General features: G+C 38.9%; 2 protein-coding genes and 1 long non-coding RNA gene across 3 annotated transcripts; all 3 read right to left on the bottom strand.

Annotated features, from left to right (window-relative positions):
• Positions 1–12,495: 12,495 nt before the first annotated feature.
• Positions 12,496–13,671, bottom strand: LOC131242422 (AT-hook motif nuclear-localized protein 28). The gene has a single exon (XM_058241033.1). The coding sequence runs from the start codon at positions 13,423–13,425 to the stop codon at positions 12,601–12,603; it is 825 nt and encodes a 274-aa protein (XP_058097016.1). The 5' UTR covers positions 13,426–13,671; the 3' UTR covers positions 12,496–12,600.
• Positions 13,672–25,647: 11,976 nt separating this feature from the next.
• LOC131242420 (ubiquitin carboxyl-terminal hydrolase 17-like) lies at positions 25,648–47,857 on the bottom strand. The gene is made up of 11 exons (XM_058241032.1): positions 47,271–47,857; positions 37,860–39,162; positions 37,654–37,742; positions 29,996–30,081; positions 29,686–29,848; positions 29,458–29,578; positions 29,165–29,322; positions 27,515–27,599; positions 27,220–27,432; positions 26,592–26,653; positions 25,648–26,504 (listed from the first exon to the last, which is right to left on the bottom strand). The coding sequence occupies exons 1-11, from the start codon at positions 47,570–47,572 to the stop codon at positions 25,667–25,669; spliced, it is 3,420 nt and encodes a 1,139-aa protein (XP_058097015.1). The 5' UTR covers positions 47,573–47,857; the 3' UTR covers positions 25,648–25,666.
• LOC131242421 (uncharacterized) lies at positions 41,711–47,261 on the bottom strand. Its single transcript, XR_009169609.1, has 2 exons — positions 45,476–47,261; positions 41,711–42,635 (listed from the first exon to the last, which is right to left on the bottom strand). It is a non-coding gene; the product is annotated as an uncharacterized LOC131242421 (long non-coding RNA).
• Positions 47,858–72,089: the final 24,232 nt, after the last annotated feature.

The following is a 72,089-nucleotide window of genomic DNA, read 5'->3' as shown; positions in this document are numbered from 1 at the left end:
TTAGCTTCAGCCAAATGAAAGAAAAGATTAGCAATGTGAGATAACTTTGAAGAAATCATGATTGATGATGTGGTGAAAATCAAATGTATTCATTACAAGTTATTATACCGTAAAAATCATAGGGGGTCAAGTACTCGTTTAAACAGACATATGCAAAATTATTCAAAGAAATCAAGAATCTTACTTTCAAGCCAACAGTTGTTGTCATTTACCAAGTCTAAAGGGGACAACTCTCAAGGATAAATTTTCACTCCTAAGTTTGAGAAAGATAAGCTGAAAAAGTGATCATTGAAGAAAAATCTTTTATAATAATAGAGAGCAAAATGTTCATATCTTTCTATAAATTTCTTAACTCCCAAGCTGAGGTCTCATGAGTCACTGTAAAGAAAGAGTACATGAATATGTATCCAAACGAGAAGATAAAACTGAAAGAAATGTGGGCATCAGTCTCCAAAATAAGTTTGATTTCAAATTTATAGACAGCTTCGAATCAAATAAATGGATATATTTCATTAACTGCATACTACGTAAATAAATATTGAAAACTCTATAAGAAAATTTTGAACTTCCGGCACCTTTCTACTCATACTAATTTAGTTGTTTCATATTACATCTACAGTTGCCTACGAGACTAGGCCATTTAAAAGAAATTTTCTACAATAATTTTAAATAACGCTTCAACAAATGACAGTCTAATTTCATGTCTACATAACCAGTTCAAGGCAACCAAAATTTTATTTTTAAATGAAAAAATATTTCAAGTTAGGTATTGTGCCAACATACTAAACTTGATTGTATAAGAATTGATGAAAACAATTGGTAACATTATAAAGAATATAAGAGAGTATAAAATATATAAGAGGGTGAGTATATGGAGTGATATTATCCAATGTTTAAATGTGCCATCTTAGAAAATATTGAAGTTAGATGTATATACACGTTAGAACTCGACTTATGAAATGTTGGATACATCCATGGAACTGGAGCTTGCATTTCTTGAATATACAATACGTGACATAATATATTCTTAGTTATCGATTGAAGATGATCATTTGTGTAAAGCAAAAGAAGTTTACAAGTTTTTCAAAATTTTTTATGATTGGACGAAGAATTTTTCTAAAAATAAATATCTAACCATAAATTTATTTCTTACGTCTTTTTAAAAGTGTTGTTTTTCCGCACGCTGAAGGCCACCTGTCATGCTTTTACCTAACCAAGATCTCGTCTCGGCCTCCCAAACGTCGAAATCTCAAAGTTGTGACTGATGTCGCACTGTCGACTTACCACAAGCTGACAGTATTGGTCTATAAATATGACACAACAAATGTCTTTCCAAGGCAAAATAAAGAACAAAGAGAGTAATATGTGTATATGTATGTGGAAGAATATATGTTCAAATAAGTCATCTCTTTTAAAGATTTCAAAAATTTAAACGTTTAAAATATATTATTACTGACATATTCACATCATACTGGGAGATATCAAGATTTTTTCTCAAAAAGAAATTGTTATTTTCTTTTTCAAAAATAAGGTCCTTTGGAGGCTAATTGGATGACTATAAAATAATATTTGTAAAGAGTTTAGAAGTAAAAAAGAGTTCACCCGCAACATTTGGATGAAAATTTTTTAGTGTAAAGTGTTTACAAATGTTTACAACTTGTAAAACTTCAAAGTTAAATATAATAATTTTTTTTCTAACAAGAATTCATGATTTAAATTACAAGAAATTATACCATTAAAGACATGATATATAACATAGCGCAATAATTGATATATGCATCGTTTATGGTGCCCACCATGATGTGTATGGTACATCAAATCCATTCACCATGTGTGTCCCTTGATGCTCTAATAGGGCTCCAAAAAACAAGCTAATTGATTCATCAAGTGGACTACACATGACAGGGAACAATGAAAATAGGACACCCACCATTACAAACCTTCTAGATTGTATGGGGCGCACATGTTGAGTAAATGGGACAATTTATTGTATATTTTATCTATTTTTGCTCCCTCAATTTGGAGATCGATTTCATCTCACATTCTATACATGCATTATATTATAATGAAAGAAAATATGAATTCAAAAAATTAATCATTGTTATTCATTCATCTTCTTCAAAATTTTTATTCTTTGATTATATTTATTTTTACGATTTTATTACGATATCAGAACATATCTGATGCAATTGTTGCAAATAGAATATCTTTCTACTATTGCCCGTCGCTAGTCTCCCTAAACCTCTTTAAACAACTCAATTCCAAATAGTGTTTTCCTCATCAGTTTATTACTTCATGATATCCATCTTCTCATAATCGTTTTAATTTTTATTTTTTTAGACTATTAAAACTTGTATCTTTAAGATTTTTCTCATGAGTCTTTTAGTTTTCGATCTCTCACTTAACCATGACTTTTTTATTAGAGTTCATTAAAAGTTCTTTTTTTAATCAGATCGTTCTCTTCATTTGAGCAATCTCTTCATTCGAGATTCTTATTTTAATACTCTGTTTATTTCAACTATGGATATGTCATCTAGCATGTTAAGCCTAATCAACAACGTATCATCTCCATATTTCTTTTGTATTCTCTGATTATTCAGATATCATCCTTGTATCTTCTTCACTCATCGTTAAGAATTAATTCACTTGAAAAATGACCACGAAAATGGTGTTAAATATAAAAAAATAAATTAATTAATTAAATTTATCGATGGCATAATGAGTAAACTATCTTCAAACTCATATGAACTTCAAATAGAAGATAGGTGTAATAATATGGTTTCATCTTGGATCCTAAATACTATAAATAAAACCTTTACTAACACCATTATCTATGGTGGAACTCCTTACAAAATATGTTTGGATCTTAATAAACTTTTTTCACATAGCAATAATCCTTGAAATTTTCACCTAAAAATGATTATTTGTTTTCTTTAACAACATCAAAAGTCATTATTTGTACTTTTTAACAACATCAATAGCTGTAACGCCCTGAATTTCGAAGGTCGAGCAAAACTCGACTTCCGAGATTCCGGACATCACTTATGCTTTGCAGAGGCCAATATTCTTATTACTTTAACATTTGGCATTTAAGCATGCATAGAATTATACTAAACAATATACCATGCTCCAGGTTTAATGTGATTAAAACAGATGTGAAAATCAAAATATACATGTCGTGAAGTTTCTTATAGAGTATGGGTTCGTGGGTGAATTTAATATATATAGATACAATTCTAAAAAAATAAATAAATAAATAAAATGTGGCAATGTAACATTCAACTAAGCATATATATCCAAAGGTATATGGCGTACATCGGCCCATTCGAGAGCTAAAAATGGAAAAACTCCCCTTCATCCATGAATGCCTACTCCAGCATCGACATCAACCGTATCTACATCTACACTAGCATCTGGTTGGTGTTTTAAAACATCATCCTAGAGTGGGAGTGAGTGATCAACTCAATGGTTCCATATACCAAAAGTTACACATGTTATCAAGTCAATCAATACAGTAATGATAAGGTAGTGTAAAACAATCACTTCATAACTACTCTTCTTAATGCGAAAATGGGATTTATGAAATGATGCATGCCCTCGCCAATCAACGCTCCCTTAACATGCGACTCCGACCACTTGGTTCACACATGCCTACACTTCCTTAACATGCAACTTCAATGCCCGTTTCGCTACATTCTAAACTAATGCAATGTGGTGCATGATCATGTTAACCGAGTGATTAATTATGCATATTCATCCAGCAGCTTAGGGAAGCTAGGGTACCTCTCTTTTAATCATCGATCTTAACTAAATTACTAGGCGCGGGACAGGCGCAGTGGTCCTACGCCTGTATTCTTAATCTGTCTAGGTCTGTCACATCCAGATAAATGCATATGGAAGGCAAATTAAGTGGTGCTCGCGGTCACTACGGAGAGGCTCATCACCCTAGCATAAGCCGATAACACGGATACAATGACTGATACCACTATGCTCGACTCACGAGTCTTGAGAATTGTAGTGTAATTGATTGATTGTAGACTTTTACAATTGTAAGGAGGTAACTTAGATTCCAATAGTTGCGATCATACATAGTAAATATATAGTAGGCCAACCGGTTCTTTGGGCAATTTCAGTTAATACAGGTGTACACTAACGTAACCGACATGGAGCACGTGAGTGCCACGATAGTCAACGTCTGACCCGTATCATTCAAACTTACCCAGGGTAATCAACCTAATTCGGCCACCTAAATGTAAAAATTTACCGGCTACCTGGACTACTCTCATAATCTTATTCCTATTCAAATCATATCATTCAACATTCACAATACATGAATTAACATTAATAATCAATTTTGATAAGCTACTCACTTAGGCATTTCATCGAATATATAGATATCATTTCACTACAACTTGTCATTCATCTAATAGAGATTTAAATATACCTACGATAACAAGTAAACTCTACATTAGCAATCATAAATCATTAACTAGAATGGTAGTATTAATAAATTGCAACCTAAGCACTTATAGTCTGCACCTTTCGGTAGCACGTCCGACTCGGACTCGCTCCTAGGAATATGTTTCCAAGGAAGAATTGTCGGCCGCCTAAGTCATTTATAACTCTAGATAGTGTGTAAATGGCTCTAGGGCCAATTAATTTGATACTTATACCCTATGGGCGGTCCTTTCTAGCTAATGGGACCCCTAGGAGGGCCTGCGGGCTCATCTATATCACGTGGTAGGTTTTCTACTAATGGATCAACGCTAAGACATAGTTTCGGTGCGATCGGATAAGCAGATCGACCGTGGGAAGCTTGTGTCTGATTAACGGTCAGTAATACGCAATTTATATGTGAAGTTTGGTCATAAATCGACGGTCCAAAATCCTTAACTTTACACAAGAGTGGACGACCCAAGTCATTTAAGTTATACCTTCTTCTCTTAGGGTATTTGCACTTCTCATGTACTCGTCTTTTGGCTCAAGTTGAGCCGTTCTAGACATTATCTAGGTTCGACTCCCGTAATGGACGTTAAGCCCAGTAAGACGAACATTTCTCTATAATTTCAAGACTAGCGGACCCCCGATGTACGGTCTAGGTTCCTCATGGAGTTTTAGGGTACTCCCGAGAGGGGCAGCCCCTCGAAATTTCACTCGGGTTATCGGATGGTGATGCGCTAGTGCACTTGTGATCCTGGACTATATTTATTGGTAGGGATGGTGGCTCGAACTTAATTTCTCTAATGTTAAGTACTAACATACACTTAGTTGTCACTACCTAGTCGGGTATGGACCTTAGGCGGTCCCGTCCATGGTTAAACACAGACCTCAGTATGGACTTTTCCATGACGTTACAATAACAGCTGGATAACTTAATACAATGCTCTCAGATCATATTGGGATGAATCATGTATTTATCTTATTATTATTAAGTATACTTGTGGTGCTTTTAAATAACTTAATTTTTTTTCTTATTATTCATCAAATTACATGTTTAGATTACCACCAGATGATTGCACCAGTTGCAAAACTTGTCATTGTGTATTATCTCTTTACTGAGTTGTTATTCACCATTCGATCATACGTCTATTAACAATGACTCACTACATACTTCCGAACCTATAGAAATATTCGGATCCGATTTGCTAGTACAACTGACCAAGTGGTCGATGTCTTCACTAAAGAGTTGACCTAGGTTCGATTTCATGTTTTACAGGACAAGCTTTCGTTAAACGTCAGCTTCACTTACAGGGCATGTTAACAATGACTCCACTACATTACAACCACTTCCGCACTGATTGCAACAATCTCCTATTTTATCTAAACCTCATCCGCTTCCTCTAAACGACTATCTTTAAATTTCAAATGTCTTGTATATTTCAAATTAGACCTTATCTTATCCAGGACTTCTACTTATAGCAAGCAGGCCTTGTGGTTCCTTGTGTAATCAGATAATACATTCTTAATCAGAATGTTTTTTACATCAACTAAGCGTCAATAATGAATTTCTTTCTAAGGATCTTCATAAAAAAGTTTATAAGGTAATTTCCTCTGATTTTTAAAATAAGGTGAGTAATGCATTTGTTGTCTTAACAAGTCACTTTATGGCCACAAATAAGCATTGAAAAACTAATTTGACATTTTTTCTAATATATCAAAGAAGTTGGATATTCTCATTCATTAACAGATTATTCTCTATTTACCTACTCTTATAGAACTACTTTTATAATTGTTCTCATTTATATTGATGATATTATCTTGGCAAGGAACGAACCATCTATCATTACTACTTTGAAGACATTTTCTTACACTAAGTTTCACATTAAAGATCTTAATCCCTTAAAATATTTTTTAGATATAATTAAGGTGGTCATTTATGAATTTTCTTAAGATAATACAAATATGATCTTAACAGTCTCAAATACTGATCATCTTAGAGCTTAACCTAAATTTCACATTAACGATAAGGAATTATCCATCTGTCATTACTACTTGAATGCATTTCCTCATACTGAGTTTCACATTAAAAATCTTAATCTCTTAAAATAAGTGGTCGATCAAGAATTTTCTTAAGATAATACAAATATACTCCTGACATTCTTAAAGACAGTAGTCATCTTGGAGATCAACCTACTACTTTTTTTATGGAATAAAAATTGTATTTGATTAATGACTAAGGTAATGTTCTTTAGAATCTGTCTATATATCAACAATTTGTTGAGCGTCTCATATACTTAACCATCACTAAACTCGACATTGTATATCCAGTCAACATTCTCAATTAATTCATATACAAGCCTTCACAACCTCATTATAATGTTGTTATTAGAGTGTTGAGGTATCCCGCGAAAGCTTTTTTTTCTCTCCAGTAGCTTTACTCCAACATTAATTAGGTTAATTGTCTCATGACATAATGATCCCGTACGAGTTATTTTATCATGTTTAGCCAAAGCCCTTTTTCTTTTCTCTTTTTTCTAAAAAAATAAAAAGAGAATATATATATATATATATATATATATATATATATATATATATATATATTATCGTCTCACAATCATTTATTGAGACTGAATATCAAGCAATGGTAAATACTACTTGCTAACTTATTTGGCTCAAAGTTCTTCTTCAAGATCTTGGAGTTCAATATCCTCAACCTATGCGACTTTATCATGATAATCAAGCTGCTCTTCACATTATTAATAATTCTGATCTCCATGAATGTACCAAACATATATAAATATATAAATTGACTACATAACCAGTTCAAGGGAACCAGAAATTTATTTTTTAATGAAAAATATTTTAAGGTAGGTATTGTGCCCACATACTAAACCTGATTGTATAAGAATTGATGAAAACAATTGGCAACAGTATAAAGAATATAAGAAAGTAATTAATATATAAGGGGGCCACCTTCGTAATTGAGTATATGGAGTGATATCATCCAACGTTTAAATGTTGCATCTTAGAAAATATTAAAGTTAGATATATGTACACGTTAGAACTCGACTTATGAAATGTTGGATACAACCATAGAACTGGAGCTTGTATTTCTTGAATATGCGGCGCGTGACAGAATATATTCTTAGTAACCGATTGAAGATGATTTATGTAAAGCAAAAGAAGTTTACAAGTTTCTCAAAGTTTTCTATGATGCACAAAGATTTTTTCTGAAAATAAGTATCCATCTGTAAATTTGTTTCTTACATCTCTTTAAAAGTGTTAGCTCGCGCATGCCGACGGCCACCTGACATGCTTTTTACCTAACCAAGATCTCGTCCCAGCCTCCCAGACGCCGAAATCTCAAAGTTGTGACAGATGTTACACTGTCGGCCCACCACAAGCTGACACTCTTGGTTTATAAATATGGCACAACAAATGTCTTTCCAAGGCAGAACAGAGAACAAAGAGAGTAATGTATATGTGTGCATGTAGAAGAATATATGTTCAAGTGTGCCATCTCTTTTGAAGATTTGAAAGATTTAAATATTTAAATATGTTATTACCAACATATCCACATCATACTTAGTTGGAGATATCAAGGTTTTTTCTTAAAAAGAAATTGTTATTTCCTTTTTCAAAAATAAGGTCCTTTGGAGACTAATTGGATTACTATAAAATCATATTTGTAAAGAGTTTAGAGGTAAAAAAGAGTTCACCCATACCATTTGGATAAAAAAAATTTAAGTGTAAAGTGTTTATAAATGTTTACAACTTGTAAAACTTCAAAGTTAAACACAATAATTTTTTTTCTAATAAGAACTTATGATTCATATTATAATGAATTATACCATTAGAGACATGATATATAACATAGCGCAATAATTGATATATATGCATTATTTGTAGCACCCACCATGATATGTATGGTACATCAAATTCATTCACCATGTGTGTCCGTTGATGCTCTAATTGGGCTCCAACAAAACAAGCTGATTGATTCATCAGGTGGGCTACACACGACAGGGAACAATGGAAATTGGACACTCACCATTACAAACCTTCTAGATTGTGTGGGGCCCACTATGAGGGCTTCAAGATATCTAATTTACTCGACATGTGCATATGTTAATGCTCTTGGATAGCTAAAGAGTTAAGCCCTTTTTGTGGTTTGAGAATTTAATAGGATTTATTATTTCAAGCTTTATATCATGTGAATACCCACTTCTAACATGGTCAAAAAACACTTTATAAGTTTTATCTAATAACATTTTACGATTTAAAACATCAGGTAATTTAACTACTTTAAAAATCTTCATGCCATTATATTATAGAGAATTTTACAATAACTTTTCACTTATTAGGAAACTATATAATCATTTACCTAATATCATGGTAATTTTGCTGTATATTTTTTATTTTTTATCTTTAAATTTTATACCTGGATTACTTTCATAATATCGGAACAATTTGTTGTATATTTTATCTATTTTTGCTCCCTCAATTTGAAGATCGATTTTATCTCACATTTTATACATGCGTTACATCATAATGAAAGAAAATATGAATTCAAAAAATTAATCATTATTATTCATTCATCTTCTTCAAATTTTTTATTCTTTGATTATATTTGTTTTTACGATTTTATTATGATATCAGAACATATCTGATGTAATTATTACAAATAGAATATCTTTCTAGTATTGCCTGCGCTGGTATCCCTAAGCCTTTTTAAGCAATTCAATTCCAAGTAGTGTTTTCCTCATAAGTTCATTACTTCATGAACTTCATCTTCTCATAATCGTTTTAATTTTTATTTTTTAAAACTATTAAATCTTGTATCTTTTAAGATTTTACCCCTTAGTCTTTTAGTTTTAGATCTCCCACTTGACCATGACTTTGTTATTAGAGTTCATTGAAAGTACTTTTAAAAAAAAACAGATCATTCTCGTCATTTGAGCATTCGAGCATCTTATTTTAGTACTCTGTTTATTTCAACTATTAATATGTCATCTAACATGTTAAGCCTAATCGATAATGTATCATATCCATATTTTTTTGTATTCTCTAATTATTCAGATATCATCCTTGTATCTTCTTCACTCATCGTTAAGAATTATTCCACTCGAAAAATGACCGTGAAAATGGTGTTAAACACAAAAAATAATATTAATAATAATAAATAATAATAATAATAATAATAAAAAACAAACTTAGATTTACCGATGGCAAAATGAATAAATTATCTTCAAACTCATATGAACTTCAAATCTAAGAGAAGTGTAATGATATGGTTTAATCTTATATCCTAAACTAAGATCATTATCTATAGTGGAACTCCTCACAAAATATGTTTGGATCTCAATAAACTTTTTTTTCACATAGTAATAATCCTCGAATTTTTCACCTAAAATTGAATATTTGTATTTTTTAACAACATCAACAACCGTTGTTTGTACTTTTTAACAACATCAATAGCAGCTATATAACTTACTAGAATGCTCTCAAATCATTTTGGGATGAATCATGTATTCATCTTATTATTATCAAGTATACTTGTGGTGCTTTTAAGGAAATCGATTTTTTTTCCTTATTATTCATCAAATTACATATTTAGACCACTATGAGATGTTTGCACCGGTTGCAAAACTTGTCATTGTGTGTTATCTCTTTGTTGGGTTGTTATTCATCATTGGACCATACATCTGTTAACAATGACTCACTACATTACAACCACTTCCACACCTATGGAGATATTCGAATCCGATTTATTGGTACAACTGACCAAGTGGTTGACATCTTCACTAAAGAGTTAACCTCGGCTCGATTTCATCTTTTACAGGACAAGCTTTCGTTGAACGTCATCTTCACTTACGGGGCATGTTAACAATGACTCTGCTACATTACAACCACTTCTACATTGATCACAACAATCTCCAGTTTTATCTAAACCCCATCCGCTTCCTCTAAACCTCATCCGCTTCCTCTAAACCACTATCTTTAAATTTCAAATGTCTTGTGCATTTCAAATTAGACTTTATCTTTCCCAGAACTTAATTTATAGCAAACAGACCTTGTGGTTCCTTGTGTAATCAGATAATACATTCTTAATTAGAATGTTTTTTACATCAACTAAGCATCAATAATGAATTTCTTTCTAAGAATCTCCATAAAAAAGTTTATAAATAATTCCCTCTGTTTTTTAAAATAAGGTGGGTAATGCATTTGTTGTCTTAAGAAGTCACTTTATGGCCACAAATAAGCATTGAAAAACTAATTTGACACTTTTTTCTAATATATCAAAGAAGATTGATATTTCAATTCATTAACGGATTATTCTCTATCCACCTACTCTTATAGAATTACTTTTATAATTATTCTCATTTATATTGATGATATTATCTTGACAAGGAACGATCCATCGATCATTACTACTTTGAAGACATTTTCTTACACTAAGTTTCACATTAAAGATCTTAGTCTTTTAAAATATTTTTTAGATATAATTAAGGTGGTCATTTAAGAATTTTCTTAAGATAATACAAATTGATCTTAACGATCTCAAATACTGGCTATCTTGGAGCTTAACCTAAATTTCACATTAAAGTAAGGAATGATCCATCTGTCATTACTACTTGAATGCATTTCATCACACTAAGTTTCACATTAAAGATGTTAATCTCTTAAAATATTTTTTAAACATAAAAGTGATCGATCAAGAATTTTCTTAAGCTAATACAAATATGCTGTTGACATCCTTAAATACAATAACCATCTTGGAGATCAACTTACCACTTTTTTTATGAAATAAAAATTGCATTTGATTAATGACCAAGGTAATATTCTTTATAGTCTAGGTATATATCAACAATTTGTTGAACGTCTCATATACTTAACCATCATTAGACTCAACATTGTATATCCAGTCAACATTCTCAATCAATTCATATACAAGCATTTACAACCTCATTATAATGTTGTTATTGGAATATTGAGGTATCCTGCAAAGGCTTTTTTTTTTCTCTCTCCAGTAACTTTACTCCAATATTAATTAGGTCAATTGTCCCATGACATGATGATCTAGTACGAGTTATTTTATCATGTTTAATCAAAGCTCTTTTTCTTTTCTTTTCTTTTTTTTTTAAAAAAAAAAGACTATTTTCTCACAGTCATCTGTTGAAACCGAATATCAAGAATGGTAAATATTGCTTGTTAACTTATTTAGCTCAAAGTTTTTCTTTAAGATCTTGGAGTTCAATATCCACAACCTATGCGACTTTATCATGATGATCAAGCTGCTCTTCACATTATTAATAACTCTAATTTCCATGAATATACTAAACATATATAAACTGACTATCACATTATTCAAGAAAAATTAACTTTTAGCATTCTTAACACCTTCTATTTGCCCTACATATCATTAACTTACAAACATCTTCACAAAAACATTTGGCAAAAAACATTCTCATCTTTTACTTGATAAGTTGAGCGTTATAAATTTTTATGCCGAAACTTGAGGAGGAGGGGAGTATTAGGAAATTCAATAATTAATTTAACTTTTTTGTTATATATTTTTCATTTTTGCTCATTCAATCTCATGACTGAATTTTCTTCCTAAGATCTAAACAATTTGTTGTATTTTTTCCTTTTCTTCTCCCTCAATTTAGGGATCGATTCCATTCTCTGTTTTACATATAGTTTAATGAAAATGAAAGGAAAATAAACACATTCAATTAATTATTTTTATTCATTCAATTTTTTTAAGTTTTTATATTTCAATTAGTTTTATATTTATAATTTTTTGACCTTTCTTAAAAAGACATGAGCTTTTGATGATTTTATTGAATCAGATTTGACTTTATTATCATGCTTTATTGATGATCCTGACCATTAAAACCTTTAATTTAAATTTAAGCCTTTAAAATCTTTATAAATAATTAGCCATTCAACATGAATTTATTTCTCAGACGGGTGGATAGCAAAGATTGCATAGCATAAGCGATTCAAGTCATCATTTTAGATACAATAGGAGCAACTTATCAAAACCCATCATTCACTACAATATATTCTACTTATATTTAAATTTTTTTTTTTAAAAAAAAAAAAAGAAGCTAAAACAAGAGATTAAAACGTAATTTCATCAAATCACATGAAAACTCAGTACGGCTGTTGTTGCGGATGCTGCGGTAGCCGAGGCGTAGGCGCCCAAATAACATCAGATGGAAGATGACAGCTGTACATAGACATCCCACCGCTGCACTCCACTGGATTTTGATGATGTGGACTCGCTTCTGATGCTCCAACAGCAGCAGCAATCTCAGCCGTAGACATATCATCCTCCCCCGGCAGTCGGTGGAAGGTTGGGCTAGAAAAGGACGCTGCCACGACCACAACAGTCCCTGCAGCGAGCAGAGATCCCACCACGGACCCACCAACGATCTGCCCTTGCGCGCCCGCAAGCGAGATTTTGAAACCGTTGAACGGCTGAGAAAAGACGGAGGACGAAGATGGCGGGAGGAATGTGGCGGAGATGGAGAGGATGTCGAAACGGCCATGGAAGGTGATGGTGGAGGAGGAGGTGGCTGACGTGGTTGTGGAGGGCTGCCGGAGGGTGACGTTGGCGACGGTGCCGGTGCCAGTGAGGACGCAGAGGCCGGCGTTCCGGCGGCGGGCGAAACGGGCGATGGCGTCGATGACGTCAAGACCGCCGGGGACTTCGAGGATGTGGGGGAACATGGCGGATTCGGTGGTGTCGCGGGTTACGAAGATGGGGGGCTTGGGTTTGTTCTTGGAGCCCGGTGGACGGCCACGTGGCCTGCGGACTACCTCAATGGATGCTCCATCAGTGGCGTTGCTGGTTTCAGCTTGCTTCGCTCTCTTGCTGCAGCCTCCACTGCTGCGACTCTCTTCCTCTTCCGACGTCTGGTATTCCCGCTGCTGCCTTTCGAAAATGCCCCTTCTTTCTCCATATTCGCCCTTCATCCCAACGTTACAGAAGAAAATTCTAGAGAGAAAGAGAGAGAGATGTAGAGGACTTTTTGGTCTTTTGGAGTGAGATAAGATGGACTTTTTTTATATCAGATGGAGGAGGGCGAGCTTGGAAAAGAAGTAAGGTGGCTTACCGATTGATGGAGGGAGCGGGTTGGAGGTGGGGTTAGTGGAGCCCACTAAAGGCGAGATTTCCCGTCTCGAAAGCGAAAAGCTTTGATACTCTGGCAGAGGGTGATGGATGATAAGCAGGCGATAAGAAATTACTCAGAAATTGCATACTTGACAAACAGATGGTCAATTTAAACCAGTCATGTTACAGTACTCAGTGTAAATGTATCATGTACTAGAGCTTATAAATGTTTGATTATCTTACTATCAGACTGGTGGACATTTATTGGACGGTTAAAAATCAAAAGCAGTCCTGTTCAATAACAAGTGTCCACTAATCAAAGGTTGGGATCGTTTTGCCTGCGCAATCCAACTGTGACTTGAGATAATGGTCCCAACAATCCAGTTGGTTGTATTTTAGTTGATAATTGCCACGTATGCGGTATCCAATTTCGGAGTGCCAGTGTATCAAGCGTCGTACTTCTCGTCGAGAAATGCCAACGTCCACTCTCTCGGGTGTACTTTGTAAATGCACTCGAGTCACGGACGTTGGAAGGACGCTCGCGTTGTGATATCCGAGCCGTTCATCGGGTGGAACTTTGCTCTGTGGATGTCATGTCGTGAAGAAAATGCTGATGTAATTAACAGCTGTGTTGCTAGTGGACAATGATTTCCGACTGTTGATTGATTTTCGTAGCTCTTCATTTGTTTTGTACTCGTTTGGCCGACCTGTTAATCATATCAGCGTACTTTTAAGAAATGGCACGTGTGTGCTGGGATCTCCTGGAAGCGGATTGCATGTGACCCGGGCTCAGAGATATACCTGTGCCTGGGGTTGTGTGGGGACCACAGAGATGTTCGTGACAAATCTACTCCGTCCATCTGTTTTAAAATACTACGATAGCAAGGTAATCTAAAAATCAGTAAGATCTAAAACTTATATGGGCCACACCAACGAAACAGTGGGAACGGAAACGTCCACGTTGAAACCTTCCTGGAGCTGACCTTGATGTTTATATAACATCCAAACCGTTCATATGGTTATTACCACTCACATAAACTGTACGGGAAAATATCATCCTATACAAAACTTCTGTCAGGGGTACAATCCCCACTATTTCATGTGTTATGGTCCACAGTAGTTTTGGATCTATCTGATATTTAGATTCATATCCTATTTTGTACTTTCAAAACAGATGGATGGAGTGGATTTGTAATGTATATCTCTGTGGCCCGACACATCCCCGGACACACGAATATCTCTGTGCCCTTCCCCTGCTCCTTCCAGAGTTATTTTTGCCTCTGTCTGTCGCGACTCCGGATCCAGCGTATGTCACCACCCACCGGGGTCCACGTGCTGAGATGGTCTGATTATTTGGACCGTCCATTCTCTCGTTACTACAATAAGTAAGCTATTGTTGCATAATCACGTTTCAGTGATAATCCTGTCCTTTGATTATTAGAGTTGATTGCCAACCATCGAAAAAAGAATTTCTCATGTTTTAAATTCGTCCGCGGAGAAGTGTCACAACCATCCTTTCAGTGTACTTTTCCCACTCTGTTCCGTATAACTCAAAGCCCAAAACATGGATGATCCTGATCATCCGAGCGCTCAGCATGTGGACCACACTGCACGGCTGACACACGCTGGATACTGAGTCGCGGCAGAGGCAAAACGAGCTTTCTCGAGAGCTTGAAATAGATGAGAATGATGCAGTGCTTCTTTACCCCGACCGACTCGATTGACAGTGACCAGTTATGTGCTGTTTTTGGACTCGTTCTCTCTCTCTCTCAAAGTCGCCTGCGGCCTTTGACGGAAGAAAGATCAGATGTCATAAATGGTCTTTTTCGGTGTCCCGATCCGATGTACTCGACCAAGAAATGATACTGATACTCGCGCACTTTCGCCTGTTCTCTACACACGTGCCCTGATGAATCCCATCCGTTCATCAGCTGAGCCTGCTTTCCTATTCTCTGTGGTTATCAATCAGTCCACGTATATGAAAGATGGATGGTTGTAAACGCTTAGAGAATAGTCTAACATTTGGCATAACGTGGTCCGTTGATGAAGTGAATTTTCCACATTGGACGAACGAAAGGAGGTTTGCTAAGTCCGTGGGTGTGGAAAGCCCTGCCCACTCTACATGCACGCACGTGCACCAATGTGACAGGCGTGTGTGCAATCTGAGCTTTCCATCTAGTCGGGCTGTTGGCCCACAATTACCAACCAAATGGATGGCTGGAAATATTCGGGTAGTCCGTTTGTCTTGTATACGATCTCCCGAAGAAAACGGCGCGGTTTGTAAGGCAGTAGCTTTAAACAGTGTGGCCTACCTGATGGAAAGCTCAGATCTCACTCACGCATGTGCAACAATGTCACGTGTGGTTTACGCGTGTTCTTAGGAAACTTCCAACCAGAAGCCAAAGTAGCCTTCAGAGTTCACACTTACAGCTGCTAACTCGAGTTGTACAGGGAGGGCGTTCCTACCGCTAACGTGGGAGTAATGACTTTATATTCATGCGATCCACGCCGTCCATCAGATGGGCCACCTAGCAATTGACTTTGATACCAAAATTCATTTCAATCAAAAAACTTAGATGGCCACACCATAGGGAAAAGTGTACAATCATGCCTTAAACATGAAAATTCACGTTGTGTGGCCCATCCAGGTTTTTGAATAGCTCCATTTCTTGGGAGTCACTTCATCCTCTTGAGCGTGTCAGATGAATGGATTGAACGAAATACGAAAACCACTGTGGGTCCTACATGACTAACGGTGGGCGTTCCGAACCAACGATTCCATATGTCTCCACCCATCCCATACGGCGAGATATTTGATACTCCGACGGAGCTTAACGGTTCGTACACATGCACTCAGAAATTGCACATGAAGATCATCCAATTCAAATTAAACCGTCCATGATCATGGGTCGCACTGCATATAAGTATTAATCCAAAAAAAAAAAAAATTTGATTAGACAATCCTAAAATCCGACCAACAGACATCCGTCTGTTCAATCATGGCCTTAAATTTCGTTTTGGTTGAATGCATAGTTGCTACTTTGTTTTTTTTTATCTTCCTTGAATGCAATGAGTTAAATGGGTAGGATGGCCCGAGCAATGTGCTTTTACATCGAAGGTCCCAGTGGCAGCTGGACTAGCTGAATGAATGGCCCAGATGTCGTCCATATGAAGAAATGTAAGATAAGACCTGATAGCATGTCTGTTTCTTTGTTGTTGTCAAAAAGCATTACAAGAAGAAATGATTATAGGTTATTGGAATATTGAAATTAGTAGCTTGTAATAGCCTTTAATTGCTTGCAACTTGCAAGAAATGCGGGGACGCAGATTGGTTACTACCTCACCCATCTATGGCTATGAACGGACAGGGATTCTGAAGGGCCACTGTTATGTATGGATTTTATCCACACCGTCCATCCATTTTTTCATATCATTTTATGTTATGAGGCCAAAAATCAGGAAGATCTAAGGCTTTAGTGAATCACACCAAAAGAAAGCTTTGGTGATAATGATACCCACCGTAGAAACCTTCCTAAGGCCCACCGTGATGGTTAACTGACATGCTACTTTCTCATAAGGTCACATAGACATGGATGAATGGAAAACACAAATATCTGCTTGATCCAAAACTTGTGTGGCCTCCAAAAGGTTTTCAACGGTAGGTGTTTAATCCCCGGTGTGTGGTCCACTTAAATCTTGGAACTTCCTCATTATAAGGTTGTACTCTAAAATGATATGGAAAATGGATGAACGGTGTGGATGAAAACCAAACATCAAGGTGGCCCCAGAGAGCCCCTGTCTGTTCCTAGTTAGGGACAGCGGGGGTAGTACCCAATTAAGGTCCGAAATGCAGACGTGGATTGCGGTAATCCTGCTGGCACCAACCTGGTGGTGGCAAGAGTATGTGGGGCCTACAGTGATGTTTGTATTTGATCCACACCGTTGATTTTCCTTGTAGTTCATTTTAGGCCATGAGGGATATATCTTAAGGCAGCAGATTAAATACCTATTTACAAGACAGATAAGTTTTAGATTAAGCTAATATTTGTGTTTTCTCTTACTTTAGCTAACTTTATTAGCTTTTAAGGAGCTTCAAACAATAACATTATTAACCTACTATTTTCTATGATGCGGTCCACTTAATCTTTAAATATAATTTAATTTATTATTATCCTGCTATTTTCTATGATGCGGTGGTCCACGTAATCTTTAAATATAATTTAATTTTGGGCTCATGCCTTAAAATAAGTTGACAAAACAGACATATAATGTGTATAAAACACATACATCATGGTGGTCCCACATAATCTTCCCACCACAGAGGTAGGTGGTGGCACGGTCACCATGCAATCCACGCCCAAGAAATGGGCTGAAATGGTGAGGTTAAAGAACCTCATGATCCACTTGCTTGAAAACAAAAGCCAACTCACTCTCCATATAAACGGATAAGCTGCCATGATAGTTCACCACCATTTTGAAAGTCGCAGTAAGTCGTTGTGATATGCACCACTCACATGACCAAACAATCTTCACCATCCAATTGATTGCTATCAAATGGATGGTTGAAGTAAAATACTTAAACTAATTATCAGGAAATTTTTAGATGGTTGCAATCAACATACTAAGATGTTAAAGAGTTATACAAATGGTTTATTAATAGTTAAACCCTAAACCTTGAATCTTATAATTTTTGAGTTTGTGTTCCTCTAACAAATAGGGTAGCATTTTAGATGGCATGAATTTATGTGTTTGAAAAGTCAGACGCGGTTTTGAAATGGCAGAGAACTGCCATGTAAGTGTAGCCCATTTTTGAAATATGGGGCTTAGAAATCACCTCTCACTACAGGATAGTCAATGCATCATACAAGTGGGCATGCATTATTGATCCACATGGCATAGAAAATGGACACATTCATTGATTTCAAATCAAGATACTTGGACTGAGAGAGAGAGAGAGAGAGAGAGAGAGAGAGAGAGAGAGAGAGAGAGAGAGAGAGAGAGGGAGGGAGGACCCACTTTCTATAGTCGAGAATCCAAGCCTTTATGACTGACTTCCGTGTATGGTTGATAATGGGCCTGGCTAGAGAGAGAGAGTGAGAGAGAGAGAGAGAGAGAGAAAGTGGAAGACTCTATATGATCGAGAATCCTAACCTGGAGAGAGAGACTATAATCACGAATCCAAGCCTTTATAACTAACTTCCACTTAGGGGTGGCAATGGGCAGAGGTAGTGCCACACACTATCTATAATCAAGATTCTTAGTCTTTATAACTAACTTCCACATAGGGATGGAAATTGGCTGGTGAGAGAGAGAGAGAGAGAGAGAGAGAGAGAGAGAGTAGCACTCTCTATCATCAAGGCTGCATTATAACTTTCCATGTAGTGGTGGCAACGAGGCGGATTTAATACTGCCACTTCCAGTAACAAGGTGGCAACTGGACGGTGCCCTGTGGGCCCACAATGATGTGTCTTCTATCCATGCCGACGTTCATCCATTTTGGATTATTCTTTTAGGGTATGAGCTCAAAAATGAAGCAGATCCAATTCTCGAGTGGACCACACTGTAGGAAAACAGCAGTGATTGAACACCCACCATTAAAATTTTCTTAGGGATCACTGTAATGTTTATTTGCGATCGAAGCTGTTAATTAGGTCACACAGACCTTGTCGAAGGGAAAACACTAATTTCAGCTAATTCTAAAGATTTTGCAGTTCCAAGAAGTTTTTAATGGTGGGCATTCAATCACCACTGTTTCCTGTAGTGTGGTTTATCTGTGATTTGGATCTGCCTCAGTTGGATCATTTCCTAAAATGATTTAGAAAAAGAATGAACAGTGTTAATGAGTGGTGGGGCTCACAAAGCACTGTCCAGTCATGAGTCGCTACTGGCGGTCTCAGCATGCAATCCACGCCAGTAGCAATGGTCCAGTTGCCTAGCTGGCCAAGGCAACCAAGCCTGAGCAATTGATGGATGGTTGGCCTGGTCTTAGACTGTTTTACAAAAATATTAGATAAAGATGATTTTAAGTTGTTTAAAAGCTTCGTACATGTGTAGTTTAAATACACTTTTAAAATGAAGATATATGTTTTAATGATCAAAACCATTTAAATATTGATGGGACTTTAGTTGTGGATTGATGAGATGCTTTAGACTTTTGATTATTTCACTCATTTGGAACTCAACCAGGACAAGGGATTAAGGAATTGGACTGAGCCCGGCCCTAGCCTGGCCCTTTGCAAACCCTACTTCCAAGAATTAATGTTTATCTGGTCAAGAGAATGGGGATGACGTGATAAGGGACTCCTACCACACCAAACACATGTCAGGAGGGATGGTGCATCGGGCCATTCCTCTAGTGGGACCTACCATGGATTGGTAACGATTCAAAATTTACAGAATTTAGATGATTTTGGGCTTTCATTTGAAAGGCTTTGGTGAAAGTAGTTAGCGGTTGACATTCTCCGTAAGGAAGTGCAGGTAAGTAATGACTGAGATTGTCCGTCTACTGGATAGAAGGATTTTATTTTATTTTTAAAGGAAATGATGGATGATCAACAGTAAAAGGAAAATAGTTGTCTTCTTTATTACCGTCCTTTTCTTTCCAAAAATGTACGTAAATTAAATGCTTAGGGTTATCTCCTTTGTGTGATTTTTGTTAGGATCTATGGAGCTAAACATCAGATGTATTATTCATCCAGCCAATACTTTCATTGGTTGAGCTCCACTTTGAGCTTCCTAGGGTTGCAAGGGGCAGCAACTCCTTGCTTGGAGGTCGGGGGCATGCCCACTGTTCAAAGGACAATTTCATAATTTCACGTGAATTTTTATGTAAACCCTAATTCATTTATATAATATATATTATGTCGTGTGAGCGAAAGCTACCGTTGTATTGACAGTTGTGTTGAGGGAACCACAGAAGCACACAGAGATGAATCAAGGATAGCAATCCAATAGCACCAAGCAAATACAAAGATAACACAATGATTTAACGTGGAAAAACCCTCTCAAGAAAAAACGACGATACAAAATGACAAATCACTACGAAAGAATAAATTACAAAGAGAAAGAGCTTACCCGATTCAAATAACCTCGAATCTCACCCTTGCTATACCCTTTGAAACCCTAAGACTATTTAGAAACCCTTAGAATCCCTCCCTATCCCGTTTACACCCATATATATAGCCTTGGAAAGAATTCCAAAAAAATTGGAAACAAATCCTACGAATTCGTAGTTTTGTGAAAAATCCATCGATGCTCTTGAAGACCTGTCGATGGCATTAAAACTAATCTGTCGATGCTATTGAACACTCATAGATGGCATCAAACTAACACCTCAACTGTCTAGAGACAAAACATGATTTTTCAGAAATTCTCGATAGCATTGAACACTTATGTTATAAAAAAAATGCCCAGTTAATCCAACTAACTGAAGAAAATCCAAAAGACATCAATGGGATCAAGAATTGTCCGATACCATCGAATTTGACATTGAATAAACTGTCGATGACATCGACAGACCCGGTAACAAACATGATTTAAGACGTTTATTACAACAAGTTGCTTCTTCATTTTTTGCCTTTGAGTACGGTGGATTGGTGTGAATCCAACTGGAAAGTAACCACCTAAATTTACATTGTTATTTGTCTTTTTTTCTACTTTATTTTTATTCTAATACTACTGTGTGTGTGATTGAGAACGGTTCTTTCTTCCAACAATTTTGGGTATGGCTCAACCCAAAGTGGAACCCACTTGATGATTCATATGGCCCACCCAAAGCTGTTTTCATTAATGTGAAAGGCAACTAATCATAACTTAAACAAGTGTTCTGATATCCAGACAAGACCAGCCTTGCCTGGGAGCCTATTTTAGAAAACAAAACATTTGGACTGCCGGGGAAATCATGATAGTACGTCCTAACGCATGGGAGCCCCTATGACCATAAGCTCTATGGGGCCCACAATGATGATTGTATGACGTCTATTTTGTCCATCAATTTCCCCAGCTCACGTTAAAACATGAGTCAAAAGTAAGGGAGGTGTAAAACTCCAGTGACCCACCCCAAAAAAAAACAGTAGAGATGACATGTCCACCTGGTCTCCTTGAGGCCTACTGTGGTGTTTATATGCCATCCAACCCATTCATAAGTTGACTCCTATTGGAACGAAGGTAAAATACAAATATTACAGTGATCCAAAACTTTATAGCCCCCAATGCTGGAAGTTTCATCCTCATTGTTTCTTGTAGCCCACTTGAGTTTCAAATCCTTCTAATTTTTAGGCCAATGCCTTAACATGAGCTGGCAGAACTATAGGATAAAATAGATATAACACATAAATCTTGGTGGACCCAACAGTCTTATGGTTCCATCATGAAAGTGTCAGACTTTTCCAAGTTTACACCCTGAAGTGAGGCCTTGAAATTCACATTCAGGATAAAGAGAGACAAGATAATGAAAGAACACCTTGTATTTCAATAGAACTCTCAAAGCTATAGCTTCTTTTTTTGAACTTGGTTACAAATAAGGTACACGTCTCTTTATATAGTCCTAAGAATCTACTGCCATACATGGGTAGTATGTCACGTGATACTCATCCAACGTTTAAAAACTCTATTTAAAAGCTTACTGGAACATTCAACACTTCCTGTACAAGTCTTCTCTAGAAACTTCTAAAAACCTTCATACCACCAAAGTAGATAATTCTAGACCTCTCCACACTATATTAAAACTTTTTACAATTTTATATATACTTCTATTATTCTCTATAACTATTCACACACTTATGCTCTATTATAAAATTCTCTACACTATACAAAACCTACCTAGTGCAGAAATTGAGCATGGATTTGGCTAAGTCCATAAATTAGGCCACGAGGATGATAGGTCCATAACGATACGCTATTGTTGCATTATAATTACCATTTTATTAATTGAGGTTTGATAGAATACATGTACATGTTTACCTACTGCAATATGATGCATGGGATTTTGTCTTCTAGATATGGTCGTCTTTCATTGGTCCAAACCATTTGTATGATAGGCCTCACCATTACACCCACCCAATTTAAAAATGAGCTACTCATCAAAACATCAACCTGCTACGATGAAATCATTTCTGGGCAACTTAAGAACTATTAGAAATATAAATTGACCTAATGAATAGGCCTCCCAGTGCATCATGGAAACAACCAGTGGACCTGATCAACAAATCTAGAACTTTTCAAACTAAATACCATACTCTCTGAGAAGCCTTAACTATGCATCTCTCCAATAAAACTGATATTGGCCACCATAAGGAGTAACAAAATCAAATGGGGTGGGCCGAAAGGGACTCCGACACCTTCTGGAGACATCCAACAAGACCGATTGGTCGATCCTGGATGATGGTAGCTATGATCATAAGAGCATCCAGACCTTTGAAACCTCAAAATACCCATTTTACATGGCAGAGCACACACAAAAATGGACATAACAGACTCCCAGCTCGCCACGAGCCTACGGCCAACTTGACATGATATTACCAAACTCTCCAAATGCAGAAATCTCAAAGCAAGACATATGTCATTCTGAGATTTCAGAGGTTTCAGTTTATAAATATAACACAACCGTTGCCATTTCGTTGGGGGGGGCGGGGGGGGGGGGGGGGGGGGGGCGCGGGCGTATGGGGCTACCTAAAGAAAAATTAATAGTCTAATAAAGCTAAGAGTAGGGTTCGAGTTAGGACATTCAGCCATCCCTTTTACACAAAAATTGTGCCTAGTCCTCCCTTTTCCTTCTCACATCTCAATCAAACATATATCATATTCCATTCCACACATTCCAATCACATTAGCAATAACTATTCTTATTTTATTTATGCTATTTTTCTTTCTTGCTTTTTTTTACTTTATTTCCTTATACAAAACTTCTGATTCTGCGAAGGCTAAGACTAAATTATGTTACCTACATGGAGCCATTTGGCTCTCTGAATTAAGGTTAGAAATTTCATTTTTATTATCTTGGCCAACCCTTAGACGTTATGTGTTGCACACGAGTCGAACCAAGTCAAGCTTGGCACAGCCTGGCTCGCCTTGGCCAGCAGCCAACCCCAGCTCAAACTCAGTTCGGATCAGTCCTCGAGCTTGACTGGTCAACTTGGCATGGCTCGATTCGGTCAACAGCTCGAGTCGAGTTCGAGCCTGTGCGATATTTGCTCAAACACATAAATTACATTTTCAATCTTCCACACTTCGAATGCAAATTAATAAGAGTATTTTGCAAACATTTCATCAAACACTCGGTGAGTGGCATCAAGATCAAAATATAAAAACAGTCATACAGTATAAATTTTTTATTTTTTTTTTAGATTTATTTTTTCCTTCATCTTTCGAATACCCATTTTGAGAATGCCCTGATATGAGGGCAGTCCAAGAAACAACACTTTGTTAAGAAACTACATTAATCACTCTACGAGTACAGCATCAAGATCAAAAGAACCAAGTCACCGAACCAATTTGATTCGAGTCGATTCGAATCGAGTTATGATCGAACTCGGCTTGAATTTTTTCGAGCTACAAAAACTAGCTTAACTCGGTCCAAATCTAGTTTCAAGCCGAGGTGAGTTGTACGAGCTGACCGAGCTAACATGACTCGTGTACAACTCTAGCTAAATGTAGAAACGCCAAGACTCTATCAAATCTTTATAAATAAATAAATAAAATCCTAAAATCTTATAAAATACATGCCACATAAAGTGCAGGCAAAAAATGATGCTTAACTCTTTTTTCATCACCGAAGCGCTTACTTAGAATTTATGGTCGCAAACCGACCGTAGGAGTCACTTGAGAGTATTATAATTCTCCAATCTTTGAGTGATTGTACGGTTACTAGCTAACCATGAATTTTCAACTTCATTTAGCTAGTGGCAACTCCAAAAACAAAATTGCATTTTTACATCTAGTCAATTCCACGCCCATCTACAGAAATAAAATTTTAAATTTTATATATATATATATATATATAATAAAATAAAAAAAGATGAAGAAGAAGAAGTAAGGGCACCACTCACATGAGATATCCAAAAAATAAACTCTTTCATTGAAATATATCAACCCTTTGGTTATTGTTCTCATTTCCTTGAAATATAAACTGTGTGATTAATCTATGAATAATCAACTGGTTTAAATGTTTCAATTTTGAGTTTTGTCTGAGTATCCCTTGTGCCCTTTTCGGCTGATAGTTTAAATGGCCTGAATAACTGAAGAGGGCCATCCGCCACAGAGCGAACAGACAAGACTTAGTTTAAATGGCCTGAATAACTGAAGAGGGCCATACGCCACAGAGCTAACAGACAAGACTTGTAGCATTGACAAGAATTTTAGGGGCATGGTGGATCCACATTGAGCCCTTCACCCCAACCATTGGCCTCACCCGGCTTTGAACTGTTCAGGCGGGCCTATTTGAAAATTTGATTTTGTTTTAGCCAGGGCCCGCCCGTTCACAGCAAAACAGGCATCCCTCCATGGAACCAGAGATCCTTCTGATTGCATGGCTGAGTTTGTTACTGGTAGGAGATTTCTGGGGCCATCCTTAATTCACAATGGCGCACCAATTGAATGGTGTGGATCACTGGAAATGCCCGCCCTACCTCTGCACGTACAGCTGGCCTGAATAAAAAAACTGTGCAACGACTCCCACAAATGTATACTACCATTTTCTGCTTACCTAGTCAAGCACCCCACATCCATCTTGCAGTTGGTTAAACATAAACCCTCCATGGCATTTTGGGCAACTATTTGATTGCAGGGCATGGATATATATATATATATATATATATATATATATATATATATATAGAGAGAGAGAGAGAGAGAGAGAGAGAGAGAGAGAGAGTATACGGCATTTGCACGCACATTGACTGATCCTGGATGCATTAGAGCTGCTACCACATCAAATGCAGAATACCTCACTAGAAAAATTGAAGCTAGATTCTTTTTTTTTCAATAGCTAAACCACCAGAGTACATTTACATACAGAGCCCATCTTATTTCCCTTTAACAGCTCAAAAAAGGAGAGAGAGAGAGAGAGAGAGAGAGAGAGAGAGAGAGAGAGGAAAAGAAAAGACATCAATAAAATGCATGGGAAGTTCTCTCCCCATATCTTCTCAATGATACACCTGACTTCGCATCACTCCCATTTACCCATTCCCAGTCAGTCTCACTACTGCTACGAAAATGGCTTGTTAAATTTCTACACTGTTTAGTTGTGTCAGGATACAAAAGGGAAGGGCTTCCTTCCCCCTGCCGAACTTCTCTTCTGCTCCGCTGGGCCCACCTCGTCACAACACCATCAGCCTCACATGAATCCACACTGCCGTCTGTTCTCTTCTCATAACGGGCATCATCCTGGCTCGAAGAACTGAAGTCAAATATCGAAGAGCCACGCTCCGGGGAGCAAGATGCATGCCCATTCGAGACCGACAGAGGAGATCGTCTCAACCCCAAGGGGGAATATGAAGAACCATCCGAGTCATCCAAAACTCTCATGGGACTGTTCCAACTGAGACGATCTGAGTCACCAAATATGTATTCGGAGTACTCGTCGGTGCTGGTTGAGTCCCTGGTGCTTTCTGTGCTGCATGACCCCTCATCCGAGCAGCTGAAAAGGGAAGAGTTGTCACTGGATGAGTCTGTTTTTGGAATCCTGTGCACTGGAAGGAATCTTCCATCCAATGATCCAAGGGACTCCGTGTTGGCGGGACCATCTGGAGCCATCCAGTAGGGATGGTGCGGCATCCGCTGCGATGCTGGATGATCAGCATATGGAACTGAGGAACTGCATCTTCCCCTAGAAATATTCTCACCGTTACTGCTAGGGGCGGCTTCAGCACATTTGCTTCTCTTATTCTTGGCGTATTCTTGGGATATTGCATTCCTTATCAAACTCGGGGCACGCGGTGAGCACCTATCAGTGAGAAATGACTTGTTCATATGCAGCAATCATAACAGAAACAGAATCACAATTGAGAGAAGGGTTCAAAAACCGTAGTACCTTGCGTAAAGGAGCATGTATGCCCCCTTCGATAAGACCCGATCAAGCTCAGCTGGTTTAACCTACACGTGCCATAAGATCACCATCACAATTTTATAGATGCTACGACATTCTATGTTTTAGTCATAAATCAATCCAAGGAGCCAGGGAACCGAGGACATGGAAAGTATCCTAGAGCCATAGAGTTGCTACATGTGGAACCTATGGTCCAGTGGACCGTGAATGGACCATGCACAACAGTTTCCCCAACGAGACATTGGTAGCCTGCAAATGGACGGTAAAGCAAAAAAGTGGAGGATCATCCACATTCAACTGAAAAAAAAAAAAATGTCAAAGATTGAACTTGTTAGGATCTTGCGATCTTGGAGATTGTCTGGGAGTGGGCCCATCAGATATATGGTCCAAGTCACTGAAACATCAGTCTATCTCGTAGGGAATGCCTGCAAATGCTAACACATCCTTGGGCCAAGGATTATATAATTCCTTGGAACAACCATATAGAAAGCCATTCATATGTTCATGATAATCCAAAACCTCAACGTAACAAGGAGAACAATTCGAACTCATAGAAAGGGAAAATGAATGACAACAACCCAATGCAAAAGCAGGCCGTGGATAGAAAAGATACCGTGCTGTCATCAATCTTGAACCACTTTCCCTGGATATTCTTCACATAACACACATAGTGACCAGAAAATGCAGCATTCATAACATCCAAATGAACCACCACTGCATAGAGCCTGTATACAGGGGACTTGTCGCTAGTTCCGCTCATATAGGGGGCCAAATTCAGGATCTCTTGGAATCGAACTGATTTGTTCAGTTTGCCAAATTTACCAGACTGTAACAGACGTAGAAAAGCAAATATTAAAATGAAAGCAACCAAAAGAAACACAACTGCTGCCTCAGCTTCAAAGAATTACCTGAAAGCGCTTCAAGGCAATGGTAAGGATGTTAGGGGCCTCCAATACTGTCAGCTTCTTTTTGGCCTTCTCATAGGACTTGCATCTGATAAAGACAGGAGCAAGCAGGTAAGGACATGAGGAAAGAAGGGGTAAGATTTTAGAAGTGTAACTACAGAAGTTGATTGCACAAGCTACAATTATCACAATGCCAAATCATCTCATAAAAATGGAACAGTTACGAGAAACTTAGAAACAATGGACCAATGGAGAAAAGAAAAGAAGTCCAACAGCAGGGGGGCCTAGGTGTTGTACCTGCTTGGCGCCAAAATCATAACATACTAAGACATGGCTATTTGTATAGCACTTGACCCTGTATGTATCTTTGTAAAATTTCTATCTACTCCTAACAAAAATAGTTGGATAAGGTGAAGCCTATTTGATATGGATACCATGCCCATATCATGTAGGGTCATCTGTCACAGGTACCTTGAGAGATTTGAAGGATCCAGAAGTCATGGGTTACTAATTAAAACAAGTGCATCTAGGCAATAAACAGAGATTGATTGGTATCCAACGGCTGCTCAGCACAGGGCTGCCTGACCTATTGTTGCTAAGAAAGATATCTTCGTGGATCTCATCTAGGGCTGCGGCAAATTCAGCTCCCCTTGGAAGAGGGTGCAAATATGTAACATGAGCATGTCAACAGTCATTACTGCTGTATGCCACGTGATTTATCAGGCGACCAACTTTCAGGTGATTAGTAGTATGACCCTGCCCCCACAAATGGGGCTGGCGTTATGAATCCTGTTTCGCCGATCAACCCTATCAAATGCTGTCAGTTAGTGATCAAGCCTTCACAATCCCTTTTCACCGCCTCAATCCAAGTCCTTTTAGGTCTTCCTGTCATCCTCTTTTCAGGCCTTTTCAACAATAGTTGCACGAAGCATGAAGCAAAGCAGCAACAAATTCAAGTGTGGGAGAGGGGAAGCATTTGCCTCAAAAGTGTTAGCAACTATAAACACCTAGGAAGCTGGAGCAAGAGCGCAGGTCTCAAGCGTGTTCAACCATAGTTGCACGAAACACAAAGCAAAGCAGCAACAGATTCGGATGTAGGAGAGGGGAAGCATTTGCCTCAAAGTGTTAGCAAGTCTAAACTGCTAGGAAGCTGGAGCAAGAGTGCAAGTCTCAAGCGCTATTCAAAGCGGGAGAGGCAATTGGTCAGAAGAGTCATGCAATTAACCTTTCAAACCTGATCAATGATCCTCTCCATGCCCAAGCCATACCCTAGCTTTGTGGCACGTGACCCAAATCATCTCAATCTGCTCTCCGTTATTCTATCTATTTGGACTACTACTAGCTGAGTCACATTCGAGAGTCTCATTGTGAAGATTCTCCTGCACCTGTTAGGAGAGAGTTGGTTCAAGGCTCTAAAAAGGCAATAGGAAGGCCCAGAAGGATGTGAGTGGAGCGTGTGAGAAAATACTTGCTGACCTACACTTTAACTGACAATATGGTCCTTGATCGCGTGAATGGAGGAACAGGATTCATGTAGCCAAACCCAATTAGTCGGGATAAGGTTTAGACAATGATGATTGGCATTATGTCATTCCTGGCACCTATTGACTGCAATATACATCTTTAAGTCAAAACAGACAAGCACCAAACAACCTGCTACAGTGGTATTTATTGTCTCCATCCAAGATTTCAGTAGCCGTAAATTGTGCAAGTGCTTCTTCAAGAGTTCCAATATCCCCATGGATCTCAACAGTTAGATCCATCATCCGTTCATGCTTCTCAGACTTGCCTTGGCATTTCATGCACCTTATCTGCAATAACCATTCAAGTTTCCAGCAGCTATTCAGTACTCGGTACAAAATTTTGTTGCAGAAACCACGATGACTCGAACTAAAAAAGAATACAAAGATCTGATGAAAATGCTCTCTCGAGGACCATAGACGTACCTTAGATCGAAGGTAACCCCCGAAAATCAGTTGTATAAGAGTCGTTTCCCCTGCCAAAGGGTCCGTTGCATTTACACCAGCTTCCTTAAGGCACACAGATTGCATTGTATCAATAGCATACCTGCCAAAATCACCCATTAACAGGATATCATTACATTCATTTGAAATGATAAAATATATGTCCAGATGGATGCAGCATAAACTCCAGAAATAGTTTAAACAGCTGACCTCAAAAATTCATGGGCATCTTCTTCTCTCCCATGACCAAGATGACTACCAATGCTTTTTATTTGGGAAAGTATTGCAATCGGCGAGAGTGGAGACCTCCCTTCCTTTGCTTTCAAAAGAAGACTCTCAAACTCGCAAGTAAAACACCACTCTTTCTTTGGGCCTGGGGAAGCACAATAAATAAGTATTAATCAATAAGAGACTCAAATTCACAAGTGAAGCACCACTCAAACATCCAGTTCAGGAAAAGAAACTAACGGCTTGTAGGAAAAGAATACAAAGGGGAATTGAGAGGGCGCCAGAAACAAACATGTTTTGGTATGGAGTCCTTGAAGAAGATAGGCAGAAAGAGGCCGAGTAAATGCTAGGCACTGGAGCACAGCATTAGCATAACAGCTGCAGAAATTAAAAAATTAGAGATATCACAAAACACCACGAAAATGCTCATATATTTGTGATAAGACATTTGAAGCATCATCTTGAAGTTCTTGGATAAGGAAATCTAGATAGATTAGAATAGTGATTCAATCAAAAGTTTATGCAGGAATAAAAGTAGGAACGAATGTCAGCAGTTGGAGAGGAAAAAAAAAGGATTATAAAGAGGCAGCAGCTCAGGCATCTATTCTCAGTTATTCAGATTTTTAAGAACCTTCTTGTCATCCTCTGCTGGTGGAGGGCGACTCCTCTAATATCATTCGCTGCCAGACCTCTGGACTTTTCCTTGGAGGCTAGCAGATGTTTTAGAGGTAAATAGAGTGACAATTATTTCTCCGTGTCTGTTGAGTGACAAAATATGAAGCCAACTTTCATCCAGGGAAGGAGTGTGAGAATTTTCTTTATTTTTGGACTTTAATACTGTGATGTGGTCATCTAAGTGGTCCTTGACCAGCTTGATTTACCTTCTTTCTAAAGCTTGTTGCCATCAATCAGCGATAAATGTATAGGGGACAAACTTAGCTTACATGTTGAAACTAATGATATTAGAATTCTGAAGCACTTTGGCTGATTTTGTGAACACGGCTTCTTCACTTAGGTGATTTTGCATGTAGGCGCATAATGTATTGTGTGGCAAGATAGCTTCTTCAGAAGTTCGGTCTCAAATTTTTTGAGAATAAAAGCAAAAAGTTCAATGTGAGGACTGCATAATTAACAGTGTTCTGAAACGACGGTAATAGTAAACATGCTCTACATATTGATGTGTTCCAGAAAAGGGAATTCCAATGAAATGTTCAGAAGGATTCTCTGTAGGTCGTCACCAAACAGCCAAATAAGTAGGCAGCTTTATTTTTGACAAAAAGAATAGCTGTAGAAAATAGCACAAAGCCAAGGGCACACATATAAGGGAAAACACAGCCAATGGAGTTCTTTAGCTCTATCTCCATCACCAAAAAGCTCCCATCTTGTGAAATTCATGGGTAAGTACATCAAGAAAGTGCGTCTGCTGACAACCAATCAGAAATACATAGGACTACATTGTGGAAACTGTAACTTGTTTGTTTCTATGAGAATAACTGAAATATGTAGCGGAGATGGGGAGATCTAGAGAAATCCTAACAAATAAACATTTTAACATAAAAAGGAAATATCCTAATCTTGAAGATTAACCTAACCTACTCTAACATCCCCCCTCAAACCCAATGTGCTCTGAAAAGAAGAAGTTGAGTATGAAAAGTATAACGAACATTTATTTAAAAGAAAAAAAAGAAAAGAAAATTCCCTATCATAGGTACAGTATCGTTGCTTCACCTCATTCAACTTCTCACTGAAATAGGCAACAGGGTGCCCTTCCTAGCTAAATACTCCACCTATACCTACTCCAGATGCATCACACACAAGACGCAACTTAGGCCACATTAGTTCATGTGAACTCTCCTTCTTAATGCAATCCGTGATGGAAGCCATAATGAAACTAAAGCCTTGAATGAACCGCCTATAAAAGGTAGCTAAACCATGGAAGCTACGCACCTCACGAATGTTCTGCGGTTCGGGCCAACTTACTATGGCCTTGACTTTCTCGGGATCTGTAGTCATGCCCTCAGATGAAACAATGAACCCTAAGAAGATAACTTTGTCAAGCATGAAAGAACACTTTTTCAGGTTGGCATATAACATCTGTCCTAAGGACCCCGCAAACTTACCCCAAATGGTGGAGGTTTTGTTCCTTGGAGGTACTATAAATGAGGATGTCATTAAAATATACTACCAGGAACTTACCCATAAAGGGCCTCAACACCTGGGTCATCACTCTCATAAACGTACACAGAACATTGGTCAAGCCAAAAGGCATAACTAACCACTTGTATAGCCCATCATTCGCCTTGAAAGCTATCTTCCATTCATCTCTTGGGCAAATATGTATCTGATGATACCCGCTTTTGAGGTCAATCTTAGAAAAGATTGTGGCACTAGCCATCATATCCAATATGTCGCTAAGACGCGGTATAGGAAACTGATACTTAACCGTGATGTTGTTGATGGCCCGACTGTCCATGCACATGTGCCAAGTACTATCTTTCTTAGGCATGAGACTAGCACAGAACATGGACTCAAAAAAGAACCCTTTTTTAAGAAGCCCATCAACTTGTGTCTTCAACTCCGCATGCTTCGCAAGGTTCATTTGGTAGTGAGGAATGTTTGGTAAAGTAGACCCGGGGACAAGATATATGGCATGTTGAATGTCTCACATGGGTGGAAGCTAATCCAATAGGTCCTCAAAGAAAACATCGCTAAACTCCTCCAACACTGAATTTACTTCAGGTGGCAACTATACGTTAACCTCGGGTGTGACCTCTCTTGCCACAAGGGCATACACCATCGAATCAACCTTAATCTTCCTTTCAAAGTCTTTGTCATTTATTATGTGGAGAGATTTAGGCTGAGATTTCCTCACATCTTTTGGACCACCCTTCTTGACGCCCTCCTTCTCCGGAGTGCTTTTGGGCATAAAATGATTTAGCCATATTCTCTTTCCTTCATACATAAATGAACACGTATTCGAAAAGCCGAATAGTGTCACATCACGATCATATAGCCAAATGGTGTGGCCTACATCTATAGGAAAAACATCACACCGTAGTGTCTTTGTAGGAAGCAAACTGACTGGGAATAAGACACCACTAAGAAACCGGTATCAAAGACGCATCTACCCAAGAAACTCGACAAGGTTGAGAGTGAAGAATGGGCTTCAAACCCAAATAAGACATAGTGCTAGCGGAGACCACATTAGTGCAACTGTCACTATCAATTATCACATTGTAGTTTTTATCGCCACACTTAAGTGTGAAATTTTGGATTCTTGCGCCAATCTTCGCTCTTTAGCCTGGGCCAAAGCGCATCTGACAACTGCAGGTGGAACATTCTTGACTCCTACCATCTTCTTCATCACTAGCACCAATTTCGAGCCGATATTCTTCTTCTTCGAAATCGCCCTGATCAATCTGCATCCTCATCAAACTCGCCAATCACGATGGCCATATTTCGATCTTTCGTAGGGTACTAGTATGCGAAATGATCATATCCTTGGCAATTGTAACATCGTGTTTGCTCACCCACCCTCGAATCGGTACTAACTAAACCTTTGCCCTTAGTATCCCTATTAGCGAATTGAGTATCAGTAGGGACTTTGGATTGACTCCCAAAATTAGGCTTAGCTCCCTACAGAGTCGTCTTGACATTAGATTCTTGAGAGTCGAATCGTCTCACGAATTGTGGTTTCAGATATCGCACAAGTTCTTACACCATTTGATAGGCATGCTTTAGGGTGTTGACGTCGTGAGGAGTGAGCTCACGCTGAAGCTCAAATCGGAGGCCCATTCTGAAACTGGAAAGGGTCACTAGCAGGTCATCTTCAATGTTACAACACATCATATATTAGTCAAACTTGGCGATGTAATCAGTCATGGGCATTGATCCCTAACGAAAAGATTGCCATTGATCTAAAAGCTTCTAGCGGTAAGAGAGAGGAATGTATTTTCCCTTTAAAATCCCTTCTTTCATCTCAACCCACAGTGAGACCTGGTCATCTCCAGACCTTTCCATCTTTCGCTCAACATTCGTCCAAAATAACTTAGTTTGGCCCAGCAACTCCATCTTGGTGAATCTCATCTGACGACAATTGGATATATCGTACCACTCAAAATAATGATCAATGTCTGCATGCCAATTAAGGAAGGCCTTGGCGTCTAAGCGATCGCCAAAACTCAATGCCTCAACTTTTACATTTTTCATAACACACTCATCAGGATCATGGTAGTCCTGATACTCTCCAAGGGGTGGTTGGGCATACACCCCACCATGGCCATGACCTCTTCCATGTCCTCTAACTTGATCTCTCGCTTGAGATTGGCCATCTTCCCCATCGCCGGAGTTTGCCTGGAAAGAAGTTTCCAACTGGGTTACGCGAGTGTTGGTCGCCGCCAATTGGTTGGTGGTGGCTCTACTTTGAGCCTCCAAAGCCGCAAGACAATTTACTCATGGCATTGATAGCCTCAATAAGCTATTCCAAACTCATTGTGGGGTGTAGACCAAAACCACGACCAGTACAAGTGGGCATAAACTGAGAATCTAATGAGGAACCTAAGAACTAAAAACTCTAGATGCAATGTGATGAGAATGGAGAGACTCGTAACCCTAGACATGGCAATATGAAAACATACCCTAAATGTGATATGAAAACCATACGCTAATTTAAGGACCACACTAACCCTATGCCTTAGGCTTTGATACCAAAATTTGATGCACGACAAATGGTCTAACCTAGAATGATGTGTTGCAACTAAATAACGGATTAATTAAAGCAATCAAAACACAATAAAACTACTCTATCACAAAGTTAAAGAATCCAAGTAACAAAATATGTTCCAGTTCAAAGCCATAAACAGCCCTACAATGCAGATATATCAAAATATGAATCGATTAGGATCTATGAAAGATAAAACTTCCATCTAGCATAGGGACTAGTCTTGATTCAAAGGGAATCACTTATCCTAGTTAGGGTTTGGTAGGTTAGGGTAAATTTGAGGAGTAGGAAATTAGGGAATTTGAATTAGGGTTTTGGGATTAGGGAAATTAGGATTTGGGAATTAGGGATTTGATATTCAGGGTTTAGAGATTTGAGGTTTACGGTTCAGGGATTTGAAATTTAGGGTTTAAGGATTTGACACAGGGTTTTGGGATCGAAGGATCAAGAGAGGGAATTAAAGAGGGGAAAGTGGGATGAGCCATACGAATGGTTGTATGGTTGTGTCCATACAGTTGTACGGTCAAGGGTTGGTCCATACGGTCGTACAGTTTGGGTAGGGCTTAGGTTTTGGTGGTTTTGGAGATGATGGGGATGGGTTTTGGGGAAAACAAAAGAAAATTAAAAGAATAGAGAGAAATAGATAGAGATTAAGGGAAGTAGGGAGAGAGAAAAAATAAGAGAAAAGTGAAGATAATGCCTGGACAGAAGAAAATAAAAGAGAGATAAGATGTAATCACTCTATGGCTTCACACCGCTCCAATCACATGACGTTTTCTTTGCTCAAGCAAAAAAGAAATTTTCTATTCAATGTATCATAATGCTAGGGCATTCACACACCCACACCCCTTAATAGTCTTTTGGGGTGTTTTTTACAAAAATACCAATAGTGCTAAAAAATGTCCAATATGCCTCCTAGTCCTAGATCAATTAAAGCATAAACAACCCACAAAACAAATAAAATAACTAAGAAAACAACTAATGTCCTATGATGTCCACAGCCAATATAGGCCAACTCCCGGATGATCCAACGCATGAAATCCAATGGTTCGACAGTTGTGTCCACTTAATCCAATAGTAATGCAGGGGCATTTTCACACTGAGATCGAGTCGGGTGGCATGTGGGATGCGGGTGGCTCGTGTAAGGCAGGTCCCACCCGTGTGAGGCGAGTGGCTCATGTGAGGCGAAACCCATGTGGTGTGGAGCCCACGAGGGAGGTTCGGGCCGAGGACTTAACCCATGGGATGTGGGGCCTAGCCTATGAGATAAAGGGATCAATTTGCCACGCTTTATTAGTTCGAACTTTTAGAGCAAGTGGTTAATTGTCCTGCATAAAACAGTCTAGATGTGTTCAACAAGCTCTTATATGCAGGCCACATGCATCTTCCCAGCATGGGGTCTTCAAAGATGCATAAACATGCATGTGGGGTCTTCCGATGCGGCTACGTACTCAATCTGAGCACCGTATAATGATCATCTAACCATAGAGATGTTGGAATTGAGGCCAAAGATCTCCTCCTCCTCTAGTACACTCTAACTGGTGCTTGAATGCCCTCATCGACGAGTTAATGAGGCATTTGCAAGAAGAGATTCCATGGTGTATGTTGTTTACAAATGGCACGGTTTTGATTGACAAGACGAGGGAAGGCGTAAACAAAAAGCTAGGTTTATGGAGAGGTGCTTTGGAATCTAAAAGGTCTAAAATTAACCGGACTAAAAAAGTGTATGGATGGGAATGAAGAATTAGTAAAGATTGTTGACCAAGAGTTTCCCAAAATGACCACTTTCAATATCTTGGGTTGATAATTCAATAGTGGAGATATTGAGAAGGATGTTGCCCACAAATTTCAAGCCGGGCAAAAGAAATGGAGATGTGCTTCTAGAGTTTTATGTGATCATTGTGTACCACTCAAACTAAAAGGGAAATTTTATAGCCATGCTTTATGGAACAGAATGTTAGGCAGTTAAGTAACACCATGTCCATAGGATGGGCGCAGTTGAATTGAGGATGTTGAGAATCTTAAGATGGACGAGTGACAAAACAAGGATAGAATTAGAATTAAATGCATTCAAGGGAATTTAAGAGTAGCACCAATAGATAACAAGTTGAGGGAAAGTAGACTTGGACAGTTTGGTCATGTGCAATGGAAACGATAACTACGGCAGTTAAGAGTGAGTTCGCACAAGTTGAAGGAAATGGGCAAGGGGAAGGCCTAAATGGACATGGGTGGAGGAAGTAAAGACTTGATGACATATGCTCTAACTAAAGTAATGGCCCTTGGAGTGAAATGGTGGAAAAGGATTCATGTAGCCAAACCCAATTAGTTGGGATAAAGCTTAGATGATGATGATGATCCAAACCAATTGATAAGCGAACTCATGGATAGGCCACTGCTCAAGAGTCAACAGAAATCGGGTCTGATTTTCCAGATCATTTTCTATGAATTTCTCACCCATTAAAAAACGTTGAACAGTTAAGAACTTTCAATCAGCATGGTTTTTGAACTATGCCTAAGCCAAAAGATAGCGCACTAACTGCCTGGTCCAAATCCATCTCCATTTGCACCATCAACGGTTTGTAGAGTTTGGCAACATTTACTAAACTGCACTGGACGTTCACCAACTCCTAAACCTTTAAGCCGCTAGGGAACAACGTTGCAGAACTTTATACTCCCAGAAAGGTGCATTTCTCATAGAGCACATAAATAGACTAATAAAAATAACAATGCTCTACACACAAACCATATGGACTACTTGTTTAGGTCCAACAAGCAGGATCGGACAATCGGTGATAATTTACATGACAGAACAAAAAGCTTTTCTTGCATGCTATAAAAGCATCCAGCATTATAAGAAAGGGAGATGATATGGTAGAGCCAGTTGATCCTTACTGAGGTAGATATCAATGAGCGTATGCCAAGTAGAATTTAAAAGCACTTTCTGAAATGGTTTCTGGAGTATTTTTTTCTTTTCTGAAAACTGCTTTAGGATGCTGCATGGCATATGCTCATTGATGATCTCTTATTACAGTTCAACAGGCTCTACCCTTATCTTTTCTCAGTACAGAAATATGTGGAGAATGATCCAGCTTGCTTTGAAGTAAATCAAAAACATGCATATACACAATCCGAAGCAGCAAAAACCTGGTACCAAGTACCAACCACTACTCCTAGAAGCCATTCAATAAGCACTACATTCGTATTTTCATGTGAGAACGCTGAGAATTTACCTGTTGCCACAGTTTACAAGCCCACATGGACGCAATTCCACCTTATCCCAGTTGTAGAGTTTGATAAACATATCATATGGAAAAAGCATCTGTCAAATCAAAAACAGGATAATGTAAGCATATCAAAAGTCTCCTGAAAAATAAATTATTAGAATGAAGGATCTATTACTGTTAAAAAAGTAATATAGTGAGAGATGTAAGAAAACCTTGTGATTGTATTTTCTAGAAATCTCACTTCCGAACCCCAATGGGTAGTGCTTTGAAAGCTTTGATGGTCTGAACTGCTGAACGACTTTCAGCATGGATGTTTTCAAGCCACTGCCACCATTTGGTACAGAACTTGCTGTCTCAGACAACTTAGCAGTCACTGTTTGAACATTATCAGACTTTGACGATGTAACACTTGAAGAGGAATGTCCACTATAAGAAGATGAATGATCAGCAGAAGCACCAAATGATGAAGATTTCAGCCTTCTAGACTTCAGTAGCTGCTCATTGCTCCTCTCCTTCACCGCAGATGAAGATCTTTCAGAGCTCAATGCCGGCAAGGTCCTTGTAGGCAGATCCGTAGGTAACTTCTTCAGTGGAGCAGCTCCATACACAGGATCTCCATTTCCAGGGACCGAGTGTTTTGCCTCATCAGAAGTGAGGATCTTCATATTTGAATTTTGTGAAGGCATAACAGACGGAACATGCTGACCAGACAAGTTAAATGAGAACCGGAAAAGAGCCTCAGAATCAGACCGAGCAGCATTGCCACCTTGTCTGAAACTAGACCGAGTGGAATCATCACAGCCAGCAGTTTGGACCCCACTTGAATCACGAGTTGCCTCCAGATGCTCCGGTGATTTTGTAGAAGGTTCCATAATTGTATGCTCATCAGAGCTGTCACAGCTTGAACTCAACGTACTACTTGAGCCACAGTCAACTGTTTCAGTGCCACAACTAGTTGTGTTCTGCTTTAACTTACTTGAACGAGGAATACTATTTACAGGGGCCACTGGACCAGAATATTCAGAAGGTGGTGATTTAGATATGTTGGTCTCATGAGCATCAGCTGATGTCCTGAGAATATCAAGGGGAGTATCATTGGATATAGGCCCCCTTGGTGTGGAAGAAGTGCTCGAAACAGAGGCCTCTGTAGCAGAAACACTAAGGGACGGCTCTTCAGATGTGGTGAACTGAGAGCAGCCAGTTGATGATGAGATTGTGGAAAAGTCACTTCCTGTCCCATCCACAAGAGGCATAACTTCATCGTCCTTTCCACACAAACCTTTAGAAGAGCAGCTAGATTTTGATGACGAAGGTTCCTCAGGGAAATCTTCATCTGGTTTGCCAGGACATTGGCCTTCAGTCTCCAAACCATTGTCTTTTGGGTCTGATTGTTCTGCTCGTAGTATTGACTTTGAATCTGAGTCACCTACTCCACTAAATTGTACCGTAGTGAGTGGTGGGTGACATTCCTCCTTGTGTCCTTGTCTCCAATGAATAATTTGACACTTTCCAGAGCTACAACAGTGTAAATTTAGAAGTTACAATAATATAAGACGACATTTAATTTAGAAAATTTATGCTAGGCTGGAAAACACAACTGCATGTTAAGGCTTTTCAGTAATTTGTTTCATTTTCGCATGGATTAACTTAAAAACATGTAGTCCACTAGTGCCTGATCAGTCAAAGAATGCATCAAAGACACAAACCTTGCCTCATAACTAATTATTCTTGAATGATAGAGCTGAAATAATGAAACATGAATATCTGGACCATCAATTTTTAACTAAAGCCTTGTCTTATAACCAGTGTTCGAAATATCGGTATCGCGTTATGTATCGCATCCTTGGGATACAGATATGTATCAGTTATCACACAGGATATATCATTTGTATCGGGTAATTTATCACACTGTTTAGGAAACATGGGAAAACATTGGGGAAATGGTTGAATTTTTCAATGAAACTTCAGGAATTTTTTATTTTTTTTAAGACCATAATACATACCTTTAAATCATAACATCTCAAAAAAGAAGTGCACATAATAGGTTTCCTTTGTATGATGTCTTAAGCTATCCGCTGTCTAACTGAACTAATGTTACTATATTGAAATTGAATGCAAAACATTTAGAGTGTATATGATGATCATTTCATCAAATACTCCTAAATACTTCGAAATTAGTCTCAATTGACAGCTGCTTGAAGGGAAATTTTGAAAAATTCTAATATTTTAATTATTTCTTATTAAATTTTGATTTAAAATGATTTTTATTTTTCAAAAATTGACAAAAACTTAACAAATCAGTAGGCCCTCATACATGCTTGATTTCATGTTTGGAGTGCAACATTGCAAGTAATCTGGGAGAAATTAGATAAATTTCAAATTTTTTCAAAATTTTCCCAAATTAGACCACCTGCACTCAAATTTTAAAATTAGTGTATGTGATGATCGTTTCATAAATACTTCGAAATTAGTCTCAATTGACTGCTGGTTGAAGGAAATTTTCAAAAAAACATGGAGAACGTGAAGAAACACTAGATATTGAAATCAAAGCCCCAACTCCATGATTTTTTCATACAAAACATGAAGAACCAATGGATTTGTAACCATTTGACACTGATTGATATAATTTCAACCAAAAAAAAAAGAGAGAGAGAGAGAGAGATATCAAAAATCGGAAATGCTCACTGGATCGAACATGTGGGATATATCGGCACTACCTATGCGTTTCGTACCGCACAGGTAGTATACAAGATATATCGTGGAAATGGAATACATCGGCCGATATCGTCGATATTTAAAACATTGCTTACAGCAACTCTTAAAGTTCCATTCCAAATATTGCACCTTGATCCTGCTAATATTTAATCCTCTACACTCTAGAGCCATCCTCCAAACCTCCAATTTATCATTTCCAGTTTGCCTCTGTCTAATCTCATTAACCAACAATGCATCATCTGCAAACAAAAGACACCAAAAGATCTGATCTTGTGAACTAGCAGTTAATTCACCTCTAACAATTGCAAAAGGGCAAGGGCTTAATGCCAACACCCACTGCCATCGGCAACTCACCAATCTCGCCACAAGCTGTTCTTAGTATTTTAATGACACCCTCATACATGCCATTAATGACGTTTAAATATCCCTATAGGACCCCTTTCCTCCTCATTACACCACATAACCATCCTAGGTACTTGATCATATGTTTTCTCAGGATCTGTAAAAACTGAATGTGGATTCTTCCTTTGTTTCCATACTTTTCCATCAGTTGGCAAAGTAAAAAATAGATTCAACGCAACCACATTCTTTCTGTGCATTTTTCTTGACTTCAGTTTCCAAAGCACTTCTCTCACCACTCTTTTACAAAGTAGGTCATCTCTCTCCGCATCTCCCTAGCCTCACTTTGAGATTCTACTTGGCTTTTATCGCTTCCTCTGTAGATAACATCAACCTTTCCCCTTCTAAGTTCTGTTATCTTTTTCTTGGGAAACTTTTACTTTGGCTCCACTCTTCTAGCTCTTAACACGGACATCTAAAACACTAGTCTATGTTATCTAATCAGCAGTTCACCTAGTACAACTTTAACATCCTTGCATGTTGACCGTTATCCCCTTTAGCATGAAATTTAAAATAAACAAAATGTATTGTTGCAAGTATATACCACTCCTAAAAAATCAATGCTCATCAAGGTTTTGAATAACAGTATTGGTGGGTTATATCAACCAGGCCCAAAAATAATACGATATGACGCATATCAAACTATATTGGACCCGTATCAAACGAAACAGACCCATATTGCCCAAAATTCTTTTAGCATAAAAACTCTTGAAAAAATAATGGGAAAATAGGAAGAGATGTAAAACATCAAAATTTACCATCTTTTTTAGTTTTTAATATTGCATTCAATGGCATATCAGAACATTCTTTGTGACTATCAGCTTTACCTGCTGAACATCAACCAAATAAGTACTGATCAAACACAAATTAAGCATGATTTGGGGGAATTAGGGCCCACTACATACAAATACAACAAAATGAAGATAAAAAACAAAAAAAAAAAAAAAAAAAATGATGATTTACCCTTTCTTCCAACTTTTCCCAAAATGTTCCATTCTGCTTCAGTTCATTTAATCCCGCTCAAATCTTATGTTTTATCCTCAAAATATGCCTAGATCTGGTCTAAAATTAGTTTCTAAGCTTTCTTTGTGGTTGAAATAAGAAAGATATGGAAATTGAGAGAATATTTGAAAATAAAATTTCAAAACAGGGCTTTTATGGTTGTATCAGCCTATCGGCCGTAATGATCCTATATCGGTGCCGCTGTTATGAGGTGTATCAGCCTGTAATGGAGACATGGCGATACGGCCCATTCTTTTCTTAAAAGACCGGTTCACCCCCATAACACATAACAAGGGTGACTGATACAGGGCAATAAGACCCATTCTTTTCTTAAAAGACTGGTTCACCCCCATAACGCGTAACAAGGGTGGCCAATATGGTTACGTAATGGCTGGTCTGACCGTAATGTAACCGAAATTCAAAACCCATGATGCTCATCTCTCTTTATAAAATAACTATTCACTATTGCTCAGTGATAGCCACTGAAAACTCAAGAGTCGCCTCTCCAGACTCATCTTTCCCTCAAACCCACGTCCACCATGTACCCTATCATACGCCTCCATCCTTCCCCACATGCCCATCCAAGTACCACCTATAAAAACCCTTTCCCCATCAAACAGTTCAATATTAGCTCAGCCACCACTTCATAAAATTGCCTTTTGATACTTTCTTCTTGTCCTACCTAAAGTCCTACCTAAGGTGCATATGCACTATATAAAATATATCCTCACCCGAAATCAATTTGACTGCCATAAGTCTATCACCCATTCTCTTAACCTCCACTATGCTATTCTTCATGTCTTTATCATCAATGTACCTAACCATTCTTACCATTGCCCTTTCTTATATACAACAATTGCTCATTCCACTGTCTCCTGCAGGCAATGTTCGAGTTGTCGATATCGCTACAGGTTTCGCTGGCTAGAGATAAAGATATCATATCGTTATCGCCGATGATATCGCCGATAACCGGAAATGCGGGGAAACATTGGGAAAATAGTGGAATTTTTCAGTGAAACTCTAGGACATGTCTAAATACACATATTTGCATATTTAAGAATAAAAAAATTACAAAAGAATGCATTACATAATATGTTTTCATTTAATGGGGCCCATTTTAATATATGTGTTGTATATCCACGCCGTCAATCTATTTTTCTGGATTATTTTAGTGCATAATCCCACAAATGAAGTTGATCCCAATCTTATGTGGACCATACCATAGGAAACAATGCTGATCGACCATTGAAAACTTATTGTGGGCCACATAAGTTTTGGATCAAATTGATTTTTTTTTAAATTTATATTTACGTTCCTTGAAGTCTATGATACTTTATTAATGGTTTGGATGATCAATAAAACAATACGGTGGACCCTAGCAAGTTTTCCAACAATAGGAATGTGGGTGTGAACCCGACCATGGGCCCACCTCAATGTATGCACTGTATATCTACACGGTCCCATCCTTTTTGCTGCCTCATTTGAGCGCACGGACCCAATAATGAAGTAGATCCAAATCTTAGGTGGACCACACCGTGAGAAAAACATACATATGAGCTTGATCCAAAACTTTTGTGGCCCCCGATAGGTTTTCAGCACTAGGCGGCGGTCAGTCCCCATTGTTTCCTGTGGTGTGGTTCACTTGGGCATTTGATCTGTCTCATTTTTGGGCTCATCACCTAAAATGATTTTTCAAAATGGATGAACAGCGTGGATTAAAAAATTAAAAAAAAACATACATCAGGGTGGGTGCCACAGCTAGGTGTTGCTGGGGCAGTACCAAATCCGCTTCCCTTTGGCAATTCGTGTGTGTATGTTGGGGGGCGGGGATGCTGCCAGTAAAGAGGTGGCTACTGGACAATGCTCCCTGGGCCCACCATGATATGTGTTTTATCCACGCTGTCCATCTATTTTTATTGATCATTTTATGTCTTGGCCCAGAAGTAAGATAGATCCACATCTCAAGTGGACCACACCACAAGAAACAGTGGTGATTGAACACTCACCATTTTTTAACTTCCTAGGGCCCACTATAATTTTTATTTGCCATCCATCCTGTTGATTGGTTGTAAAGTCATGGATGAAAGGAAAAAACAAATATCAGCTTCATCCAAAACTTTTGTGACCCCAAAGAAGTTTTTAATGGCAGGCATTCAATCACCACTGATTCTTATGGTGTGCTCCACATGAGATTTGGATCTACTTAGTTTTTCGGCTCATTGCCTAAAATGATTTGGAAAAAACGAATGAACAACGTGGATAAAGCATGGACATCATGGTGGGTCTCAGTGAGCATCGTCCAGTATCTACAGGCTAACAACATCAGTAGTCAAATCATCTTCCTTTGGTGTTCGACTCTTACCACACCAGTACATAAGGTGTGGGGCCCACTATCATCTTTTGATAAATCCACCCCATTCATCTATTTCACCATATCATTTTAGTACATGGTCCAAAAAATGACGTAGATCCAAATCTCAAGTGGACCACACTAAAGGAAAGAGTAGTGATTGAATCCCACCATTAAAAACTTATTAGGGGCCATGAATATTTTCGATCTAGCTGATAATTGTGTTTTCGCTTCATACAGGTCTGAGTGACCTAATCAAGAGATTGGATGGCAACAAAAACATTACAATGGGCCCTACATAGCACGCCCCACATAGCACCGAGCTTTCCAAACAAGTCGGGCGCGACTTGGCTGGAAGCGGACCGCGTCAAGCAGTACACTAAGCCTACTGAGTAAACTTTGTGGTGTCCACTATGATTTATGTATTTTATCCACTCTGTCCATCCATTTTACCAGATAATTATAGGGCTTCATCCCAAAACTAAAGCATACCCAAAGATCAAGTGGACCACACCATAGGAAATAGTGAGAATTGAATGTATACGGTTGATGATTTTTTAGGGGCCACGGAAGCTTTAGATCAAGCTTATTTTTTGTGTTTTATGCTCATCCATCTCTATGTGAACTTATGAACGAGTTTGATGACAAATAAAAATCACTTTGGGCCATAGGAAGGTTTCAACGGTGGTGGTAATCATTATTCTCACTGCTTCCTATGGTATGGTTAACTCGAGCTTTGGATATACTTCAATTTTAGGATTAACCCTTAGAATGATCTGGAAAAATGGATGGACGGCATGGATAAACAACATACATTCACGGTGGGACCCAGGGAGTTAACTCAGTACGATAACACGTATGAGTTACTCGATATGCAACCACTTCCTTCGAAGGCTCGAAGTAATTTAAAAAATAAAAATAAAAACTAAAAATTTCGTAGCAAGAGGGTTTTTCGCTGAGGGGTTTTTGGCCGAGGGTTTCAAAACCCTAAATCAGACCCAAATCGAGATAAAATCCTACAAAGTTTCATATTTTTCGCCGAAATCGCGACATCAATCTTCCAATTGAAGGAAAAGGGAAATTTCAAGGGTTTTTTTTTTATCTACAAGCGTCGTCAACTTTATTCTTCCGAGTTTTGACCAGGTACGAAAATCGCAATTTTTTTTCATTCTTTCTTTCTTTCTTTCTTTCTTTCAGCAACGCCACGCCGATATTCCCAGCAAGAACCCATTTTTATCGATGATATCGAAAATTTCGCCGATATTCCGGAGAGAAACGAAAACTTGGGGTTTCGGTGTCGCCAGTGCAGCGACACCGATATTATCGGCGATAATATCGACAAATCGTCGACAACACAAACACTGCCTGCAAGTATATTAACCTTGCTCTTTTTCATTGTATCCACCAACTTCATGCTCTTACCTGATAAATTGTACACATTCCATGCTACATTGTGTGTGTGTGATGTATAGTTAATTGTATGGATGGAATCTCTTCTTCTTTTTTCCGTTTTTTCCTCTCTTTTTTTCTTTTTTTTTTTTATAGGTAAGCTAGGCTCAAGCCTGAGATCTCAATATTGAAACACACCCTGTCTACCATTGAACATTAACCAATGAAGTTATGTGAACATTATATATGTGATCTTTGCGTTCCCAGTTTGCATGCAAGAATTCCATTTTTGCAAACCAAAAATACTCCATTTTCCAAATGAAAATAATCTCCATGCATCTTATATGTTACCGTCACAGCATCCAATTGGGTTAGTCATCTGGCTATATTTAGAATTTTTAACTACTTTAAATGGCAGTACTAACACGTTTCAAGTTTCAACTGAACAACCAAGCTAGTGTCACCACCGGCAACTAATTGAACCATAACATAAACAAGAATCAATTGAAAATGAATGAAATGGACTCGGTTATACAAACATCCGTCACCGAATTGCGGATCGAGGCCTTCTTGGGTTTGTTGGGTCTATGGGATCATAGAAGCCACAATATGGAGTAATCAATGTAAAGGCCAAAGCCATCGAAAACATGGGAACACAACATATAGGCCAACAATCACAGAGAACCTAATGGCAGTGCATGATGGTCCCAAAAACTGTGTGAAACAAAACGAGTACTATGGAGGTGAGAGACGAGTTTTCAAAGAGTCCAATCCCATCCTTATCATGAAGGAATATCACTTTAAGGATCCCAATTTCAGTTATTCTTAACCGATAACAATGACTTGACGTAATCCATACCAAATAAATAAAATTAAATTAAAAACATTCTGCCAGAGGAGACTCCAAAAACTAAGTCAGCAAATGAGTCCCCTATTCATGTCAAATCCAAACAGATAGGTTTCAAGCTCCTAGCACAATGGTAGACAGGACATTTCAACATAGAGGTATCAGGTTCGAGCCCAGCTTACCTATGAAAAAAATAAAATGAAAAACTACTACATAGATACATCCGAGAACAATATTAGTCCAAAAGATCAAGAAAACCAACACATGAGACTGATGCAGAACGAACACAGGCAGAAGCAATCATAACGGTTAAGATAGACCACAACCGTTAGTCTTCAGTGGCAGACAACCAAGACAAAGACATCAGCTTCCAATTCAGACAACAAGCTCCAACGATTCAACAATTCCCAATCCCGAAAGACAACCTCAGTACCGATACTCAAGACAGACAACCTCAATGCCGCCATTGAGATTGTCTTCAGTGACAGACAACCAAAACAAAGACATTAGCTTCCAATTCAGACAAGGAGCTTCAACAATTCCCAATCCCAAAAGACAATCTGAGTACCGCTATTCAAGACAGACAATCTCAATGCCACCATCGACAATAAGCAAGATTCTGTTACAGAATCAAATTTGTGTCAGAGAGTCGGAATCCAAAGGGTTAACCTATTTAGGTGAAAAATCCCTAATTCTCTCAAAGCCTATGTCTTTTACAGCTTACAGTTCTTGCAACAGGATAATAGAAATACTTCCACATGCGACCACAGATCATAATAACCATAAATAAATAAACAAATCCAAAGCTATAAAACGTCATCTTCTTTTCCCCAATTTTCTGATTCATACAGAAAATCAGCAAAGGATAGCGAAAAGGAAGAGAGAATTCAAGAAACCTAAAGGAATCGAGACTGAACTCACCAGTATTTAACCACCTTGCAGCGGGCGCACCGCGTGGTGGTGGGGCAATAGCACACGGCGCACTGCTGCCGTGGAGCCGGAGCCGGGACAGCAGGCCCGGCGCTGGAGTAATCGTACGCGGCCTCGAGCTCGGCACGTGCCGCTTCTTCCGAGGCGAGGACAACGAGCCGCATGATCTCCTGCTTCCTGGCCGCGGCGATCCTCCATTTCCGACGGACGATGAGGGCAAAGATCGGAAAAACGAGGAGGAGGAAGGGCAGGACCAGGCCGGAAAACCCTAGATCCTTGTAAAAGAAGGGCATTTATCCGACTCCCAAAATGCATCCAAAATGGGAGGATTTGGTGGTCTCGCGGGATTACACATAGATTCGGTGGTTCAGCATGCAGTGCTGATGGTCGCTGGATCTCGGAAAGGGTTTCTGCCTCTGAGATGATGGTGATGACGATGATGATGATGATGATGATGCATGTATGATATGGGTATGATGATGGGGTATGGTGATGATGCGGGGAGACGGACAGAGGAAGAAGACAAGAAGGGGTTTGAAGGAGTGAAAAGGGAGGAAAGGAATTGAGAGCGTTTCTCTGAGAGAGGACATAAATCAAGAAATGAAGTTTGGTAGCTCGCGGGACAGAGAGAAAGGTAATCCCTCGAATTTTATTGGGTGGAGATGTCGATCCCACTTGCTGTTGGTTGGGCCCGCGCTTTGAACTCGTGCGTGACCTTTCTTTCAGGGAGTCAGTCCGACGGTGTTTGTCGAGAGTGGATTAAGTGAGACGCCGCCTCACCCAATACGGTGCGGCCCTTACCTTGGGGTTACCATGGGCCCACCTTGATGCACGTATTATATATCCACGCCGTTCATCTGTTTTTCCATATCCTTTTACGACAATATCCAAAAAATGAAATAGATCTAATTATCAAGTGGACCATATCATAAGAAACAGAATGACTATTAATGGACCACAAAAGTTTTGGATCAAGCTGATATTTGTTTTTCCTGCATCTAGGCTTAGGTGACCTTACAAAGAGATTGGATAAGCCCTAAGAAGTTTTTAATGGTAGGACAGTCAATCACCACTGTTTTTAATGGTATGGTACACCTGATAATTGAATCTGCTCTATGTTGTGGATAATGCCCTAAAATGACATGGAAAAACGGATGGATGGCGTGGATACATAATACATACATCAGGGTAGGCCCCACGGTAACCCCACTGTAAGCGTTGCACCGTCTTGGACGAGGCCGGGGTCTCACCTAAGCTGCTCTCGGCTCGGTCTGCGTCGAATGCTTTACTCGGTAGCCGGCGGACTACCACCGTTTTGTTTTGGAACGTGATAATTACATGTGAGAAAAACGCAAGAAGTGTCGGATGCAAAGACGGAATGAGACGGGCGAATCTGGTTCGGCCCTTGAAATGCATAAGTGGGAGGCGGCATTCCGGTGATCCAGACCGTTCATCTAGTGGGGTGTGCAATAGATGCATATTTACTGAATCCTCTTTCCATCGAATGCTAACTCTACTAATGAATGGTTGATTTAGTAGTTAACGACGTTTAAAAAGAAAAGGTCTATGGCTGAGATGGGAAGGCTCTTTCTATGAGTTAAAATACTAGATAATCATTGATTTAGGATCCATCAGACGAATTTAACGGCTTCGATCAGATAAATTTGGACCCTCTGACATTGTTCCTGCCCGAACATGACACGAAAGGGGTTTTGTTCGGTAGAACATGCGTTATTACCGTATAAAATGACGGTGGGAAGAAAGGAATTTGAGACTTCGAGATGCGTGAATTCTACTAGCCAACCGAATAGAGAAATGTGAACCGAGCGTCCATTTGGAGCCTTGGACGCGCGAAGCAGAGCTGAACGATACGTGCCCACGTGGCATACGTGTCCTCAATCCGAACCGTTCACTGGACGCGTCAGACGTGTACATGGCCAGGTCCAAAAGAATCAGGTTGTCTCGCAGTAGTCACTGCATGACATATGGGTAAAAGTTGGTTAATGGTCCACATCGACATCCACGTGTCACCACCAAACGATTTGCGACCTTTTCTTTGGGCCATGTCCCGTATACCTCGGGTCCTTCTGATGAATGGCTCAGATCTCGTGTACGTGGCACCTCGGCATGTGTGGAATGCGCTAATCCCCTTCACGGCTTTCAACAGATTCTTGGGAACGGCACCACATGAGGCCGGTCAGGACTCAGGGATCATATAACGACGGCTTAGTTGCCTCGTTTTCCACCAACGGGAGGTAGGTGCCTTCGGACCGGAATATCCTCCAATACCAGTATCACGGAACATGTAAGACACACAAGCTCTGTGGAGCCATCATGTAGTATATGTAAAATCTACTCCGTATAATAAAATGACAATAATTATATTAACCGTACATATAAAATATCATCCCTATGGAATATTTAGGTGGGCTACATCAGTGACAACAATGTTAAATTGCACCTAAAATCTCTAAGTTCTCTTAGTGTGACTTGCTAGAGTTTTTATTCAGGCTGATTTTTATTTCTTTTATTTATCCTAGTGAGTTACATCTGATTAACGGGTTAGATTAAAGATGGCCACCACAGTGGCCCCACAAGAACCTATGCTTGGCATGCCATCCCCATTGTTCTCTGTTTTGTGGTCCATGGATCAAGTAAAAAACATGATGGGCGGAGAGGATCTTACACATACGACATGGTGGGCTCCACAGAGCTGGGTCTATTAGAGCTGTAACGTATTATCTCAGTTAAATTGGTTGAAGGTCTGATATGGTAGTCCGAGGTCTGCCAAAGCAAAGTCCTGGTCTGGTGCTGGGCCATGTGCATGGTGATCAGAACCGTTGAGAATGTGGAACCCGGGATAGAAGTAAGTATTCCTAAAAAATAACGATTTAATCAGTAAAATTGAAATGGTTTACATTGAAGTCAGCATCTTAATGGTCATAATCATTTGAATGGCAGAAGAGGAAGGACCCAACTGTAACGCACCAACTTGGAGAAGCGGCTTCATTGCATCTGAGTCCCTGACTGTGGGGTCAAACTTGATGTATGCTCCTTACATCCTCTCCGTCCATCCGTTTTGGCCGCTCATTTTTGTGGATGATACCAAAAATGAAGAAGATCCAAATCATGAGTTTACCACATCAAAGGAAATAGTGGAGATTGACCATTAAAAACTTCTTGTGAAGCATAAAAGTTTTGGATCAGGCTGGTATTTGCTTGGTCCCTTAATCTAGATCTATGTGACCTTATCAACAGGTTGGATGGAAAATAAACATTCCGGTAGCCCCAATAAGTTTTTAATGGTGGTTTTTCAATCACCACTATTTCCATAGTGTGATCCACCTTAGATTTGGATTTATTTCATTTTTTAGATCATTATCTAAAATGAGCTATCAAAATGGATGTATGGCATGGTTGCAAGTCATGTATATCAAGGCGGGCCCCAAGTCAGGGATCCACCCACCTGGCGCCCCAAATGGGTTGGCCGTGATTTTGCCAGAAATACGAGGGCTACCCACCTTTTCAAACAAGCAGCCTTGCCCGGTCGATATCACTCAATTCGTTGTGGACGGACGCGGCCTCGGTCGATCACCGGAGCCACATAAGTGGATGGGACCCTGACTGTGAATCCCACCTTGATATATATATTTCACTACATCCACGCCATTCATCTGTATTGAAAACCCATTTTAGGACAGGATGGGGAAAATGAAGCAGATTCAAATCTAAGATGGGCCTTAGTACAGGAAATAATAGTAACATACCATTCAGAACTTCCTTCGGGCCACAAAAGCTTTGGATCAAAATGATATTTACGTGGTCTGCTCGTATTGGTTTTGTGAATATTCCCGTAGACAGTGTGAAGTTTTTAATGGTAGATATTCAATCATGACTGTTTATGCGGTGTGATCAAAGTAAGACTTGGACATACTTCATTTTTTGAACGTTACACTAAAATAAGCTTTCAAAATGGTTGGACAGTATGGATTTAAGGCACGCACATCACCGTGAACCCCAAGGTCAGGGTCACCCACCTCAGCGAAGTCGGGATCTACCGGAGCCGCGCCCATTTTCCACCGCCCCACAGTCTTTCCGATAGGTCTCATTCGCTTCATTGTCGCTTACTCCCGCATATGTATTATGCATCAACATCATCAATTTGTTTTTTCCTATTATTTTAAGGCATTCTTTAAAAAATGAAGTAGATCTGATAATTGGGTTAACCATACCATGAGAAACAATAATGATTGACTACTAACAGGCCACTACTAGAGTTTTGGATCAAGCTGATATTTGTATTTTCCTTTAATTAGATGGTAAATAAACATTATGAGAGTATTAAGGTACACCTCTAAGATGGCCCGGAAAAATGGATGAACGGTATGGAAAGATATTATGTACATCAAGGTAGGCCTCGTGATAAGTGCCACACCATCTTGCATGAGGCCAGGGTCTCACTCAATCCACTATCGCGGATAACACCAACGTGGATTTCCTAAGTTTCTTTGTGAAGGTAGGTGGGAGCCACTGTAATGTTAGTAGAAAATTTATCTGGTTCAACCATTTTACTGTAACATTATAAGATATGAAACCAAAAATCACAAGTAGATCGACAACTTGAGGAGGCCATATTGAATGAAACCATGAGAATTGAATGACCACTGACCATCATTGAAACATTTATATGGCCATAAAAGCTGTGTCAAGCTAATTCTTGAATATTTTTAAATTGGTGGAAATGACGTTATAAACAGATTTAATAGAACGAGGACTAGCTACTAACAAGTTAGAGTGGTGAGATTCACTATGAAGTGACGTCACCAAGTTACGTGGGCCCACCATAATGTCGGTGTTGTATCCACACCGTACATCTATTTGGAGAGATCATTTTAGTGCATGAGTAGAAGAATGAGGTAAATCCAAAGCTAGAGTAGGCCCTACCACAGAAAACAGTGAGGAGAGTAAAGCATACCATTGAAACCTTCCTAAGGTCCACCGTGATGTTTATTTGAAATCCAACCCGATCATAAGTTAACACAAACATGAAATGAAGGAAAACACAGATATCAGCTTGATTGAAAACTTTTGTGACCCTTAGAAGTTTTTAATGGTGGGTGTCGCTCTCCCCATTATTTTCTATAGTGGGGTCAACTCAAGCTTTGGATTTTAACTCATTATTTGTCTCATGCCCTAAGGGCCTATTTGGCTAGACAAATCCCAAGGGATTAAGAGGGATGGGATGGATTTTAAGGTAATGATGTGGTGTGGTGGGTTGGTTTAAGATCCATGTGATTGCTATATCCCGGACAAGTTCACCGAGTCTGTTTGGCACGCCCGCCATATCTCAGGATTTTACCTTCTAATCCATTTTCATCCGTCCAACCAAACACGCCCCAGGCACGATTAAACGGGATCAGGAAAGATGGGATCAATTTTAAGGTGATGATGGTGATGCTAGTGGATTGGTTTAAGAACCATAGGTTTGCTATATCTCGAGACAAGTTCATCGAGTTTATTTGGTTCATTTGACATGTCCCAGGATTTTACCATCCCATCCCTCCTAATCTTTCTTAAATTGCCTGGCCAAACCGGCCCTAAACTTATCTCTCGAAATGAATAAAGGAGGTCAATTTGAAAAATACATCATGATGAGGTCCACAGAACGTGGTGACATACTTCGGTAGCAAGTCTCGCTACTCAACTTGTCAATAGCTAATACCACGTCCGATTTAATAGCACCTAAACATTAAGTGGACCCAAAAAGTTTGGATGGTGGACATTTCTTTTCCCATTTTTCCCTCCGGCATAGCTTCATTTTTGTCTTGATATCATTAGAATAACCTGAAAAACGTATGGACAGGTAGATTCTCACAAACATCACGGTGGTCCTGGCGTCCAAATTTCAGCTAACAGAGCACCACGTGGAGGACTAATACTCTGCTTTGGTTTTGAGGGAAAAAGACTGGTGGTGACTCGTTCCCTCAACGTGGCACCGACGTATAGATATTCCCCCAATCCAAATAATGGGTTCCCATCATGGATGGAGCATGACACCGGTCAATTAATCCTAACCATCCATTTATGGCTACTAAATGATTTTTTAAAAGTCAAACAATGAGCCGTCCAAATTGAATGGAAAAATCGGGTGGACGTTGCCTCCAAAATGCTGTTCCAATGCAATTGAAACTTTCGGTTATGATCACTTCATAGCCGTGTCGGATACTTGGAAGGTCTGGATTTCACTGCGGCCATGCATGTGTAGCTTCAAATTACTGTAGCACGCGCAGCTCCTTTGCACGTTTCAAGAGTCACCACCATTTACTGCAGTGCAAAGCTAACTTTGGATCTTGTCCGAGGAAACTCCCACCTTTACTGTGTGGGGCCCACCTTGATGAATTTGTTGTATATCAACGCGTGCATCTTTTTTCCCATCTCATTTTAGGACTTGATACAAAACCTTAAGAAGATCCAAATCTCAGGTAGACCACATCACTGGAAAAAGTGGTCAATGACCATTAAAAACTTTTTATGCCTCACAAAAGTTCTGGATCAAGCTGATCTTTGTATTTTCCCTTCATCTAGGTCTGATTGACCTTATCAACAGGTTGGATGGAAAATAGACATTACAAAAACCTTACAATAGGCCCTAGGAAGTTTTTAATGGTGAAGTGTTCAATCAACATTGTTTCCTGTGATGTGATCCACCTGAAATTTGGGTCTGCTTAAAATTTTGGGACCATGTCTAAACTGGGCTTTAAAAACATATGAACGGCGTGGATATACAATACATTATGAAGGTGGGCCCCACAGTACGGTTAACACCAACTGAGGTATTACCCGGGCAACACCTACTCCGCTCCCCTCACCAACTACCCTAATTCGCCCCGCAGTGCAATTGGCCATTTAGCCAAATTTGCTTCGATATTTCCTCTAGCCATCTAAGAAGTTAACCTTTTATCACTTCTACAGGTGTTGTTTGGGCTGAGAGCGGTAGATCATGTGGATTTTCCAATAACCGAGTATTGCAAATGTCGGGGACGTGTAATTCCTATGTTTGGACATCTTTGCATGGTACCTAATCGTGATTCCTGAAGCATGTAATGGCCTTGTTTGGTTCCAGATTGGATTTACATGCCGAATTGGCCATGTAAGAAAAAAGGTCCCATCACTAACTAAGACCATGTACCACATGGGTCCTACTTTTGCTTGCTTCACGCTTTTAATGGGGCGTTTGGCGCAAGGGATTAGGTAGGATAGAATTGTATTTGATCTTTGTAATTTCATACAGCATTTGGAGATGATGGAATAGGCTGAGATTAGGTAGGAGGGAATTGCATTTAGTCTCGTGGAATTGCATTTGTGCCATCCAGAATTTCGGTGGATTTCAAAATCAACAACACATGTGGGCCCCACATTGATGCATGCGTTTATCCATGCCATCCATCTATATACACGGTTTACAGATGACATTTTGATCATATATATGTGTATAAGTGAATGACATTTATTATGAATTTGGTCCATTGGTTAAAATTTCATGGTCTATCAAACATGATTTTGCTTAATCCGGCAAATATTTTATCCCAAACATAGGATTGGATGGCTACATTACCCATCGTATTTCCAGACATGTAATTATTGGACAATAATGTTATTAATCCCATCTAATACAATTCAATACCATTCAATTCCATGGGCCAAATAGCTTGTACATGTGATTATTGTTAACTGATGAATGGATGATTTATATCGATAACATGACAAATAGCTTGATCATTGATATAAACCATTCATCAAATGAGTCCCACCCTTGATCACTCACTTAAAAAAATCTCTTTTGTTGGATGATTTTAAATGTCTAGTCAACAGTTAGAGAAGTAGCTAGCCCGGCCTATGTTGATCATGCTACGGATGATCCAGTCGTTGATGTTGGACATCCATCATGTCAATCTCATCTTATTGCCCTTAATTATAAAAATATATTTTGTAGGCGTACTAATCTAATCATAACTGTATATTCAATGGATCGGGAAATGGATAGTTCACATTGATCATGTTACTAACAACCAGATCAGTGATCTGTCTAGTCTATTCATTATCTTGCTCTATTAGACTGACCATCTTCGCATAAAACACATTACAGGCCATTTAATTGTTAAGAAATAGACAGCCTATTACAAATGGTTTAATTATTCATCTAGACCATCCATTATGTGAGTCATACCTTTGATTAGTGGCTACTTTCACAAAATTCACTGATGTTAGATGATTGTAATTATCTATTCAGTCCCCATGGAAATGGATGATTCATATAGATCATGCTACAAGACTTCCATCCTAATATATGTTTAAAAAATCTTTTCAACCGGATAATCCAAATCTACTTAATTACCAACAATTAGAAAAATGAATGGTCCAAGTTGATTATATTAAAACAGTCCAGTCATTGATCTTAAACCATTATTCATCACGTGCGTCTGACCATTCCTCCTAAAAAAATCATTTAAGTTGGATGATCCTAGCAATCCAATCAATGCCTAAGGAAATGGACAGCCTATATTGTTCGTACTACAAAGGTCCTACAAATAAACTGATTTTTGTAGATTGGGGCTCCAAACAAAGTGATTTTGTGGCCCATTCACCACCTAACTTATTAAATGAACAGTTCTATTAGATTCTAAATGCCATATATGCAACAGTGATTCCAATAGGCAATGGAATGGGCCCCATTTATGCTATACCCTTCTGAGAATGTGCCTGAGTAGTTGCAAATACACTTGCTCCACGTGTGAAATTAACGTACACTTGCTTCACACGATCGAAACAAGGTACGGGCTGAAATGGTATACACCTGACATATGAGATGCTTTTTGCGCAATTCCCACATGTAGACATGATGTCCTAGAAAAACAAAACATTTACGGCCGTTTGGCTCGGTGGATTGGAAGGGATTGAATGGTATTGGAAGGGATTGAAAGTTAAATCTTGATATTGGCCGGGCGTGCCAAAAGACCGGGTGATCTGATCTTGGATGTAGCAATCCCATGGATCTTAAGACAATCCACTGACAACACCATCATTACCTTTAAATCCCATCTAATCCACCTTAATCCGTTCAAATTTGCTTGGGACATGTTTGGTTCGAGGGATTGGAAGGGATGGAAAGGTTTAATTCCGGGATTGGCCGGGCGTGCCAAACAGACTCGATATAGCAATCCCATGGATCTTAAGAAATTCACTGAGAACACCATCATTACCTTGAAATCCATGCCATCCACCATAATACCATTCAATCCTTTTAAATCCACCAGGCTGCCAAACGGGCCCTTAGGGCGTGTTTGGGCAGTGGGATTAGAAGGGATTAGGTGGGATAGGATTCATTTGGTCCCGTGCCAATTCAACTCCATGTTTGGGAAGAATGGAAAAGATTGGAATATTTTTTTTATAAATTTATTTTTTTACACACGCACACACACCCCACCCATGCACGCCGTGGGATTTCACCACTGGTGGGTACGCGAACACTTGACCCAGTGTTGAAACTCCTGGGAGTCTACCACCCAGGTAAGAGTAAGGACCCAAAAAAGAGAAAAGATCGAAATTAGATTAGATGGAATTGCATTGGGTTCCGTGCCAATTTCATTCAATGTTAGCAAGTTGTGTAGGTCCCACTATGATGTGTGGGCCATATCCATACCGTCCACCCATTTTTCAAGATTATTTTAGAGCATGGGCCAAAAAATCAGGTAAATTTAAAGCTCAAGTGGACCCCACTATAGAAAGCAACGAGAATTGAACATTTACTGTTGAAAACTTCTTTGGAGCCACATAAGTTTGGATCTACCTCATTTTTAGGCCTATGCCATAAATTGAGGTTACAAAAACCATAATTAGAAGGGATTAGGTCGGATGGGATTCAAAAAATATAATTATTACCCATGGCAGGGATTGTCCCCTGTTGCCATGGGATAAGATTAATGCCCTGCTTTGTTGATAACACCATGGTACATTGAATGAATATACCCACCATCATTTGAAAATATTGAGAATAACACACGTGTTATATCTAAACCATTCGTTTGTTTTGTAACCTCATTTTATGGCATGGGCCTAAAAATGAGGTAGATCCAAAACTTATGTGGCCCCAAAGAAGCTTTCAACGGTAAGTATTCAATCCTCATTGCTTTCTATGGTGGGGTCCACTTAAGCATTAGATTTAACTAATTTTTTGGCTCATGCTCTAAAATAATCTCGATAAATAAGTGGACGGTGTGGATATAGCACACACATCATGGTGAGACCTACAATAACTTGCTAATATTGACTGAAATTGGCACAAGACCCAATGCAATTCTATTTAATGTAATTCCAAGCTTTTCTATTCTTCCCAAACATAGAGTGGAATTGGCACAGGACCAGATGAATCCCATCCCACCTAATCCCTTCTAATCCCACCGCCCAAACCGACCCTTAATCGTGAGTTGGACCACCTATCAAAATCATTTTACTATATAAAATTATCTCAAACAAGCAAAACCAACCTAGCAGTTGTGTCCACATGGTTTTATACATGGCACCTGGGGATCACCCAGGAATTTTGATCTTATACTCGTGCCCCTTGCTTCCCCAAGCTTTTCCGGACTCCAACTCTACTTGGAGACCAAAACAAGGAAGCCTAGCATGACTCGCTCTGGCTCAGTACATTTCCATCGATTTCCACTCCGCTTCGGTTTGGGTGCCACTTATTTCCTTGTCGAGGGAAAGCCAATACGACTCGGACGAAACCCAGTTGTATCGAACGATTTTATAAACAATGGCTGTATCTAGAAAGATGTGGCACTGATGTGTAGCTGTCCAGACCATCCAAATTGTGGTCCTACCGTGGATGGAGAATATTTCTAAAACGCATTTATCAAGCAAATCCGTAGTCCTAGCCATCCAATTAATAATAATCAAATGGATGATTGTAGGTAAATGTTGAGTTGTCTAAATTCGGATGATTAATATTATTTTCTCAGTGTATTCTTTTCGGTTGCACTGCAACCACAGCTGGGCTAGTGATTTAGACGGTCTGGATTGTTGTACAACCATGCCACCTTGATCGCTGAATGGTCACCACCATTTCTTAAATTGTGTAGAACTAACATTATAGGTAAAACTTTCCAAAAAAGGCAGCGCGGCTTTGGTGGATTCCCGGATCCACCGAGGTGGGTGGGATCCCTGACCGTGGGGCCCACTGTGATGTATGTGTCTTATATCTACTCTGTCCATCCATTTTGAAAACTCATTTTAGAGCATGATTTCAAAATTGAACCAGATCCAAATCTAAGGCTGGCCATAATACAAGAAACAATGGTAATTGACAATTAGAAACTTCTCGTAAGCCACATAAGCTTTTGATCAAGTTGATATTTGTTTGATCTTTTCATTCAGGTCTTTATGACCTGATCAACAGATTGGATGTAAAATAAACATTCCTGTAACTCCTATGAAGTTTTAACGGTGGGGATTCAATCACTACTGTTATGGTTCATCTAAGATTTAATTTTTGGGATAATGCCCTGAAATCTGCTTTCAAAAATGGATGGACGGTGTGGATGTAAGGAACATACATCACAGTGGGCCCCACCGTTAGGATCCACCCAAACCATGTCCGATTAGGTGTCGAGAACTTCCTCTTTCTCCATCCAACTCCATCTCTCTCGTGCATTGCACGTGGCAAAGAATACGTGCCTTACACGTAGGAAAGAGATCTTTTCTTCATCCAAATGTCAAGGTTATGGCTTTATGGTGGCGGGTTTCAATGCATGCAGTTTATTTGTATGCGTTCAAGACTTTGATACTCAGGGTCTTGAACACATACAAACGGTACAAGTGAAATATAATTATTGCTGATATTTCGATCTCAGTAGTCACGTAATTACTGCAGGGATTAAATGTGCTGCGATCTCAAGAGAGGCACATATGTCCGGGGAGATATGCCTTTTACGACTTAAGTTTAACGAGCTGCCTAGTCGAACACCTTGGCTAGGTCGTTGAATATGGTAGGAGATAATTAGAAAGTGGGATTCATCTTCCAAAAGTCATATCATTATCTTCCATACTATATGATTTTTTCTCTTCGATACAAACCCAACAAGAAGGAAAATATTTTTACGGTTATACGTAGAATGTTTGTCTAAATAGAGAAATTTGCTTGATTTTTGAATTAAATCCCATATATAATCTTATACTTGAATTATAAATAGTATTAACAACTATTTGATTACTGTTACGAATTATACTAAGGAATGTAAATGATATATAAGGGTAAAGATTACATTAGGGCATATAAATGATTGATAAAAATAATGATTATACCAAGGAATGTTAATGATTGATAATTGAAAGATAGATTTGGTTTGGTATGGTCTGGTATAAGACGATTTTTCTTACTGAATTTTCTTATTATTTATAATCTTAAGTTGATCATCTAGATATTTCCCACGTTTCAATGGTTACTGTAACTGTTTTTATTTCATTATTACGTGGCCTTCTAGAAACTTCTTTCTAAACTTGTCACACGTTCTAGTAATCGCTTTAGGCTTCTTTACCGGCTCAACTACATTTCACTCGGTTGCTCGATCGACTTCCTAGATTACTTTCTGCCGCTTGGTTTGCTTTTAAATTCTTTTCAACTACTTAATATCTTGTCAGTTGTGATTCTGTAAAAAACACTGCAAACATTCTTGAAGATCTTTAGCATTCTCTATCTTTCTCCTATCATAACACGTATCCTTTCTATTTGAGTTTATCAAGAACAATTAGAAATAATGTACAATATTGCCTCCCACATCATTTCATCTTTTGTAAAAGGTGAATATGATGTTAATTCGTTATTTGACGTAATAAATGTGATTGTTCAGCTGTGTAAAAACACTAATTTCGACCATCTTGATTGGAAAAACATCAAAGTCAATCGACTTGGGCGAACTCGACCATCTTGGTCGAAAAATAATAAATTCAGCCTTCTTGGTTGAATTTGACAGTCTTGGTTGAAAAGTAATAAATTCGGTCATTTTGGCCGATTTTAGGCAATCTTGGTTGAAAAACGGTAAATTCGATCATTTTGGTTGGTTTCAGTCATCATGATTGAAAAATGGTAAATTCGGTCATCTTGGTCCAACTTGACTACCTTGGTCAAGAAACAACAAATTTGTCTGTCCTAGTCGAATTCGACCATCATGATTAAGAAAATGACAGATTTGGCTGTCTTGGTCAAACTCAACCATCATGATCGAAAAATGACAAATTTCGTTGTTTTAGTCAAATTTGGACATCTTAATCGAGAAACAAAAAATTCGATCGACCTGGTCGAACTCGGCCATCCTAATTAAAAAATTGTAAAATTGGTCGTGACAATAGATACGGTTGGTCAATCCATTCCGAATAAGGCTTATGGTTGACTAAGGTGATAATATGACAGAAAACTTGGCCTACTACTTCCTAGACCATTTGAATAATTTGGTCATGATTTAGTTGTTGGAGATGGTTTTATAGCATACTTGGTTTTGTCTTTAATGATGCAGTGATTTTCTAAGAAAGGGTTACCCCTCGGGTATATCCTAGTTTCCTTATTCAAAGATTAAAATTTTGACCTCTCACTCTGGTCGTCTGAACTCGGTGGGTGTTGGGGCATTCCGCACATCCTACAATCCAATGGGAGGTGTGTTCCGCTATAGGGGAGGTATTGATGGTGGTAGAACCATGTTACCGACAGAACTTTCTTCGACATTATATTACGTCGTTGTCGGTACTCTTTCAGTAACGATGACCATCAATTGATGCATGGCTTTGGTTTGGTTAGCCATCCATCTGTTAACATTCTCAGTATAGATACAAAATTGCTCGGCCTGGATGTGTATCAACCCTCAATGGGTCCTCCCATATATCCCGAACATGTCAAATACTCAGTTGCACATCCCAAAGTTTGACCATTATTTCTTCAAAAAAAATTATCTAAGAGGTCAATGTCTCTTCTTGGTTGACGAGATTGAGTGTCAGACTAGTGTTTGGATTTAATGATTTGTGGGTCACTTGAACCGACACATGATCAGTCAGAGGTGGTGCGGTCGGTGTCGAGCGTTCAGCCCCAGCAATTCGATTGCTTCTTCTTTTCATATCTCTGATTAATCGATTAGTAATGTCGCACCGATAACTAAATTAAAGAAAGAGTCCCACGGGGCATGATAAGAGATATATTATTGGTAGCTAAAATTATTATACAGCCGGTGTTTCAATGAATATTTCTGACAGCCAAGTAGTTTTTTAGTATCCCACCGGGAATGCCAAGAAATGTGTTAGCGTTAACTAAAATTGTTACATTGCTGGTGCACAGTGTATATTTATGGCAACTAAGTAGTTTAGGATCTCACTGGGCATGCCAAGAAATATGCTGGTGCTAGTCAAATTTGTTGCACGACCGGTGCACGGTGTATATTTATGGCAACCAAGTAGTTTAGGGTCCCATCGGACATGCCAAGAAACATGTTGGCGCTATCCAAAATTGTTACATGGCCGGTGCACAGCGTATATTAATGGCGACCAATTAGTTTTTCAGTTTCTCATCGGGCGTGTCAAAAAATGTGTTGGCGCTACCAAAAATTGTAAAACAACCGATGCAGTATATATTTATGGCAACCAAGTAATATAAGGTCCCACCTGGTGTGCCAAGAAATGTATTGTTTTTCAGCACGGCTGATACAAAATGAATATTGATGACAACTAAGTAGTTTTTGGTCCCATCAGGTGTGCTAAGAAATGTTACTTTTTTTGCACTGCTAGTTGAAAATGAATAATGATGACAACCTAATTATCACGCCCCAAAATTTGTTACCTGAGCTTGCCAGACGTGAATCCGAATTTTTAGGGCTGTAAGTTAAATTTAAACAAAATATATCTCAACCCACATCATTTTCATATTTTTCTAAGGCAATCAGATCCAACAAAAAATAAATAATATCATATTCATTAATAAATGTTTCATTAAATCATCATCAAGTCTTTACATAACAAATAAAATACACCGAAAGTCTAACTATTAACAAAATATAGATCTTCAATGTTGTCCAACTAACTCTTCATACTTAAATCATGCACCTGTAAAACTACTTAAGAGAGTGTGAGCGCAATGGCTCATAGGGTTACATCATCCCCAAAATTAAAAATTCTACGATAGCATCAATATAACTCAATAAAATAAATATGATCAATCGCATGTATCGAATTGATATTTTACATGACAATAGTAATGGTTTGGTATTCATGATAACAAAATATGATAAGAGAATCATCTATGATCCTTTTTTGTTTAATCCAAGACAGAATACCCGTGTGTATTGATCCTTTTGAGGAATGACCTTCGTTGGAGCATCAGTGTTGATCCTTTTAGAGAATGACCTTCGACAGATAACTTGGGGTGTACACGAACCGAGCTAGCTCAGTTAACTCACTCGACTCGACTTGAAAAAGCTTGATTCGACTCAGTTCAAAGCTGAGTTTGAGCCGAGTCGAGCTGATTTTTGGAGCTCGAAAATGAGTTTGAGCCGAGTTCGATCAGGCCCTAGCTCGACTCGACTCGAATCGAATCCCGCTCAAATCCAGCTCGAATCGAACTCGGATCAAACCAGTTCGGTGACTTGGTTACTTTGCCATTGATGTTGCTCACCATCTGTTTGATAAAATGACTCAACGTCATGAGAAGTGAAATCTCAAGACCCATGGTTGAAAATCACCAGATCTGGAGCAGGAATATGGCGGAAGCAGATCTGAGAGAAGAAGGAAAGCGGTTTCTCTCTATATAAAAAAAAACTCAATGCATTTGGATTCCTCTTCTCTGTCTTCTTCTTTTACCTGGGTTTGACAAAGTAGTAATTTTAGTGGGAGGTTTGATAAATAGTGGGATTTTGAAGTTGTAGTTCAAGTGTTTGTGGAATGCCTCAATGGTGAACTCGGCTCGATCTTGTCTCGAACTTGACCAGAACTGCTGACTAAACCGAGCCAAGCTGGCCAATCAGGCTCAAGGACCGAGCTGAGTCGAGTTCGAGCTGAGGTCAGCCAATGTTCGAGCCGAGTCGAGCTGAGGCCAGCTTGACTCGGTTTGACTCGATGTACACCCCTGCAGATAACCAATGTTAATCCTTTTAGGGAATGATACTCGATAGAGCAACGGTGAATAAACTTTTAGGGTAAATACTTAAGGCAGAGCACCTGCGTGTGTATATCTTTTAGGGAATCACATATGACAGAGCACCCATGCTGATCCTTTCGGGAATAACCCTGGGTAGAGCACCCATACTGTGCTGATCCTTTTGGGAGTTACCCTGAGCAGAGCACCCATAAAAAAATAATGTAATGATCCCTTTTAGGTATAACACCCATAACTTAAATACACAATAATCATCAAATAATTTTATTCTCCAATATGTAACAGTAAACAAATAAATTCAATTTACAAAATGTAATAATAATGAAATAATTTCAATCTATAACACATAACAATAATGATAAATTAAGGCCACAACATGTGATTATAATGAATTAAATTCAATCTACACATGTAAAAGTTAAAAAAATTTTGATTTACAACATATAAATACAATTAAAGGAATTTATTATACACAATAATACACTAAGACAATGTGTAAATCCACATGTTAATGTAAGGTTATATTGTAACCGTAGGGTTTTTAACTCGGAATATCACCTACCTGATGTCGTATAAAAGATTTGATGAAAGTCTTATCTATTGTTGGAATACATAAAGGCAATTCATTTCTGATTTAAGTTGCACACAGTTTAACTCGGTTCAACATGAGGCGATTCGGTAGGGTTTTTAAGCGAACAGTGGAGATCTCTATATACAATTATATAAATTGGTCACACCTATCATAAACTAGGATTTTTGTCTTGTGAACCCCAAAATACAACAAAACAACATCATTACTCGGTGAGTCAACTGAATGAGTTACATCAGTGATGCTAAGGACGAAGTTAATGAATTACGTTAGTGTTTGAATATTAAAAAAAAAAATTATTATCCTTAACGATGCAGAGGATTTAGCGGTGTAAATTGAGATTATCCGGTATTAGTAAGAATTAGAGAATATAATTGACTCAGTGGGTTAGAACACACACTCAATAATGTTCATAAAAGGAATCTATTTAAGTAAGAGAGATATTTTCATAACCACTGACTTTGTCTAGAACATGCATTCGTGATTGTAAGAGGTTTGGGTAGTTACCTGGTTCGTAGATAGAGTTAATTTAGAGGTAGTGGCTAGATAGTGCGATGAGTCGGCGACACAATGTGGTTTATGGGAGCTCCTCTCTTATTTTTTTTCTAGATGATATCAGTTGGATGCAAAGTGTCTTCTCTCTCTCTCTCTCACTCATTTATATAGATTAAAAGGGCTTGTTCCTGCTCTGTGGAGTTGTAGTTGCACAAGGAGATGCTCCGACAGGTGATGCGCAGGAACTAGGGGTGTACACGGTTCGGTTCGGTCCGATTTTGGGGTGAAATTGGAACCAAACTGTTCCTTATTGTTCCAGGATTTTTGGAACCGAACCGGATAGTTAGCACCTTAGAGCCAAACCGGAACCGGACCGTGAAAACCAGTTCAGTTCCAGATCGGTTCCACAGTTCTAGGCTTTTTATAATCCGGCCCAATTGCATGTTCTATTTTATAATTTCGCCCATGTCCATTCGTGTTGTGATCCACTTAATGAATGGTTTAGATATTGAATATGGTGTGAAAAAATACATTTATAAAAACAAACAAATGGTGCATTGTAAACCATGAATCATGAGTCAAATATACAACTAAAATATATTGTAAACTCACGGTTCCAGGTTTGGTTCCACGGTTTGGTTCCAAGTTCGGTTCCACGAATCGGATCCACGGTTCAGATTCACGGTTCGGTTCGGTTCTACATACCACCAAACCGGAACCGAACCGAACTAAACGGTTTTTTAATTTTTGGAACCGGAATCGGAACCGGTGCACTCAAGAACCAGACCAAACCGGACCGTTTGGTCAGTTCCGGTCCGATTCCACAGTTCTACCGATTCGATGTGCACCCCTAGCAAGAACGGAGTTGCGCTCGTGGGTCTTTTAACCTAGGCGCTGAATGTTCTTGATTGAATTTATGAGATCACAAGGATCTCTTTCACGACTACTAAGAAACTTTAAGATTAATATTTGTGATTGTAGGTGAAATGAAACATCACTTGAGGTGTGAAATAACTCAAGATCCCTCACTAAGTGGTGCTGCCAACACAAATCTGATGGAGAAGAAAGGGTCGCTTCTAATCTCATATTGACACTCAGTGGTTTTTATGAATGTTTTGCTTCTTCAGGGAGATGAGAACTGATGCAAGGAATCTTAGAGATTCAGTGGAATGAAGTTCTGGAGTTATTTAATTGGTGGGTTTGGGGAAAGTAAGGTTTTCGGCTGCGGAATGCAGAAGGTCCTTTATACACAGAGTTTTCGGATCTTTTGGATGCTATGTGGGGTCTACCATGATGGTCGAAAGAAAGATCTAAGCCATCCATTAGTTAATGCATATCAGATTTCAATAAGCTTTTAAGGATAATACAGACCAGAGCACCAGGTGGGCTTTACAAGGAGTTTCTGGGCATAAGATTTCAACGATTGGGGTTTCTCGATTTTTTGAATTTGATGGACGATTTGGATTTATAAGGTGGGTCCCAACATGATAGATAGTTGCAACGGATGGGTGAGATCGTGCGACACTTTGCGTAATGAAGAAAATGAGAGGAGAGAGAAAATCATGGAGGGGTTGCGAGTAGAGCTCCGCATCGGACCGAGTTAGATTGGATTGGGTCCAACTCGATTCGGTCTGAAATCTGTATGAGTGGACCCGAACTCGATCCGATCCGAGACCGAGTCTGGGGCATCTTACTCGAACCAATTTGATGCATAATTAGCCTGACCTGAATGGACTCCGACTCGGTAAGGGAAACCAAGTCGGATCGGGTTGGGTACGATTCGAATCATTTTTATTTTTTTTTTAACAGTGAAAATCATTGTCCTCACTGCTATTTTCTGTGTGGTCCGTATAAGCTTTAGATATGATTCATTTTTATTTTTATTTTTCAAATCCTTTAAAATGTTCACTAAAATAGATAAACGGTATGGATATAATAAATGCATCATTGTGGGGCCCATGTAACTGTGATCTCATTTGAGCCGTTCATACAACTCGGAGCTCGAGGCGCGTCTCCCCTAGCCTTTGCACGACACATATCTGCCCCTTACATGCCGCCTGCCAGGCGCCAGCTGCTGCCTGTGTTGTCCCGTCGAGCTATTGAAGTAACGTCTGTGGGCCCCACTATGCTATATGTGTTGTATCCACACCGTCCATCCATTTTGAGATATCATTTTAGGGCATGAGCCAAATAATGATGTAGATAAAAAGCTATAGTGGACCACACCACATAAAACAGTAGGAAGAGTGATTCCCATCGTTGAAACTATCCTAAGGCCCATCGTAATGTTTATTTGAAATCCAACCTGTTCAAAAGTTGAAAAATACAGAAATAAGGGAAAACACAAATATCAGGTTGATCTAAAACTTTTGTGGCCTTTAGAAGTTTTTAATGGTGGGCGTCACTGTCCATACAACTTTCTATGTTGGGGTCCATTGGAGCTTTGGATTTAATTCATTCTTTGGATATATGCCTTGAAATGATCTCTCCAAATGGATGGAAGGTGTGGATACAAAACATACATCATGGTGGGGCCTAAGGAACTTGGTTAAGTAACTTTAATAGATAATCTCACAGCCTACCGCGTTGATGTGTAAAGCACGTAATACAGCTATTGCGGCATGTTGACGTGCCGTGTAAGTAACTCATACTCATAGGTGAGTAAACTCTATTGGGCCCCACCATGAATGCATGTGGTGTATCCACGTCGTCCATTCATTTTTTCAGATTATTTTAGTCGTTGAACCCAAAATTGATGCATATCCAAAGCTCAAGTGGACCACACCATAGGAAAAAGTAAAAGTATTAATTTTCACTCCGAATTTGGCCGGATCGGATCGGTCCGGATCCATTTGGATCGGAACGGTCCGGATTCACCACTACCCGATCTCGAACTGAAAAAAGTCGGATCTAAATGACCCTACTCGATCCGCACCGATCCAGGCCGTTGGTTCGGTTTCGCGATGGGTCGGATCGGGTCTAATCTGGTCGGATCCACCGGATCGGGTCAAACATGCCCACCTCTAGTTGTGAGCGGAGTGAAGTGCTGATGCATATCACGTAAATTTTTATTTTTATTTTTACAATTTTGGAATTGGGCCCCATTGAGATGTTTATGGAATATAAGCTCCATCCATTAGTTTTTCCCCACTAAGCTAAGGCATGGGCGCAAAAATGAGGTTGATCGAAAGTTTAAGTGGGCCACACCACAAGAAATAGTGGGAAGTGTCACCTACCATTAAACATGAAAAATATGTTTACTACGCAAGTAGTTTTTGGTCCCACTATGTGTGCGAAGAAATGTTGCTATTATTTCAATCTTGATTATGTGATTAGTGTGGGTGTGCCAGAATAGAAAGTGTGGCTCAATTCAAACCGAACAACTACTACCCTAAGCGCCAAGATAGGTAGATACGTCCGAAAATCGACCGTATATTACCGAGAACTAATAAGATTGGTCGCCTATTCAGCCACTTGCATAACATTGCTTAAGATGATAAGGTGATAGTGCGAGGTTTGCCCTCTGAAAATGTGTCACACTTTGCTTTTCGTATGAAATGATTTTTTCCATTTAGTACAGACAAAACAAAAAAGAAAATTCTTACAATTGACAGTAGAGAATAATTACAGAACATTTTTCTGAATGGAGAACTTAGCTTAATACTTGAATTGAATTCAATATATGAGTGTAGACTCAAATCACAACTAAAGTTAGCAACTAATTAATTACTGTTATGGATTACACTAAGGAATATAAATAGTAGATAAATGTAAAGATTATACAAAAGAATATAAATGACAGATAAAGATAATGATGACACAAAAGAATGTAAATGACTAATAATTGAAATATAAATTTGGTTTGGTATAATACGATTTTTTTTTACTGAATTCCCTTGCTATTTATAGTCTCAAGATGATCATCTGAATGCTTGTCATATATTTATGGCTATTGTTACCGTTTCAACATTACATGATATTCTGAAGACTTTCTGTTAAACTTGTTACCTGTCTTAGTAACCTATCCAAACTTCTTTATCGACTCGACTGGATTTCACTCAATTGTTTGATCGATTTCTTGAATAACTCTTGATTACTTAATTTGCTTTTGAATTCCTTTTAATTGTTTATTGTTCTGTCACTTTATAAACTGTGGTTCAATAAAAAATACTTTAAGTATTCTTGAAAATATTTAATATGCTATATCTTCCCTTTATTATAATAAATATTATTTCCAGTAGGACCGACTAAATTTTATAAGCCACAGATTTGAAGTTACCGTCCAAAAATCAGATTGGTTGAACAATCCCAGCCTCTGATTCGTGGACACCTTTCCTTTTCTTTAGATAAGGTAATTCTATATTTCTCATTTTGACCGTCCAATTATTGTCCACTAATCTTATAAAAAATTAATAAAATACGCCCAAATTTTGATTTAGAATTCATCGAAAATGGTACCCATAATTTGAACCGTTTAATTCAATATGATACGACGTAGATATCCTTTAAGTAATATCCCAGTGTCTGCGTATCATCCATCCTATCACGCCAGAGTATCAAAGTTTTTCTCTTTTCTCTTTCGTTTTCCTCCGCTAATCTCTCTTTCCGAGGTTTGTTCGGCCCCGGGCATAGCGGTCGCATGTCCCAACTTGACTTTTGTGCCGTTCATCAAGTAGGTCCACCGAGAAATTGACGTGACCTAGAAATGAGAGCGGGTTTCCTGTTTAGATAGGCGCCACGTGCACATTGACCGTAGACTGATGGCGAGTTCTTGTTTTCAGAAACATGCGGTCCAGCTGTAGGGACGCGGATTGCGGACTGACAGCGTCAGTAGCGAGGTGGCTACTGACAGTGCTATGTGGGTCCCATAATGATGTATGTGTCCTATCCATGCCATTCATCTATTTTTTCAGACTATTTTATTCCATGAGACCATAAATGAAGCGGATCAAAATCTCATATGGACCACCCCACAGGAAAGAGCGGTGATTGAACACTTACCATTAAAAACTTCTTAAAGGTTACAAAAGTTTTAAATTAAGCTTATATTTGTTTTTCTCTTCTACCATGTGTGAGTGACCTAATCAACAGGTTGGATGACAAATAAACATTACAGTGAGCCCTAGAAAGTTTTTAATGGTGAGCATTCAATCTCCACTATTTTCTTGTGGTGTGGTTCACTGGAGATATTAATATCTCTCATTTTTTTTATAAGCTCTATAATGAGATATAAAAATATATGAACGGCTTGGATAAAACACAAATATACCATACGGGGCCCACAGAGTATTGTCAGTAGCCACATTGCTACTGACTCTGTCAGTACGCAATCCGCGTTCCTGGTGCAGTGTTCCCCACGCAGTCGTGTAGATCCGTACGTGGAGATGTGCGTGCACTTGGAAAATTTATTTTTTCAACGGTGTTCGTTTGAGTTCGCTTGCCTCGCGAGCACGATAATGCGTCGATCCGTTGGGGTCCAAATGAGAGGATGGTCAGATGATCAGAATCGTCTGTGTAACTTTTAGGTGTTACACCAGATGTGGCCCAGTGAGAAACTTAAACTGAATGGATGATTCTATCCATTTATATTGGCAGTTGAATGTGGACCATTGAAAATAAAATTTGTAGTGGCTTGCATTCAATTCAACAAATCAATGGTCAGGATCATTTTTTTCTGAGTGGATCCTGGATCACAAGCTATTAAAAATTACTTCCCACGAGATGGACGCTTATGATTATCCATCCATCTCTGAAGATGGGCCCATGGGCATACGTGAGGCCCAACAAATAAATGGGCTGGACCCAAGTCCACATTAATCGCTTTTTAATTAAGGCCGACCAGAGCACAGATCCAGGTCCACCTAATGGTAGGTTGGGACTTTGCCAACTGGAGTTTTTTTTTGGGTGCATGTAGCGTACACATTGCTCTCGTAATATCAACGGTTTGGATGACAGAAAAATGGAAAAAAACCAATGGTTCACGTTTAATGTACACTTTTGGCACACCTGACGAGCAAATCATCCTTCTGGACCTGGTCATGTCCCACCATACGAATGGCCTTGATGTCTAACACGTGTGCCAAGCAGGCACGTGTCCCAGTTTCATTCTACCTTCAAAGGGACAGCTATTAGCATCTTACCTACGATCACTATCATGCCTAATCTAACCGGCAGCTTGTCCACACATGCCCCCATGCACATGCTCATGTGTACTACTGCCGGCCATTGCATGTCTGTGCCTGTGCTTACATGCATGCCTCCATGAGTGCATGCATAAGACTCATATGGACGGCCATGGTCATCAGCTCTGGTGATGTTCCTTCAGGGTCTTGGTCAAGCTGTACTATGGCCGAAAAATTCCAGTGCTCTGGATCACTGAGTCTAGACTATAGACCCACTTGATACACGGCACTCCACAAAGGATGTGGGGCCCACGCTGTGGCACAATGGCAATGAGACCTAAAAGAGAACATAGAATGATTGAACGATGCTTGTTTGTGGACTGTGATCCCTGCCTACGTGGACTCCCTTGAGGTAGAAGCTTTGTGGGGCCCATCTACTCCATCGATCAATTTTACAAAGACAGATCTAATACTTAAGTGGGCCACGCCATATGAAATAACGGGAATAGAACACTCTCTATCAAAACCTTCGTGGGGCCATGTAAGTTTTGGATGGGATTAGCGCTTGTGTTTTTGGTTCATTCGGGTGGGACTAATATTATGAGTGGTCTGGATGATACAAACTTCACAGTGTAAGACTCCATCATGTAAGCTGCACATGATTATTGGTTTAGGTTTGATCGCTGGATTATTAACATCGAGTGATATAATGAGCCCAATTATAATTGTGATTATTATAAATTGGCATGGGGCGGGACGTTTGAACTGGGTCCCTATACATTGTTATTAAGCTGGATATGAAAATCTATGGTGTGGAAACCTTGGAAGGGAAAAGTCTGATGAGTAAGCTTCTTTTGTCATCTTTTATATAAATACATGTCTTGGTCCTATTATCAATGTGAGAGAGAAAACCATAATCCAATTAAAGGTTATCCTAAATGTACGGGCGTGGAAGATGAAAATTCCCATTGGCAACTTTAAGGCAATAAGGATGTCTTTTCAATCAACCACGCCTTTAAGAATAAAGTGTTAAATATCCATGATTGATACATGCATAGCCAATCCATTAATTTCCAAATCCAGATCTAACACTCAAGTGGTTTTAGAAAAAGTTTCAACAATGGCCGTTTCCATTCCACTGTTTCAAGTGGTATGGCTCACTTGAGAGTTTTGTATATGCTTCATTATTATTTATTATTTATTATTATTATTTTTTTATGAGCTATTAAAACTAATGGATGGAAACCTACTATGGGCCTGGCTTGGACCACGCATGCATGGCTCTTATTGATTTTTGGGTCAAGCTTGGCTCAAGTCGTTTTAGGCTAACCGCACCAACTTTTCTCAACGTGACTTTTTATACACGTGACTTATATCCCACAAATATATCATTCTAATCTTTAGACAACTATTTA

Source organism: Magnolia sinica, chromosome 4 (genome assembly GCF_029962835.1).
Source record: "Magnolia sinica isolate HGM2019 chromosome 4, MsV1, whole genome shotgun sequence".
Lineage (NCBI taxonomy): Eukaryota > Viridiplantae > Streptophyta > Magnoliopsida > Magnoliales > Magnoliaceae > Magnolia > Magnolia sinica.
This window is presented reverse-complemented; position numbering and strand designations above follow the sequence as displayed.

What these genes read in the sequence shown, in the direction of transcription:
- LOC131242420 (XM_058241032.1), bottom strand. Translation starts at nt 47,572, where the DNA reads ATGCCCTTCTTTTACAAGGATCTAGGGTTTTCCGGCCTGGTCCTGCCC. An exon ending in AATAAATACCACTGTAGCAG is followed by an intron (nt 27,600 to 29,164) that starts GTTGTTTGGTGC and finishes TGTCTTTATCAG; the next exon opens with ATGCAAGTCCTATGAGAAGG. An exon ending in TCAAGATTGATGACAGCACG is followed by an intron (nt 26,654 to 27,219) that starts GTATCTTTTCTA and finishes TGGCACGTGTAG; the next exon opens with GTTAAACCAGCTGAGCTTGA.
- LOC131242422 (XM_058241033.1), bottom strand. Translation starts at nt 13,425, where the DNA reads ATGAAGGGCGAATATGGAGAAAGAAGGGGCATTTTCGAAAGGCAGCAG.